Genomic DNA, 71,458 nt, shown 5'->3' on the forward strand with positions numbered 1-71,458 from the left:
AGGCGGGGATAGGCAGACTCGCGGTACGAATCTGGCCGACTCCAGGCCTGCGCTGCCCGTCCGGGGGCCCTGAGCGAGAGCCGGGAGCAGCGGGACCCAGCCAAGGCCTGCAGACCCTCTCTCGCAGGCCGCGGGGCCGCCCACCCCGCTACGGCCGGAGGGGGCCGGGCCCGTCCGCAGCCGCAGCCCCGCGGCCGGACCGCGCCGGTGTCCAGGCAACGGCGGCGCCGTCACTTCCTGCGGGCCGCCCCTCCCGCCGCCGCGCTGGGCCGGGGGCCGCGCTCCCGCTCGGGCCGTTGCGGCGGTCGCGACACGTGGCCCCGCCGGCGGCATGGCCGCGGCAGCCGAGGCGGCGGCCGGCGGCAGCAGCCGCCACGAGAAGAGCCTGGGGCTGCTGACCACCAAGTTCGTGTCGCTGCTGCAGGAGGCCAAGGACGGCGTGCTGGACCTCAAAGCGGTGCGAGGGCGGGGGGGCGGCCGGCGGCACCGCCGGGCCCGGCCGGGCACAGGGCCCGCCGCGCTGCAGCCGGGGCGGCGCAGCGCTGGGGCCGGGCAGGACCGCCCGCTCCCTCCTTCCTTCCTCCCTTCCTTCTCCCCCTGCCGCCCGCCCGGCGTGGTGGGGCCTCACCCGGCCGCTGACGGGCTGCGGGTGCCCGGTGATGGCTGACAGCCACCGCGGTCGGCTAAAACACGCGTTCCGGCTCTTTATAAAGGGGTGTAAGGGGCACCGTGTGTTAAGTTTACCTTGCTGAGAGCGGTCTTATTTACTATGCCCTGTTCTGGGCTCTTCAGTAGAAAAAAGACACGGAGCTACTGCAGAGGGTCCAGCGGAGGGCTGCAAAGGTGATGTGGGGTCTGGAGCATCTCTTATGAGAAGAGACTGCGGGAGCTGGGCCCGTTTTGTCTGAAAAGAAAACACTGAGAACAGGTCTCATTAGTGCATATATATATACATATATATATATATGCCAAGAGGATGGTGCCAGATTCTTTCATAGTGCCCAGTGACAGGACGAGGAGCAATGACCATTAACTAAAGCACAGAAGTTTCGCCTCAACATGAGGAAGAACTTCTCTATGTTAAGGGTGTCAGAGCACTGGAACATGCTGCCCAGGGAGGTCGTGGAGCCTCCCTCTCTGGAGACATTGAGAACCCACCTGGATGAGTTCCTGTGCACCTGCTCCGGGAGACCCTGCCTTGGTGGGCGTTGGACTAAATGATTTCCAGAGGTCCCTTCCTGCCCTAACAATACTGTGATTTCTTTGACTGCCCTGTGTTGTTGTCTGCACTGACTCAGTGTATGGGCTGCTGTTCAAACCTGTTTATGGCCCACCCCCCTCCTTTAAGCAAGAGAAAACCATGTTGGAAAACAGACCATAGCCGCCTTATGCTTTCTATTATGTGTAAATGAAAGACGCTGAATTGGCATAGGAGTGACAAATGATTGTCACCCAGCTCTGCAGCCAGCCTACTGCCCTTCAAAGCATGCCTTGGGCTGCAATGTCTGGAGCCTCTCCAGTGATGCCCTGAGACCAGCCCACCTTGGTGGGGCCCAGTGTTGCAGGAGGGATCCTTGCCACTGTGTCCTGCCAGTTCCCTGGAGCTCGGGCCCTCTGGGCTGTCGGGTGTGCAGTGCATTGAAGCAGAGGTGTTAGCCTAAGTGGTTAAGGCCGTCAGTGAACAGCTCAGGTGTTCAGCAAAGTGCAGCAAGAGGCTGGCTTGGTGCTCTGCTTGAAGTCCTTTCTGGAAAACTGACCTATTTTTTGATTACTCTGCATAGGCTCCAGGAGGTGAATGGTGTTCTCAGAGCTTTTTTTGCGCATCCCTGTTCAGAGCAGATGTACTTTGATGATATTACTCTGGCTAATGAAACTTCAGGGTGTACAGGGAAGGACACTGATAGGTTTTATATTCTTCATTTAGTTATGCTGTGGTCTGGACAGGTTGATGAACTCCTTAATATTAGTTGTGTCTGTATCTAGCAAAACAGAATGAAGACGTCTAGATCTTTGGGATTGTTGTGCAGCTTCCTTGAGTGTCTGTCAAGTCCTGAGAGATATTCCAGGTCAATCTGAGAAGCAGAACTTCAGTTTGAAAGACATCAGGCCCAAAAGCTTGGCTTTAAGTGCCAAAGAGAATTGACTTGAGCAATAAAGTTGGACTGTGTAGTGGGATGCAGCAATGCTTCTTGTTCTCTTTAGTGAGAAAGGTACCTGCTCACAGGGAATGAAAGGGTTGATAGCCACAGAAGAGTTAAGTGGGCACTGCAGCCAATCACAGGCATTTCTGCTCAGGACCTATTGGAGACTGGTTTCTGAATTAAATGTTACAATTTGTTGTGCATAAACTGTTGGTACTTTCATAAGCAGTGAGTCAGAACTTATATTTCTGAAACTGGTTTTCTCCTAAATAAGCCATATATCTAAGCAAAAATGAAGACCAGTTTGTGTGTTTGTGTTAAGCCAGTGTGCTCAGGAAACTGAAGAACATGACAGCCTTGAAATGGAACAGAGCATTCCAAGAAATTATTCATGCAGTGGACACCTTTAAGTGTGTCCCTGCTGGCTGGTATTGACTGTCTGATGTTGTGCTGCTGATTGGTATTTCTGTAGCAAAACCATCACTCGAAAGAAAATAAAATTTGAAAACAGGTGGATTTCCAGCTTTGTGATTTAGCAATTGAGAAGGAAAATCTGTTCTATAGGACATTTTCTAGTGATTTTTAATACCTCTATGATTATAGTTTAGCAGGGTGTAAGAGGAAGCTGTGAAAATGTTTTAGTGCTGGATACTGGTAGCATCTGAGAAATTGTGGGAATGAAAATGAGAATTTTCTTCACTTGAAATTTGAATTTTGTATTTACTTTAAAATCCAACAGCGGTTCTAAAGTAATGATATACTTGTCATGGAATAGCCCTACATAAAGAAATTTAGCTATGGAATTAAGTGTAAAACGCTATGGGGTGATATAGAAGGGAAAGAAAACTAGATTTCTATCTGCAGCAACCCATGAATTGCAGGGAAGAGAGAAGAAGAGCAAGATGAGTGAATAAGGGATAAGCTACCTGAATGGATGGTGTTCATACTGTACAATACTTGTGCCCTAATTTCTTAAGTGGGCTTCGTTTCTGTCATACCATCCCTGCACTAATGATGGTTAAATAGTGTTTCTGATCATGAGATAAAACTAAAATGTACTTGTTTTAGAAGTGTGCTGGTCAGGAGCAAATAACTGCCTTACACTTGCTGTACTCCACAGAAGAAGAATGAGCCTGTCTATTAGATTTTACATTCCCTTACTCTTTATGTTGCAATGACATTCAGTACTTCTACCTGCAATTTGGCAAGAGCACCATTCAATTTAAAACTCTTCACCAAACTGTTGACAGCCCTCTTAGGGAGAAAATGTTGTCCTGTGGTACAGGCAGAGTTCAGAAGATGCAGGACCTCTTTCCTTTGACAGACACATGGAGAGAGCAAGCAGGCAGTGCTGGCCCTTGTGCTGTGGTAGGGTTCTCAGGAAGGACTCTGCCGTGGTGCTCTATCGAGTTCCTCCTCTCTCTAGGGCTAATGAAGCACATTGGCAGCTGATGATTCCTGCTGCCTTTTGTCAGCTTCCAGGGAGCAAACGAGTTGGTGAGGGGCTACAAGCTCTCAGTTTTCCTAGCCTTTCTTCCTTATTTCTGGGTATGTGTGCCTGCCTGCAGCTGAACCTGTGCTGTACAGTGTGTTTTCTGTATTCCAGGAGCTGCATGATTGGAATGTATGCAGAACCATAGCTCTGTGCTTAGATACTTTATTCCAGCTCTGAACCTGTCTATGCACTCATGAGTGCTTGGCTTGAATGCATATTTAATCAAAGTATGAGGAGATATTAGAGCAATAAGGGTAGACTTCAGCAGCTTAACATTAGAAGAATTTTATAAAAGAGCTCTGGGTGTGGAAGCTATGTCCACCCATGTTAGCAGGGCCATTGTTGCAGATGTCCCTTTCTTGACACAGGCTAAGAAGATATGAGTTTTAACAGTGTTTTTTGACAGCAGATTTGTGTCAGGAAGGTCTTTTAATTATTTAAATTATTACTGAATTGTTTCTGTGGAAGACTGAACTTAATTTCTGATCCATGTACCTGGCAGATGGTATCACACTGATAACTGCTAGGATGTCAAGGAGGAACTTCTCAATTGCTTTTTAAAATATCTGTGAAATTTTTAAAAGATAATTAGATTACAAGGTCTGTACCAGAAAGGTAGTGAATGTCTGGGTTAAATTTCTCAGCTTGGGAACTGGCCCCAGCTTGTGTTGGAACTCTTGTTGTAAGTAGTTGAATTTCATAGAAGTGATTGAATTGTATACAGGGATAGTCAAGTCAAATACCTATGTAACTGTGCTGTTCATTTTCCTATGACATGAACCCTGTCCTGGGGATCTGGAGCTGGTAGTGGTGAATCTGCTGCTGGTGTTCATGCATGGGAGCTGTGCTTTGGGCATGCAAAATGCAGTAGCATTTAGAGTGGACCAATTACTTCAACTTTGAAACATTTGAAATTTGAAATTGGACACTCAGAAGAAGTCACTTCTTTTTTCTTTTCTTTTTTTTTTTTTTAATATCTTAAGCTTTGGTTTCATAGCTCCAGATTTGTACATTGGTATCTTTTGCTACCAGTACAGTTTGAAAATACATTAAGATTAGTAAAGCATTTATATTTTGTAGACAGGCCTTTGGGAAAATTTCAAGAGGTAATGAAATCTTTCTCCAGAGCAGTTTCTTTATTGTTCAAGCCATGAGTAATAGACTAAGTTCTAGGTAAATATGTGGAGCAATGGGAAAAAAGCAGGAAGTTGAATAGCATGTGTGTGCTGTCCATTCCTTGCACTGAATAATGTAAACAGCCTCTAGAATAACTGAAGGCTGTGAGATGTATGGGGTGCTTATTCAGCATTGTGCAAGTGGCATTAACTCTGTCACTTGCTAGCAGAGTGTACAAATGCACTTGGAAGCAGTGTGTACATATGCAGCAGAAATAGCAGATTAAGATAGCAGGTGCATACCTACTGACACAAGTGATCAAAGAGCCTGCTTCCTTGGAGGGAACTAAACTGCAATATGTGTTTGCATGCATCTTGTTTTGTTAGTTAAGAAAATGTTTTAAAAGACTCATACAGAAGACCATACAAAAGATAAATGCTGCTAATGGTGTCAGTGGAAACAGTGTTTAGTGGGTACATTACTGTCAAGGAAGAAGAGCAGTGTTTATAATAACTTCATGGCTATAAGAGTATTTTTGATAATCTCTGTTCTTTCTTTTTATCCTTTCAACTTTATTTCAGTAGCAAAAGGTAATTGTACTATTAAGCAAAGAAATTTCGTTTTCCTTCCAGGTTATGGCTGTCTCAAGCTGTACCTTTCACATATACTTACAAAAAGTGTACATTTATGGACCGTTGGAACAAACTGAAATAAATCATTATGTTCCTGTAGCAGAAATTATTTGCGGTTTTGCATTAGTTCAAATTCAAAAGTCTGACTACTCTTCTCTTTATTTTTCTTCTATTTGTTTAATATATACAATCCTATGTAGTGTTTGTATTTAAGTGTCCCAAGTAACTACAGCTGTGGAAGGCATGAGTAGCTCACTTGCTTATTTTATCTTAACTCCTTGCATCAGTTACACAAAAGGAAAGAAGGCAGTGAAGCATGAAGTGGTTGCCTCTGCCTGATGCTGCTTTGCTCAGAGGGGCGAGGTGTGGCAGCCCTCAGAGGCACTGCACAGCTGGCTGTGTGGCAGCAGCAACATCCCTGGCAGCTGCACCAGGCTGCTGGTGCTCGGTGTGGCATCAAGTGAGCCCTTGTGCCCTGCAGGGGGCATTTGTGCAGGGACAATGCTGGCCTTAAATACTGCAGCTCTCCTGCAGCCACCTTGTGAAATTACAGCCCTGTTTCGTATCCTAGCACCACAGAATCCAAACAAAGGCTCTAATACCTTGAATGTCAGTGGAAGGAATTATAAACTTATTATGTCCTTCAAGCTTCAGAGGCTTGCCCCACTGCAAGGTGTCGCTGCCTGCCTTCCATACCCTTTCCTGCCCTCCAGAAAGAGCATGGCAGGCTCCTCCATGCAGTTGAATATGTTCCAGATACAGACCGTGGTCTTTGCACCCCTGTGAGCTCCTTTCTCTGTTAGGGGATAGCCTCTTGGCCTTCAGCCAGGGGACTGCTGCCTGTGCTTTGTAGCACTCCCTGCAGGTGCTGAACTAAAGAACTCATTGTTGGTGTTGGGCTCTTGTAGAATGGAGCCTTCTCCTTTTGAAATTACATTAGATGGCATTTTTCCAAGGGAGTGGCTTTCCCTCAGCATGCAAGTTGCTGATACTTGTTCTCTCAACAGGCTGCCGATACGCTTGCTGTGAGGCAGAAGAGAAGGATCTATGATATCACCAACGTTCTGGAGGGGATTGATCTCATTGAGAAGAAGTCAAAAAACAGCATTCAGTGGAAGTAAGTTATGTCAGTTCTGCAAATTTTCACATACTTAAGAGCAACAAAAATTAACTCTACTTCTGACTAGATATGACACCATAAAATTAACACTGCTAATCAATGAGCAATGTGATGTTGTAGAAGTACAATAAATTTGCAAATTAACTGTATTTGTTTTCCCTTTAACTTGTTTCTGTGATATATAAAATAAAATTTAAAGCACACAGAAGGGAATCTTTCAGAAATCTTGTAGTGCTACTTTATAACTAGCACTTGTAGTTGAAAAATTCTCCCTGAAGGAATTTGGGAGAGCTGTCAGGACACACTGTCTCTGCCTACCTGCCCTACCACAGTCCATGCCTGTTTTCTCTTAGGTCCCTGAAGGTAAAAGCTCAAGATAAGAATTCTAGGGGAAGGAGCTAGGGCCTGCAAAACAGTTCCAAAAGAAGATAACTTTTTGTAGAAGAAAATTCTAAATTTGATCTGAATTAAAGAATTTTCATTTTCCTGTCAAAACACTATTGGGAGGTTAAATGTTCATTTCCTTCATATTTAATATTAGTAGATTTTCCAAATGTTGAAAATAGTCTTAAGAAATTATCATTGGATGTTTGCATTAGATTTTTACCTGTGGTTTCATGAACCCTTGTACCTTTTTAAGAGGAGTAGGTGCTGGCTGCAATACAAAAGAGGTCATAGACAGGCTGAGGTATCTGGAAGCTGAAATTGAAGATTTAGAGCTAAAAGAAAAAGAATTGGATCAGCAGAAATTGTGGCTTCAGCAAAGTATCAAGAACGTCATGGATGATTCTACAAACCACCAATATCCTTTTAAATTAATTGTGTGCATTTTGGATCTAGAATGAAAGCAACAGTTAAAGTGTAGGTAATGGATAAAGCATAATGTAATGCATTTAGCAAGGTAAGGCAAATATTTTTTTCAGGTTTTTCTTCAACAAAAGAAGATATAAATCTAATTTATGTGACTTTTTAACTTCCATGACTGTGATCGGTAACATGAAAATAATTTAGCATATATATATATATATCTACAGCAGTAGCTATTAAGTCAATAGCATAATCCTAGTGTCTTACTTGAAATTAGTGATACTGCTTTCCAGAACTTAAATTTATATTTTGTTACCAGTGCTTTACATTAATCTCTTTTGCTGCTTCATTCTTATGAAAAGATTAAGCTACCACCCAAAGATAAATGGAGTTAACAAAGTCCTGAAGCTTGTTGGGTTTCAAACTGGAAAAAAACATCCTGTATATAAATACCAGAGAGTTGCAGCTGCATTGCTTGTAAGCATGTGTCTAGCTGTCTTGCAAAACGGACACTTGAGAATGGCAGCAGTAAAGTGCCCTTCCTATCTATAATGCTACTGATAAGTACTTAAAAATTACTGGAGTTTCTGTTCAGGAACTGTTTCTGAAAAATGGATTTTGTAGCAAAGGAGACTGAAGTTATAGGTGAGGAAAAACTTCTGGTAGAGCTGACACTGGAATTGATCTGCCACTGGAGGTTTTGCAGAAGAGGAAAGACAAACATCTGTCTGGAATGTCTGAACAGTGGATTGATCCTACCCTGAGGCAGAGGATGGTAGATGAACTCTGAAGTTCCCTCTAGCAGTATTTTTGTGTGATTCTGGGAAATGCTGATACGTACCTGAATTCTGTGTTGTCAAATTAGCAAGGTAAATGGTATTCTTCAAAACAAGATTTTACATGTTCTTCTTTTTTAGAAAAATCTTTTCTTGTTCAAGCTACACAACTATTTTTCTTTCTGTATTTTATTTGCTGATACAGGTATTTTCTTTAAAACACAGAACTCTTGTTATTTGTAATGAGCCATTCTGAAAGTCAAAAATAATGCTTTGATTACACCTCTAACAATAATCCTCTAACCTTTAATAATGCTATAGTTTAGGCTTAGTTTGGACAAACTTCTGAAGGGCAGCAAATACTAGTTTTATATTGTTTTAAGAAAAATGTTCCTTGACATAAATTACATTTTCATATGTCACCCATGAAGATATCTGCAACTGCTTCAATGGTAAGTTGCTGCTAGACTGTATTTCTAAAGTGAGCGATTTCTTAAAAAATAACTTGCTAACTAACTCGCTTTTTTCCTGCAAGTATTTTGAATTAAGAAATACTCAGTAGTGATCATTACTAGGTTGAGGTCTCATAATGTTCATGGCTACCAAGTTCTGGCATTTTCTAATTGTAGTCATAGATTGAATAGAATGGAAGCTCAGCTGGAGTCCTGGTTTTTGGTTTCTTTTTTGGTATTCGTACTTTTCAGCAGCTTGCCATGGGCCATTAATGGAACCAGAGACAGGACTTGTTGGTCCAATCCTCCAGAAGAACCAGGAAGATCTAAATTTTGCATCATTTTCTGGTAGCAACTGTGGCCAGACAGAGCTTGTGATGGTGTATAAATAAGCCAGCAGAAGGTCAATGATGGGGCATTGCTACTAAATCTAAAGGATTCCTGTACAGGTGGTTGGAAGAAATTGCCGGGAATTGCTGGCAGAGGTTACTTCCCTTGACATCATCTCCTGATCCTGGGGCACCCAAGGGAAGATTGTTGTTCAGCCTCCAGCTAGGCTCAAAACTGTCTTTTCTTTGCCACAAGGAAGATTTTTTTAAAATAAAACCACAAGAATAGAAAACTACTGCAGAATTAAGCAAAAATGGCCTGTTACTGAAAAGGTGTTAGTCATTACAAAACGTGGAGGCAGTTGGCACAATGCTCACATAGTACTTCACCTAAGTGTTCCTTGGGAAGCAGAGAAAGAAAAGTGTTACTCCAAATTAGTTATGAACAAAGAAGAAATCATGTGCAGGTAAGCAAGTAACCTGCAGTATTGTGCCAGTGCTGTGCATGTCAACATGGTCCCCTAATTTTAACCAACACATTTTCATGTACATAGTAAGCCACAGGTGAGTGTGCCAGACAGCTGTTGGATCCCAGTTGTATGTGCTGTGGAAGCCATGAGCTTAGATATTTGGAAGTACTGGCACTGAAGATGAACATTAACACCTCTTCCTTTTGTTAAATCTCTGTAGTACCACCAGTCATCAAAGTCAGAAACTGAGCTAGGCCAGAGGGCTGGTTTAGCTGAAGTTGTATGAGGAGTGGCTGAGGGAGCTGGGGTTGTTTACCCTGGTGAAAAGGAGGTTCAAGGGAGACCTTATCACTGTCTACAAGTACCTGAAAGGAGGATGTAGCCAGGTGGGGGTCAGTCTCTTCTCCCAGGCAACCAGTGATAAGCACAAGAGCATATGGCCTCAAGTTGCACCAGGGAGGTTCAGGTTGGACATCAGGAAAATTTTTTTTCAAGAAACGCTGATTAAGCATTGAATCAGGCTACCCAGGAAGGTGGTGGAGTCGCTATCCATGGAGGTATTCAAGGAACAACTGGACATGACACTTAGTGCTGTGGTCTAGTTGACAAGGTGGTGATCAGTCAAAGGTTGGACTCAATGATCTTGGAGGTCTTTTCCAACCTAAATGATTCTTTGGTTCTGTGAAAAAAGGAACTAGTTAAATATTTTCACCTTTTGTTATATATATAACTAGAAGACAAATGGGTAAAGAATATGGTAAATCTTGTACTGTTGTGAGAAAAGGTTTTTGCAACTACGATCTTAGTGTTGGAATTCCCTGATTTATACTATGCAATGTACTTGGATCTTAGAGGGGCTGCACATGTCCTACCACAAGTTTACATATGCTAAATAACACAGTACTTTAAGTGACCTTACACAATTTCCAGATCTCATTTGAGTGGATACTATACAAGACTTAAGAAAAATACACTTAACACTTTCTTTAAAATTGCTGTTTAACCAGGAGATACACTTCTAGCAATTCAAGCACCTTGTGGTACACAATTAGAAGTACCTAGACCTGAAATGGTATGTACTGGTTTCTCGTTTACCTAAGTGTTCTAGAGCAACAGTGGCAAAGAAGAGTTGTTTCAGAGCAGAGGATTTATCTCTATCCATGTCCAAGAGGAGGGGAGAAAGGAGTAGCATTGTTTAAGTTGAGAAGAGGGAGGCCAGACAGAGAAAAGTGAGTTTTGTACACTTAGACTAATGGTAACCCTGCCTTCTATTAAAACCAAAATACACAAGTGGGTTTCTTCTTCTCTCTTGCTTTTAAAATGTTGCAGCTTTCAAAATAATGCATAGTTGTTATGAATTCTCTTGAGAACTCAGTGACTTTTATGTGTCAAGTTTCTCTGTTATATTGTTAAAATGGATCTCTTTATGGAAAACACCTTTTTGATTTAGTTTTAATATAATTTAGATTTAGTCTCATGGTACTAGACTGGATAGAGAAACAGACTGCAATCTCACTTTAGCCAGAAGGATTAAATTGGCAAGATTAAAGTAGGAGGCCAAATTATTTACTTCTGTCCATCTTTAACTTTTTTGTTGTTGTTGCAGTGCTTGATTTTAAATAGTGTTTACATAGCTGGGAGAGAGCATGGTAGGAAGCGTGATAGCCAGTGTGCTTATAGAAGGCTGAAATTCACTTGAGAAGTTTCACAAGCTATTTTTAGCGAGGCTAAGCACAGTCTTAATATCAGTAAAAGCATTGAAGGCTAGAGCCATGAAGCTGATCAGTGGTACTGTCTTTGTCCATCTCTGCTGAATCAGTTCAGGCAATGGTAAGGTTCTCTGCAGGACCCACGTTAGCAGCTGTGATGTTGGATTTTGTTTTTTTTTTCTTTTTGTTGAGGACTAAAACAGCTGATCTTAGTCTTCATCACTTTGTAGAGTTCCAAGTTCTCAAAGAACACTAACTTTCATAATACACCATTTTTACAGGGACAGAATGGACAGAATAAATACCAGATCAATCTTAAAAGTAGTTCAGGACCTATCCATGTGCTGCTTATAAACAAAGAATCAAGCTCCTCCAAGCCCACGGTGTTTCCAGTTCCTCCACCTGATGACCTTGCACAGCCCCCATCTCAGCCTGCAGCTCCAGTGACTCCACTTAAACCAGCTGCAGCTCCTCCAAATCCCCCAGAACACCGTGAGCTGAACCAAGGGCAGGAGTTACCACCATCAGCAGCTGCGGACACACCATCAGGTGGATCCCGGGGTTTTCCTATCTCTGGTGGATGGGGGAGGAAGGCAGCTGGAGGGAAAAAAGAAAGTGTTAAGAAAGGTGGTAGACAAAGATCAAGAATTTACATAGGATAGCAGCTGTCCATTAAAAAACTACTCCAGGGCCTTTGTAACAGCTCTCAGGAGGTTACAGACACCTCTTCTGTCTGATGAAAGAGATGCTTCCCTCACATCTTACCATCTTACACTGAACAGGTTTTGGAGGTAATCCTGTTAATTATTCTGAGGTGCTTCTCCAGAATGCATTATGAAGCAAAATTGCAAACCTCTTGACGGAGGAGGATATGATTTGAACGTGTACCTTTTAATGAGATTGATAATGCAGGCACCAGTTCCAGCTATTGTACCACAAGGTCGCTTACCTTCTTCCACATAGCCACAGTAAGAGGCTGCCTGAATATCAGGTACTTTTTTCACAGTAATAGTAAATTAATAAGTAATAGGAAAAGATTTAAGAAAATGCTGTATTACAACTGCATTCTTGAGGGGTCCTGATTGCCTTCACTGACCTTTAATTGACCTTCAATTAATTGACAATTAATTAAATTGTGACTGTGACTGTAGAAGGGGAAGACTCCTCTCATCTGATCTCAGACATTGGCCATGTTCTCCCTCAAAAGACAAAGCTGGGGGCAGGTGCTGCCTGTTCTGTTTCACTGTAACAGACTTTAACATGCCTTCCTGTCCGTGTAGATGGCAGCGCCCAGCAGGACAGCACAGCCCCTGCCGCCCCTTATTCCAGCCTTCCGGAGCCAGAGCTCTATCCCAGCCTGTCTGGAGACAGTGCCCAAGCCTCAGCCAGCTCCAGTGACTACCAGAGCTTGCTGCCTCTGGATGTCAACTGCATTCTCAAGCCAAACTCATTTGACATTGCAAAGATGGAGGAGCCTGCAGGTAGGAAGCAGTAGTTCCTGTTTAAAGATTTCCCTGGTTCCCTGAGCCCTTCTTTGTGACCAAATTACCAGTGAGTTACACAGAGGAAAAAACCAGGTCTCTGTTTATCTTCTAATGAAGCCACTGGGGAGCATATTAATTTTGAACAATTGAGTTTCTTTGCCACCAGATAAGCCTCATGGTAAACCATGATATATATAGTTCTTGAGTTTTAAAGAGTTAAGTTGGAAAAATGTATTGGGGGGGAAAAACTGAGGGAGACAAAGATAAGTATATTTTACATGTACATGGCATACTTTCTCTGCAGCTCCTACACTGCACAAGCCATAGTGTACTTGTCAATTCAGTGTTTTAATGCAAAGAATGTTTTGACTGCTATAAACACATATTAAAAAACCCCACATACATAAAGCATGTGCTCCTGTCTTTCACAGGAAATATCAGCGGAGATATTATTGATGAACTCATGTCTTCTGATGGTAAGTATTTAGCATCTTTTCTAATAATCACAAGTAGCAGCCTGATTTTTGTGTGAACAGCACTTAGAAGGCATTTGTTAAATCTGATGCCAAGAGTCAGTATGAAACTACTTCTTTCCCATGTTGCCTCCTCTGTCACTCTTGTCTTTGCTCCCCTTTCCATTCCCTGCAAGTTTTAACAGACAAAACAGGAAAACCTTAATCCAAAAGCACTTACTTGCATGAATAACCCACCAGTACTTAATTTAGGGAAAAAGAAAGAACAAGCTGATGACTAGTGTGCTGCCTTAAAATATAAATCTGGTTTAATTCTATTCTGCCTAAAGCTTTGTGCTTTGAATAAGAATTTCAGAATATAGTTCTGGATGCAGACTGATACATGTCCACTTGTGGTACACTAACAGAACAAGTGTCACCCATTTCTGTTCTTGCACGTCTTTGGCCATGAATGCAGCACTGAACCACAGCTACTACAGAATTCATGTGCTCCTACCTCTGTGCCACTCTCACTGATGTGGCAGGCAGAGGTGAACTCAACTTGCTTTTGCTCCTTTTGCCCTGTATTCTTTAAGGCCTGTAATAATATCTGCCCCTCAAGCAGACCACTTCTGGGCTCATCCAGAAAGAGATGTGGTTGTAAGATCCAAGGGGCAAGATGGGATTCTGTGAACGTGCCAGTATGTGGTTAACATGGAAAGAGGCTGTGCTTCTAGAGCAGGGATATAGATAAAGAAATATAAATTATGGCTTGATGGTTAAAGTTTTCAAAAGCTCCTCAGGAACTCCGTTGCAGAAGAAATTAAACCCATATTCCACAGCTATCACTCCACTTCAGCAAACTGACCTAAAATACCAAGCCAAAAATGGCAGATAGATCACTTACTGCCTTAGTTTGAATGCAGTACAGGTTTTCATGGTATGTATCTCAGTGAGCTTGTCAGATTATCAAGATTATTTTAATTATTAAGACTAACCCTTATGACAAACATACTGAAATGTGATAGGGCTGATTTTCCAAGTGTTTTAATTTAAACTAAACTGTTCCTGCTTTACAGTTTTTCCTCTCTTACGACTCTCTCCTACTCCCGGAGATGACTACAACTTTAACCTGGATGATAATGAAGGAGTCTGTGATCTCTTTGATGTGCAGATACTAAATTATTAGATATTATGTCAACCAGACTACTTATCTACCTCTAACTGTAACAATCTAGACTTCTTCATAACCTAAGTATTTGAATAATGAATGTATAACTTCTTAGTTCACTGACTCTGGGAGTATATTTCCTTTTGCTTCCTTTAACTACTTCACAAAACAAATTCAAGAACATTAAAAAAGGGCTCTTATCAAAAATTCTGGCACTTTTTCACCTGAGTGTGTTTCTGTCTAAGCCAACTGTTTGGAGCTTTCTTTAGTAAGAAAAGTGAAAATACTTCATAACTTTTTGATCATTTTTTAAAAAATGATTAGTCTTCTTGCTCACAGTTAACAGCATTTTCTTTGAAGCTTTACTGCCAAGAAGCTTTCTATTTTTTAACTTTCCAAACAATTTTGAAGCTTTCACTGCCAAGTTGAAAAGTGAAGGGTATCAACTTGAGTTATGCTAAACTGTTTCAGTGAACCAATTTTGTGAAGTGCCTTCTGTTTTAGCACTTTAAGTTTCTCACACTGACTTCTGACATTCCACTTTCCTAGATGATAGGAAAGGTCTGTTTGTAGTTTGTATTGAAGTGTGCCAATACTTGTATATTAACAAGATTTTTTTAATAAAATTGTGCAAACAAAGCCATCAGTATTGTGGTCTTTCATTTCTTGCAACCCCTTCATTGTCCATTTTGCATTACAACTGAGATAACAGGTTTGTGGCAGCATCCACGTTTGCTGGCTCCTCTTCCAGATTTGTGGAAACCTGGAAAAAAAAAAAAAAGAGTTTCAGTTTAAAGCAGAAAACAATTTCTTTTTATTCTGTTTGGAAAAAAAAAACCAAACCAGACTAAATAAATATCCATTGGCCAGAAGATTAGACTTTTATATATTTAATTTCAGCTAATTTTGCAGTTATACTTCAATAACTTGGGGGGATTGCAGGATACACTGAAGTTGATATGTAAGCAGAAAATGCTTTGTGCTTTGGGAGTGTTGTACCAGTAACACACACAGCCCAACTGAGACAGGCTCAGCTTTTAGAACACAACTGCTCTCAACAACACTTCTGCAACTTTGGAGAAAATACTGTAACAGCCTGAGTGGTGTAGAGCCCTACTAGCACAGGAGCAGTAGTACAGTCTGAATTCTTGGAGGAATAAATAACAAGCCAGCAGGGACAGGACCACTGGCTCCAACAGCCTTGAAATCCTGGCTTGGCTTCATCCTGTGCTGGCAGCACTGTCACTTACGTTTCATTTTTCCCTCAGCCTCTCCTTAAGGTATTTGACACTTGTTTAGTTGCTCCCAGCTGTACAGAAACTTCATCACCTCAGGCATACTGACAACTCATGTCCACTTCCCCAAACTCCAGCTTCCCCCAACAGCAGGATGGATTCATCTGCATCTCATCCTGAAGGACTGCTTTCTCTCCCTGAAACTGTGCCTAGAGCATCAGTCAGCAGAAGGAGTTTACATGGAGGAACTTGTCAGGCATTAAACGTTTATGAATTAATTCTTGTGCAAGACTGCAGGTAGGCCTGCATTAAAAAAAAAACTAGACAAAGGCAAGAGAAATACTGTCTTGAACCCCAAGTGCTGCAGGCGAAACCTCTGCTACAGAAATTGCTGCTTCAGGTGTTGGTCCTTCTGATGAGGTAATACAAGGCTTAGGAATCAGGAACAAAGAGGCAGAACTGTTTGTTTCAAAGCATTGTCAGGAGCTTCAGGTAGGGAACAGCCAGGTTCATCCTCCTTGTGTGTATTCATGTAGAGATACAAGCTTCAAATCAAGGGGATGGAGTTGGGACTAACTTAAAAAACCAGTAAGATATCAGCTAGAATGTAATTTTAAAATATGCTTTTGAAGTGTGCTTCAGCATGGCTGCCACCCTCTTCTCGCTCTACTTTAGTAGTTTTGTAGAATTTGAACATGCTAACTAGGTTTCAGCATTTCCACACAAATGAAATTCATAAAACTGGGATTCTAGCTTTAAATCAACTGCATAAATTCACAGAATATTCTGAAGTGGAAGGGACCCACAAGGATCATCAAGTCCAACTCTTAAGTAAATGGCCATTAAAAGGATTGAACTCAGCACCTTGGTATTACCAGCACTGTCACAGACATCCTTTGTGGAAAATCCTTTCTTTAGGATTTTTCCCTCTTCTGGGAAGCTGAGGCCCCAGAAAGAGAATGTAAACAATGGTTATCTGCTGCTGTGGAATGCAACAGGTGTACCTGTGATAGGCCCATGTTCCATGTTTACAATTAAGGGCCAATCAGGGGCCAAGCTCTCTCTGGGACAGATCAGAGAGAGCTGTGTTGTTGATTCATTCCTATTCTATTCTTAGATAGCAAGCTTCTGAACTTTCCTCTCTATTCCTTTTAGTATAGTTTTAATGTATTATATATCATAAATTAATAAATCCAGCCTTCTGATCATGACGTCAAGATTCTCGTCTATCTCTTCACCCCTGAGGAACCCTTGCAAGCCCGGTAACACAGCACCACACTGACCAACTGAGCTATTGCCTGCAGCCTAAGAGACACATTATAATGCTTTAAACACACATTCTTTTCATTCTGTTCAGATTTTTACAAAGGGAAATTACCTGCTGAGTATTCTGAGGTTCTGCTGTGGTACCTTTTGATAGCTGCCGGATTTCTTTCTGAACTTCAGCAAATGCTTTATTTATTGTGCTAACTTTTTCAGCATTTTTAATGTTTATCTGGGAGAGAAAAAAATACATACGTTAGTATTTTTAGCAAAAATTCCACTGATGTGAAACTGCCCCATTTTTGTGCAATTATTATGCAGCCAGTGTTACATGCTTTTTGGTGTGTTTTACCTGTTACTTCATTAGGTCATCTAGCTGTGTACTAATAAATTCAAAATTAAGAGTTAAACTTGCTCTACAGGAATGGGAGCCCATAGTGATCCAGAAGGAGACCACAAAGAAAACAAAAGTCTATACTGCTACACCAGCCTCAGCTCCTCTTAGCTGGCATGAAGCCCCAGGAAGGGTTCCTTCCTTCCTCTCTTTGGTGAACTGACCCTGGCTGGATGCCAGGTGCCCACCAAAGCCACTCCATCGCTGCCTTCTCCAGCTGGACAGGGGACAGGAAATATAATGAAAGGCTCATGGGTAGAGATAAGGGCAGAGAAAGATCACTCACCAGTTGCCATCACAGGCAGAACAGACTCAACTGAACTTGGGGAAAATGAATTTAATTTGTTGTCAAACAAATGCTGCAGAGGAATCTCAGCTCAGACACCTGGAGCACCTCTTCCCACTCCTTCTTCACTGACCTTGGTGTTTGCAGGGCTTTTTCTTTAAAAAATTCTCACTCCCCTCTTCTGACTGCTGCTGGTGGTATGCTTCTGAACTACATCAACCCAGAGGCACTGCCAGTACCTGATGGGCTCTGCCTTGGCCAGCAGCATGTCCATCCTGAAGCCAGCTGGCATTGGCCCTTTCAGACATAAGGGAAGCTTCTGGCAGCTTTTTAGAGAAGCCAAGCCTGTAGCCCCTCAAACCAAATACAATTTGTAAATTATTTTAGTATGCTGAATTTCTTCCAGTAGCTTACCTTCATCATCACACCTTGCATCCTAACTGTTCATACTGTAGGTCTGGCCAACAACGTCTACCAGGTTTTGCCACAGCATTGAAGGAAACTCTGCAGCTGTAGCAGAGTGGAATGTGTATCTCTGGGCACCTCAGCCTCTCTTTTAGCCCAAGTCTGCCTTTATAAGTTATTTCATCAAAGATTTTACTTTCAAAGAGGAAGTGCTAGAATATGGACATGTGTTGCACTCTGGGGACAGCTGTCTGTGGTAGAAGAGCAGGGTGGATGCAAGAGGGCATAAACTCTCACTACTGCAGCAAAGGAAGATTCAGCTGATCTGAGCCCAAGCACCTGTTGCTTCCAAAGTTTGGAACAGGATCACAGCCAGGTAATAACCTATTACACTGCAAACATTCCAGAAGCATGCTCATAGGTCTTCAGGCAACCCCAAATCTCAGCATACCTACTGCTGTTCAATGGGCATCCCCACAGTTCATCTCTGAGCAATTTAAACAGGCAGGAGCAAACTGTGAATGGTTACACATATCCATTTCACTTTCAAAGCCTCCATAATTTCAGAGCACCTATACAGTAACAATTCCATTCTCACTGACCATAAAAACCAGTAATAAGAAGCAGTGGGCAATGAGGCTGATAGAACAGGCTGCTCAGATGAACACTTTCACTGGGACAGTGACTGGAGAAATACAGCCCCAGCTCCCAGCTCTGATCAGAGTGGATGGACTGTTGGTAATATGATGTACAAAGACCACGTGTTCAGTCAGGGCTTGTCACCATCTTCACAGGGGTTTTAGAAGGTTCCAGTCACTTTTAATGGTGATATCCTCAAGTAGTCAGGCAGGACTTGTTCACAGAAAGAGGCTCTATAGCTAGCATGGGTACCTACATCAAAAGTTGTCTGAACAGTTACAATGAGCTTATAGCTATTAATGAGTAAATTCATTTTAGCAACTTTTTTTTCTGAGCATCTTCTTATACTGCTTAACGATAAGTAAATCACATTAAGCCCAAAGGCTTAATGCATTAAAGAACACAGCTTCAAACACAGAGAATAAAATTTTACTCCTAATAAGCTTTTCAAGACTATGAAACTCAGACATTTCATGAATATGATTTTAAACCTGTTTCTCCCTTTATTATACAGAACAGTCTAGACTAAGAGGAGATGTGACGCCAGCAACATGAAATTGTTTTTTGTAAAGTTTGTTCCTGTCTGTCCACCAGATTAATTTGTCAAGTGGAGCTTGCAGGAGAAAATCTGAAACGGCCTTTTTTTTAAAAGCCATTTACTTGTGTTTCCCTAGCAGACTGCAACTGCATCAAATGGAGAAAACAAGCCACTATCTGCTTTTATTATTTCTATTACCAGATGCTTTTCTAGAGGGACAGGTGAACTCTTGCAGAACACACACCTCAGGCTGGAGGCAGGCTTTGAGAAGAAAACATACAATGACTCACTGCTCACAAAAGGAAAACTCTTGCTTAGATCACCCCCATCCCTCTTCCCCTGCACTGCTCCCTACTCCATGACCCACTCTCTCTCTCTTCTGGGCTGTGCTCTTCTACAGACACCAAAATAACAACATTATTTTTGCTTCTTTGTTCTTCTATTGCTTTAATATGTTAAACTGGTGTACAGAAGCATCTACAGAGCACCACAGCCATATAAGGGGCAAAAAAGGGGCAGAGAGGAATTAAGAGCAAAACATCCAGCAATGCACACTCCTAGCTATGTTCACTGCATCTCACTGACAGTTTTACTTGACAGCTGAGGCAAATAAACAGCTACTGGATCAGAAAAGGCTCCATCCTTTCTGGTTCTTCCCCACCAGAATGCTTCTCTCTGCATTCATTCATTCATAATTAACTTTGTTCAACTCACCAACCCAGCACATAAAAATGCAAAATGTATTTTTAATGCCTTTTACTGCTGATTTAGCGAGTTGAGTCACCTAGTGGGCGTAGAGTTCCTGAGCCAGCATCAAGGAGAGCTGTGGGAATGTAGCCCAGAGTCTGGCACAGGGATCCCTTCCTGGGACAAGGAACGTGATGGAAAGGAGCAGGACGTCCCCTTGTTAGTAGTACGAAGTATGGCCAGTGGTTCGGATCAAGGCATTTTGTTAAACTCTACCCTGAATTACACCCTCAGCGACGCTGTGAATGCAGTCCGGTGAAGGCGAACTCGCTGAACTGCGGATGCGCCCTTCAGCATCGCATTCCCGAGGACAAGGCGCGACACTATCAGACTCTTCCCAAACGGCACCCCTCAAGCACAGCCCGATGCCTCCTGTGGCATATGCCTGCGGATTAGTCAAATGAACTTCCTGTGATCCTCTTTTTCCAGATGACATCCACATACAAACCTAATTTTCGGGTAATAATCGTGCACTTTGCCGGTTTGTGCCCGGACGCACACTGCCCCTAAACCAGCTCGATTTGTTCACTTCCGAGCGCTTGCTGCGCCGCGCACCGAGGTCGAAGGGGAGGAATCCCCGCCGGGCCGAGGCCTCCCGCGGCGCCGCAGCAGGGCAGGGGCCCTCCCCGTGGTGGGGCGCTGCCGCAGCACTCACCTGCTTCAGCCCGGAGGTGACGGGCCGCGCCTTGCCCTTGGCCTTGGCCTTGAGGACGCCGCTGCGGGCGATGCGGAACACGCTGCCGGCCTTGGCGGCCCCGCCGCGGTTCTTGCCCATGGCGGCGGCAGCGGCGCGCGGGCGGGTGACGTCACACGGAGCTGTGACGCAGGGAGCCGCCAATGGCCCACAGCGCCGCGCGGGGCCGCCAGGGGGCGTGCGCCGCCTAAGGTGGGCGCTGTGGAGCCGCACCAGGGAACGGGAGTGGCGGAGTGGCGCTGTCCCTGTCCCTGTCCCTGTCCCTGTCTGGTCCCGGAGTCAGCCTTGCCCCGGCCCTGCTTCCCTCTCCCGCGCCTTCGCAGCCAGCTTTTGCAGTACGGGAAAGCTGGGAGCTCCTTGGCGCGCGCCCGCAGCCCAAGCGCTGAGTCCAAAGCTCCGCGTTGCCTCAAGCACCTGCCCACGGGCAGCGCCCGGCACACGCGGCGCTTGGATAAATTCCCAGCGGGTTGTGGGACACCCTTCTGCCTTCACGGCCCCACTTCGGAAAACGTGAAATCTTCCTGCGACCTATTCCAAAGGGAATTTGGTTTACGCCTCTGGGAGAAAATCGGGAGCGATGCAGCGGTGCGGACTGGCTTTACTTTCTGGAGTGGCGGGAGTGACCCCAGTAATGGGCACTGCCGCACAACTCGTGCTCTGGCGGGACGGGGGCTGGTGGAGCCACCTTCCCTCTGTTGGAGCGGACTCTTGAGAGATGGCACTGCGTCCCCCGGGCCACCCCGACGGTGCTGGGGGAGCCTGGGGAGAGCCTGGGTGACGAAGGGCTTGGGGCGACAACAGGCACGGACGGGCCAGGAGGCCGGAGCGCTGCAGGTCTCGTTATCAGCGCCCGAGGATCGGGGCGTCGCCGCCCCGTCGCCTTCAAATCGGGCGCAGCCGCCTCTCCCGCCCCATCCCGTCCCATCCCAGCCCGTCCTGTCCTGTCCCGTGCCGTGCCGGCAGGAGAGCAGAGCCATGCTGCACTGGGGATACGACGAGCACAACGGTAGGGAACAGCGGCCGGGGCCGGGCCGGGGCCGTCGGGGCGGGCAGCGGGGCCCGGCGGGCAGCGCTTGCCGCTGCTGGGCTCGGCAGCCCAGCGCCCTCGGGAGAGCTGGGTGAGCTGAAATGCTCTGCAGCGTGAGAGCGAGCCGATTTTTGTCTCGGCTTTCTGCAAGGCAGGCGGCTGAGAGGTGTCCATGTGTGCGGCATCGCCTGCAGAGCCGGGCCGGGCTTGGCTCCGGGTCCGGTCTGCCGCTTGGGATTTCGTTCGCTCCTTCAGCTGAACAGTTGCGTGCACAGATCGAGTACGTGGCTGACAGCTGCACTGATCGCAACTGCTGTTCCAGCAGTGCTTTTCTGATTCCAGCTCTGTTCTGCTTCTACTACACGGTGGGAAATCCTAGTTACTTGACTGGGTTATTTAAATATATAACTATGCACCTAAGAGGAGATGCTTTTGGACTTTAGTTGTTTCAGTGGTTTCCTTCATCTTGTCAGTCTTTGAAGTCCCAAGATGGGCTCACCTGCAGGCTTAAAGACTTGGCTCTGTTTTGCATCTTCAGTCATGCAAACGCTGCTCCACTGTGCAGACGGTCTCACAAGTCATGCAAGTAGAAATAAAAGTGTTTTTGTAAATTGTAGGCTCAACTCTGATAAAATACGTGGAATATCTTATATTGTCTGTACACAAAGAAATGAAATGCTGTGACAGCAAAGTGAGACAGCTATATATTTGCATATACTAATGCCTATAAGAATATGCTTTGTGCATATTCTTAGACTTTGTGCATATTGCTTGGACTTTGGAATACTGTTTGTGCATAGAAAGTACTACCTTTCCTTCCTGGCCCTCATGTTCCATCTTTTCTGGATGGATGTACTTTTCCTGAAAAACTGGGTAGTGGTGGTGGATCACAGGGATGTTGCAATGATTGGGTGTGTTATCTGCTGTTGTGCAGTCTGCCCTACCCCTCCCCTGAAGACGTAAATGGGTCTTGTTTTTCAATTTTTTTTTCTCCATATGTTTCTATGCTTTGAGCTTCACCTGCACTGCCCAGATAAGAAGTCCACTTTCCCTCCCTTATCCTGTCTCTTCTTGTTTGCTATTCTCAACTTATAGAGAGGGGAAGCGACCAGAATTTCTACTGGGGTGGCCCTGGACCATGCTTGGGGCCCTGTCTCTCCTATAAAACTCTATTTACTGCCTGCCTGGTAACATATTTGAAGGGGAGTTTGCCTTTCACTCCTTTCTTGGAGCCCCAGAGCAGCTGTGGGGTGGATAGTTCCTCATGAGTCCATGCCCTTCACCACACCTTTCACAGGAGGGAGGCATGGATATCAAACACTTCAGTGCTCTTCCCTAGCATCAGTTTTATTTCTTAGCTTTTTCTCTTCTACTGCATTTATTTTACTGATTTTTCTTGTTATTATTGTTTGATTGAGCGGCAAGTGAAGGAAATTTCTCTGATTCTTGAAAATTTTGTTTGCCTTCGTGGCCCTGAAAATAGTTTCTCTGAAACTAAGATTACTTTTTGCAATTCAGACAGAAATAAAGCGAAATAAATTAAATGTGGTGCAGTTATATAGTGTGGTTGACTGCCTGAAGAGTTGAAAAGACATCTGTGTTCACTCTGAGTTCTGTAATTGCTACTTGCAACAGTCACAACATAAATCATTATGTGCATAAAGTAAACGGGCAAATATTAAAACATACATGTCTGCATATATGGAATATCTATGTTTAAGGACATGGGCTCACCGTTAGGTAAAGTATTAAAAGATTTAGGTATTGACACTGACTGGACACCAGGTGCCTGCCAATGCCACTGTATCACTCCTCAGCTGGACAGGGCAGAGAAAATAGACTGAAATGCTCAGAGGTTAAGTGACTCTCCAGTTACTTTCATAAGGAAAACAGACTTGACTTGGGGAAATTAGTTTTATTTGTTGCTTATCAAATCAGAGCAAGGCAATGAGAAAATAAAACACCTTCCCTCCAACCCTCCCTTTCTCCCTGGCCCAACTTCACTCCTTCACTCCATAGGATTTCTCTGTGTCCTCTCCTGCACCAGCTGTGGTCAGTTCATCACGTGTTGTCTCTGCCTCTCCCTTCTCTTCAGCAGCAGGACTACTCACACTCTGCCCCTGCTCCAGCATAGGGTCCCACCCATGGAAACAGCCTGCCATTAATTTCTCCAGTGTGAGAGCTTCCCACAGGCTGTAGTTTTTCACAAACTGCTCCAGCGTGGATTCCCCAGGGGACCTCAAGTCCTGCCAGCAAACCTGCTCCAGCCTGGGCTTCCAATGGGCTCCTGCCAGGAGCCTGTTCCAGTGTAGGCTGTCCATGAGGTCAAAACTTCCTTCAAGACACATCCACCTTCTCCAGTTGTGACCCTCCATGGGCTGCAGCTGGATCTCTGCTTCACTGTGCACCTCCATACAGAGCACAGCTGCCTCACCCTGGTCTTCACTATGGTGCAGGGAATCTGCTCTGGCTCTGGGACCGTGTCCTCCCCTTCCTCGTGGTGTCTGCAGAGCTGTTTCTCTCCCATATTCTCACTCCTCTCTTTCAGCTGCTGTTGCACAGTAACTTTTCCCCCTTCTTAAATCTGTTACCCAGGGGTGATAGCGCTGTCCCTGATGGGCCCAGCCTTGTCCAGCAGTGGGTCCATCCTGGAGCAGCTGGCACTGGCCCTATTGGACATGGGGAAAGCTTCAGCAGTTTCTCACAGGAGCCACACCTGCAGCCTCCGTGCTACCAGTATCTTGTCACACACCCGTAATGCAGAAGTTCTCTTTACTTTGATTACTTTGGTTACTTTGATGCACCTATTTCTGAAATGCATGAAGGCATTATTTTATTTCTGTGAAAACCTTGGCCTTTGCTTTCTTGCCACTTTTCTTATCTCACAGTTTTGATGTTGCTTATATGTAGAGGCATAATACTGGAATCTTGAAGACTGGCTTCAGTGTGGTATCATGCATGCTTTTCACTGTTGCTCAAGGTTCCTATCAGGATGGGAATATTCTTGCCCCTTGAGTCCTTTTTTGTTTACATGTTTAGTTAAAAGGCAAATCAAAGAATGAGTAAAGTTGGAAGGGACCACAGTGGGAGAACAATTGACTTCAGTTTACTATTCATTTAATGAAATATATGGTAATTATTTACATGTATTGTCTGTTACAGCAAAAATTTCTCTTGATCTAGTTACTACAGTAATGCTAAGGCATTTTATAAATAAAAGGGATATTAATTCATAGAATCATTTAGATTGCAAATGACCTTTAAGATAATTCAGTTGAGCCATAACTCCTTATACTTTTTTTTCTGAGAATAATTACGTCATTTCAATATCTGCTTTTTAAAAGGTGCTTAATTTTACCCATAATGAATTTTTAATTGCTTTTGTTTGAGCTCATCTTCCTGTAACCTAATATGCAATTGTATTACTTGCAAACCTAAGTTTATAAATTTAAACACTCTGTGATTGACAAACTGGACAATGGATTCTCTTTAGAAATAAATGATGTGGTGGGAAAGAGGGAAGAGACAAGAATCTTGACTCCATGTTTCAGAAGGCTGATTTATAATTTTATTATATATATTATATGATATATATTAAAAGAAAATGATATATTAACACTACTAAAAGAATAGAAGAAAGAATTTCATCAGAAGGCTAGCAAGGAAAAGGGAATGGAAGGATAATAAAATCTTGGGACTGCTCACAGCCTCAACACAGGTGGCTGTCATTGGTCATCAAGTAAAAACAATTTTACATGCTGGGTAAACAACTCTCCAGATCACATTCCAAAGCAGCAAAACCTGGAGAAGCTGAAGCTTCTCAGCTTCTCAGGAGAAAAGATCCTGGCAAAAGGATTTTTCATAAAATATGTCTGCGACAAAATGAGGATATGATCCTGTCAAGGCCAGACCATTCTAAAATAATGAATTCTCTATATATAATAACAAACTGTGAAAAAAAACAAACAAACCCAAACCCCTTTTCACCTGTACATGCTCCATTTATGCACATATAGAGGCTCATTAGAATTCAGCTGTATCCTGTAGTGTGTTCACTAGACTTGTCTCAAGTTGTCTTGTTGATGAAATTTTTAATATTTAGCTTTAGCTGGATAAAAATGCAGCACTGTGAGGTGCTATAGTGAGTTCTGTTTTCTGCCAAATTCCTAACTGCCTTCCTATGAGACCTGTTTCATGAATTGGCTGTGTGCAATGCTGGTGAGTGGTATGTGCAGCGATAGTCTGACCTAAAAGTGTCAGACAATTCATTGCCTGTGGTAATGTTGTGTAAAATAAAGGCATGAAATCTTCAGAGCAGATGGTTCAGTTTTTAGTCATAAATCTCAGTCACAATAGCTTTGATTGTTAAGTGCTACTAGAAAATTGCCTCTAGCAAGAGAACATTTTCCCAACAGCAGGAGAGGATTTCATAAGTTCAAATATTGGTATATTAATCACTTTCATTCAGTAAAGGAAAAAATGAAAGGAGGTGAATTAATGAGTTATACTCCCTGAAAGTGCATATTTAGAAAACTGAAGTGTACATTATTTTAATATGGAGGCATCTAATTCAGAAAAAAATTTCACCCTGGAGACCCTGCTGGCTTAAATCTGATTATAGACATGTATTTGAGTATCTCTTTCAACAGTAATGGCTTTTTTTTTACAACAGTCATACACAAAGTTTGCATTGGGCTGGGGTCTGTAGAAATGAATTGAGTCACAGTTTTCCTAGAGGGACAAAAGCATGGTAATTGTACTAGATTGCTAATAGATTACATAGAAAGTAATACTTGTTGATATAACCTAGTGGTATAAAATGGGCTGAAGTTTCTTGATACCTTCCTGTATGTTTTGAAAGGTCAGATGTCTGGTAGTTTGGTTACTGGTAGATGTTTAATCACCACAGCAAACCAGTATTTTGGTCATCTGAGCCAAGAACAAGTGCCAAACCAACAATAATGTCATTTTAGAACTGAATATTGTATTACTGTTAAATAATTGGGCAGTGACAGAATCACAGCCTTGGGTCCTCTTTTTGGCAACTTTGTATTATTTCTGAATACAAGTCATCCATATAATTTAATTAAAGTAACTACAGTTACTTCTGAGACAGAGCAATAGGAGATCAAGTAGTTAAGCACATAAATATATTTTTGGCTTTTCTCAGTTAAGGATTGTTAGAATTATTAGAATTAAGTAGCAATAAACTTTTTCTAGGAGTTCTAAATCATGGTAGTGAGGTATAAATTATGGAGTAGGCTTCTTCAAATAAAATTTTGTGTTGCATCCCTAACTACAGGGTATTAGGATCAAAACACAATTAAAATTATGTTCTAAACTGTAAGTAGTTAGAATATTGAATAGCTTTGATGACCATTCGTGAACTGAGAGGAATTAAGTTTAAAAAGTGTTATGTTTCAAACCAGTAGGATTTTTATCTTCTGCCTCAGAATCTATTTCTTTATTGAGTTTAGTTAATGAAGTAATTAAAAAAAGTACTTTTTTAAAATCAGGACTGAAGGCCTTTGTCTTTGTTCTGAGGTTTAAGTCTTAGGCTATTCTTTACAAGTTTTTCCCTTCTGTTTTTCAGTGCTGCTCAGAGGAGAATCATTCTCTGCCCAGGTGCTGTGCGAGCTGCAGCCCCCGGCGCTGTGGGCGCTTCCTCCTTGATTTACTGTCGGGGTGCATGGGTGCTTTTAGCACCTGTGAGTTTCACTTCTGCTGAAGTCAAGGAAAGAAAAATACCTAACAGCTTTTGATGTTAGGCTATTAACCACTGCATCGTATGTTTTCGTCCTTTTTTGTCATCATTTTTATTTAAGTGCTAAGCCATGCAGAAAGACTCAAACCCAATTTTTGCACTGAGGTCAGTTATCTTCAGTATAGGGAGTTAGTTATGAGGATTTCCAGTGATGCAGATTTTATTTGACCAGGTTCTGATGCTCATATTAAGTATTTCATATATCCAGTCTCTCAATTGATTTATTATGCCTTTTACCCATTAGAAGCCTGGGGGAAAAACAAGTTCTGTGTTGTTCTTAATACTGGAAGATCGTTTGCCCTGCAGACTTTCACCTTTCTTTTTTTCCTTTCTTCTTTCCCCTTGCTGTCCCCTCCTTTCCATCCTAAACCTTATTTTCTGTCTTTATAGAATATATTCCCCAGGCTGTTCATATTTTTCTTTACCCTCTTATCCAAATATAGTTAAACAATGGCACATATACTCTAATTGTGAATTATTGGGAACTCTCTGATGCTTAGTAGGTAACAACAGATAACTCACACATCTTATCAGTGAAGATTTTCTTACTGTTTTAGGAGGTTATTTGCTATTTTCTCATATCCATATTATTGATTTATTAACTTTTCAGGTTTGGCTGAAAAGTTGGCTTAGCCTGCTTGGAGAGAGGAAGGTAGAGATGACTGGTATTGATTAACAGTTTCTTTAGTCCTATAATTTCTACCTAAGTTGGGTCAATGGCTCTGTGTCTGGAAGATCTACTCTCATCAGCTGAAGGCAGTAGAAATACAAACCTCATGCAGGCACCACTGTCCTGAATGTTCCTGTTATTTGATTTTGGCAGTGCTAAACTAGTGTGTGTTTGTGTATGTGTGCCTGTGTGCATGGACACTTCATGATTAGAGGGTGGCAGTCTCTCTTCTTTGTGACAGCTGGTGTGCGCAGTTGGTGGGCTGGGAGGAGATGATCAGAGGTGCAGCAGTGTGTTCAGGTTCCAGGCACTGCCGTCAGGCTCCAGGAACCACTCAGCATTTTTTGACATCTCTCCATCTCATTCAGAGTGATCGGTGCAAGATGGGTTCTCAGGTCTTTTGCAGTAAATGAATAAGGCATAAAAATTTCTGCCTAGAAAAGAGGCAATCCTTAAAGACACAATAAGACATGATATTTGGAAAAAATGGCATGTCAAAAATTTATTGGGACATAGTGCCCATTGGATACAGGATGCCTGATTTGAGTGAGCGTTTGTTGTGTCTTGTGCATAGCTGAGTCTTACCTGGGAATAATTATCTACATACTGTGGCCTTGTTTAAAGGTGCATGCAAGGTACATGGAGGGGTCTGGAGAACTGCTATTGCAATATGATGCAGCAAAAGTAGCTGAATGTTTTATCTGTGTTTTCCTGATGCATCCTTTTTGAATTTAAAAGATGCAGATGAGGACAATTCAAGTAGAGTTTTCTTTCATAACAATGAGGTTGCTGTCAGCAATTTAGACTTCTCCTCCAATGCATTGCAGGGCCTGCCCACTGGAAGGAGGTTTTTCCTGTCGCTAATGGAGACCGTCAGTCACCTATTGACATCAAAACTGAGGAAACCAAGTATGATCCCTCCCTCCGTCCTCTAAATCCCAGTTATGATCCAGCTTCTGCTAAAATCATCCTTAACAACGGGCACTCCACCAGTGTGGAGTTTGATGACACCGTCAACAAATCAGGTTTGTTCCTTTACTCATGCGCTGTAACTTTCTCCACCAGTTCCTAAATAGAATGCCTACAGCCTGGACACGTCTCACTGCTGGGTGTGAACTCCTAATAAACAGTAAGGCTTTGCTCCTCTGGATGAGAGATTCCTTTTTCCCTGCCTTTCAGCATGATGCAGAGTGGGAACATATTTGGACACAAGTTCGAGGTTGTGTTTCTCAGAAAGTGTTGGGATTCCCTACTTACAGGAATGGTTTGATCCACCCGCACCAGCTGGATAGTGCCAGCTCTCTGTTTGAACAGTGTTGTGTACAATTTTTCAAATGCTGCTCTCTCTTTCTCACTGCAGATGAATCCTTTGTGTCTCATTACAGGTTCATTCCAACCGAATCACTCAAATCTCTTATGTGAATTTAGCTGCAGGTTTGGTTATATGTTTTTCCCCTTTTTATCACCTATACTTGGCCTTCTTATGACAATAAGAGCGAATACAGAACAAGTGAAATAGATCCCAAGTAATCCCTTTTCTTCTCTGAAAAGTATTATTGCCCAAGTCTTTTCCAGGGGTATGTAGCTTCCCTTTTTGCAAACAATAATTCTTATTTAGAAGTTCTCTGAACTTCTTTGTAATGTAGTATTTGTAATGTTACTGCCTTCATCTTTGAAACCTTCTCTTGGATTTTGGGCAAGGTAGCATGCATCTCTTCAAGCTGTAGGAGTGCAGAATCTTCAAGCAATAAAATAATTTTGTGGCTGTGTGAGGCTTAGCTGAGGATTCAAGTCCATAGTGCTTTCATAAGCATCAAAGCCAGAGAAAGACTAATTTTTTGATGACCCCTTAGTCCTGAGGACTTATTAGCTCTTAGTGGCAAGAGGGAGAGACATAGATGAAGACAGCATCATGTTTTTGTTTCCTGAACAGTCTTAGGTTTAAACTTTCTGTCAACATTGGATGTTGCCTGAAAGCCACCAGCTGACCATCAATGATCAGTCTGACCTTGTGTCAGATGCTGCGGAACTTCCCAGAATTAATCTCTGCTTCGAGCCTAGTAGATGCTGGTGAACTAAAGCACATCTCTTAGAAAAATACACAATCTTGATTTCAAATTTTCCAGCGATGCTGAACCTACCACAGCCTTTGGTAAGTTGTTCTAATTGTTAATTACCCTCACAGTTTAAAAGGAAAAAAAGTTAATGAATGTGAATACACCAAGAACCTCTTCCACCCTCTTAACTCCTTTCATGAAGTGACAGGGCCTGAGCAATGTTTCTCTAGGCTTCTCCTGGTACCAAAGCAATGGTAATGTGATCCTCCTCTCACTGCTTTCCCCAGGTCGTATCTCCATGGATGTAGTTCATACTGTGTCAAAGCACTGACAGATGTTGATCAGATAATTAACAGATGGAATACCCAGTCTCCTTCACTAGACTCCATGTCTTCTATGCATGGACCAGATTCTTCAGTCCACAAACATAAATTGAGTAATTCACTATTTCCCCTAGTATTTGTCACTGACAAACTTTATCAGTATTGTTTTTGTTTTCTTTCAGGTCATTGCTCAAAAAACACTGAATTTTCTAGGGCCCAAATTTGGCTTCTGGGGCACCTCTGTGAAGTAAGAACTCCTGCCATGTGTTAGTTTCATGAAAACAAAGTCAAATTAATTGGTACTAAATACATTAGCATCTTCTAATGCATTATTAACTGACTCCCATATGAACTATTTCCTCACTTTGGTCAACATTGGAACTGGGCTTTGAAGTCTGTAACTGTTTGTGTAAGTCTGTTTATGCTGTTTGGTACCACATTAGCTCCATTCTTTGAAATTGCTCTATTGATCTTCTTCCAATATTTTTAAAAATTCAAGATACTGATATTTGCCTTAAAAACTTCTGAGTACCCTCTTCCTTAATTACTGTTGAAATTAAATGGTTTTACCATCACTGTGTGATGCGGCACAAATAGATCAACAGGCCATTTTCCACAGTTTTCAGCATAAATATTTCATGCTGGTGCATTTCTACATAATAGTTTTTCCTCAGCCAGTTAGAACACTGATCTTTACACTTTTCTAGGATCATTTGCATCAAAGTTTACAGTCCTTAAAAGAAAGAATTTTAAACTGCCACTGCCCCATCTCCTCTGTTTGCTAAGTTTATAGGCTGTGTAAATGCATGTTTTTTGAGTTGAAGCTTTAAGGAAGTTAAATATTTTTCCCCAGAATAAACAGTCCCAGTTCTTATTCATTATCCAAGCTACTTGTATTAGCAAATAGGCAACTTAAAAATTCTTCTTTCATCTTTATTTGGTTGATTTTGTTCCTAAGAAAGTGTAGGTTTTGCACTAAACCTAGAAGAGAAAAAATTGCTATTGTCGTCCCTTCTGCTCTTAATTTAAAAAACATCTGGTTAAATCTCCCCTCATTTCCCCTTAAAATTTCTGTAATGAGCCAGTAAACTATTCCAGACTGAATCCCAAACACTCAGAGGACATACAGAGCTGGGCGAGTGGAGTGATTTGTTTTGCTGTGAATAAGGAATGTCTCTGGGTGTAATTCACATTCCAGGCTCTGTGAGGAGATATTTTGATTCTAAGTCTGACAAGAAAATTGTGAGTGCTTGCAAAAGCAAAATAATGAAAAACCCACCCATATGCATGTTAGTTTGAATAGAATTAGAACAGAACAGAATAGAAATAGAAATAATAGAGTAGAGTAGAGTAGAGTAGAGTAGAGAAGAGAAGAGAAGAGAAGAGAAGAGAAGAGAAGAGAAGAAGAGAAGAGAAGAGAATTCTTTCAGTTGGAAGGGACCTGCAATGATCATGTTGTCCAACTGCCTGAGCAGTTCAGGGCTAACCAAAAGTTAAAGGATGTTGTTAAGGGCGTTGTCCAAATGCCTCTTAAACTCTGATAAGCCTGTGGCTTTGACAGCCTTTCTAAGAAGCTTGTTCCAGTGTTTGACCATCATCATGGTAAAGAAATGCTTCCTAGCATCCAGTTTAAATCTTCTCTGGAACAGCTTTGAGGCTCCTTACCCATGAGTCCTGTCACTGGGTACTTGAGACAAGAGACCTGCAGCTCCCTCTCTGCTTGCCCTCCACAGAAGCAGAGAGCAGTGAGGACACCCCTCAGCCTCCTTTTCTCAAAACTAGAAAAACCCAAAGTACATAGCTGCTCCTCATAAGGATATGCTTTCCAGCCCTGGCTTATTATCAGTAATATTGCAGTTGTGTAATGCACATGTAGCATTGGCTTAATTTTATTTATGTTGATATAAACTCCTTTTCCTCAGACTTCAATCTGATATAACTGGATCTAGTTGCAAATGAAGGAAAGAGCCCTGAAAATTTAAGCTCCTCCTATTTTCCACCAAATTTCAAAGATTAAAATAAATTCTGCTGACATTAATTTTTTATGATCATGCTCCTTATTCATAAAACCTATATTTTGAGCTTAATTTCTTAGTGATTCTTTTGAATATAATCAAGAGAGGAAACTCTTGAGTGTTGAAAAATAGAAGTATTTTCCCATTCTCAGAGAAATATCCAACCTTGACAATAACAGCATACCCTTTAGTGGGCCATAACCCACTAATCTGCCCATAAATGCAATTTTCATAGTCATATCCTCGACAGGTGAGAGTTTCTGTAGCACTTCCAAGAAATGGAAAGCCGTCTGAGACAACTTATGAGCAGGAGCAGAGGAGTGTCCGAAGACTGAAGTCTGGTGTGAGGTTAGAGGATATGGATAGAGACTCCATTCTCTCAGTGAAGCCTTTTCCTCTGTTTGGGTTTCTAGTGCTGACTGGGGGGCCACTCAGCGGGACCTACAGGCTGCGCCAGATCCACTTCCACTGGGGGTCCAATGATGAAGCTGGCTCTGAGCACACGGTGGATGGGATGAAGTATGCGGCAGAGGTAAGGCTTTACATGGAGTCATCTGTACCTCTAAGCTTGTGACTAGCTTTCCATTATGAGAGTAATGTTGCCCTTCCTCTTCCTGCTTTTCATCTTCCCCTCATTTTATTGAAAAGTGGTCTTCCTGAAGTGTTGCTTGTTTGGTCCTTTCTCAAAGGAGAACCTCTTTGAAAGCTTTGCAGAGGATTAAAAAAGGAGTACAGAAGACAAGAGCTCGATAAGAGCGAGACTTAATGTTCAAGAGTTATTTTAAACTTTGTCTTTCATTGTTTCCTCCTTGGAGAATATTTTCAAAGTCATCTTCAATGACAAACCACAGAATTATTGGATTTGGGGCCTATGTATTGTAAAGTTTATGCAAGACATAGGAATGTTGCATTTTGTCTTAGCAATGTGGTGGTTATGACTTTGAGAACCATGGTTTAATATCTGTGGGATGCCTGCTGTCTGTGGAGATTGTGCTTCAGTGGAGGTGGTGTGCCAAAGGGAGAAGTGCACCATCTGCTCTGGCATAGAGCATTCACTCCTGCTCTGTCTCCTTTGTATTTGAGTAATCTGCAGGAGGAAGTTCTCAGTATGACATTCCTCTTTGCAAATGGAAGTACCATGGAATATTTTCAGGAGATTGAGGTCTTTAAAGACTTGTGATTCAGACAGTGTCAGAGTTTTCTGAGGTTAAAAAGTAAAAAGTATAAGAATAAATGGCCAAATAAAAGGCATAATACTACAGAAGAAATAAATGTAATGTATGCACTGTGGTGTGATCAGATTTTACGGGAAATGCTATAAGAGATACTGGTCAGGAAAAAAAGATCTATTTTCTAACACTAATGGGGAAAAGTGACATTTGCAGTGTTTAAAGGCTTATGTTTTCCACAGGAACCAGGTGAGATGGAATATAAAGAATTAATAGAGGTGCTTTAAAACCATTAAGTACCAAACCCAAATTTCTAGCTGAGAAAATACATGTTTCCCATCTAAGAAACCAAATGGAAGGAGAAAATATCTCTGAATTTCTAGCCAGTCTAAAGGCCTTTCTGTTACCTGTTGGTTGGGTAACCCTCCACAAGAAGCTCTCTAGATGTCACTTTGGCTTTGGGATAAGAAACTCAGAATTGAAACCAAGGCTTCTGAATATTATTCACACAAAAGAAAATACCTCAGAAGGAGACATGAAGATGTTTTCAGTGCTCACCTTTGTAAGGAAGATGTGCAAGGTTTGAAGAAAAAGCATTGACTGAATTGAAGAAAGAATTCATGTACAGGTAAAGAAGTCTGCAAGGTTTGCCCCTTAAGCCCTCCAGGAAGCAGAAGAGACCCATGGCTCCATTCTCTGTGACAACATACGGGCTGATCAAGGTCTCTTCACAAGCTGCAGTGACACCACGGTGGTAAGACAGGATATATTCCTTAGAGAAGTCACAAGCCATTGAGAACGGGTCTGTACCCAGAAGTGTTTCACACTCTGTTTAGGGGCTCTGGTTTTTGGTGGGTTACCTTCTGGGGGTTTTTTTGGCAAAGCTATGAGGGAGTGGGCTTTTAGTAGCTGTGGGAATTTTCCTTTTTGCTCTTTGTTGGGTTGTTTTTGATGGTGTTTTTTTTTTTTTTTTTTCCCAAATCCACAATAAAGGTAATTTCTGACTGAGAGTATCTGTTTCCTTTTTGTGTATGAAAAAATGTAATTGCTTAAAAGTTGTTCAACATAGGTTCTGTGAATTTATAATAGGAAGCAGTGCAGACACTGTGAACTCCAGGATATTAATGCACTTGAGAAAGGTTTAGTGGACTATGTTCTCCTCCTGGCTTAGTGTATAATATTCATAGCAACTTTCCTTCAAGGATTTCTAAAGCTGTGAGACAGCATGGGTGTCATCATAGCTGTACATGTATTATTATTGATGACATTATTGATGATAGGGATTCCTTACTTGCTGCAAAAGCCCAAATGCTTAAAATATTGATGTCAAGTAAGACCAAGTAAGAGTTCCATTTTATAGATATGGAAAATTGAAACTTATAGAAGTTAAGCAAGGATTGATATTTAGAATAAAAATCTTCATACTTCTAGGTTCGTATTTCAGCCATGCAGCCATGTTGCTTCATGTGGAAATCTTTTAAAGCAGATTTCAGTTTTCCTAAATTGTTCTTACTTTACTTGTCCTGTACGTGCTGTATTCCAAAAGGAAGTCCTTTTTTTCATGGGTTTGTCCCAGTTTAAGTCATTCAATGAGTTTCTTTTCCTCATTCTTGAAGTTCAAAATCTGAAAAGATGGTCACCAATTTTAGAAAAGCCAATCTCATGCCATGCTTCTGAGCATCTTTAACTAAAAATTATGTGTAATAAGATTTACTAATCCATTGAGGATTCGTGAAAGTAATTAATGTTTGTGAAATAGTCAGACCTAAGTGCTGTGTGAGTGTGCTCTCTCCAGTTTGGCAGCCAGACCATTGCTCAAGGCTGGAACAACCTGGAACTTCTTGGGAACCAGGAGCTCACGTAATGAAGAGTGGTCAGGAATTAGGAAACCTAATTTTTAAACTTAAGTAGCATGGAAATAGACATCACAAGCTTTTCCTCTTCCCTCCTGGCTGGGTGGTGTTTAAGCTTCTTAGGCAAATATTATGGGACACTTCCAGAATAATGCATGTTGAAAATGCAAATGCTCAAACCTGAGATAATCAAGCTGAAAAGTGTCAAAAATGAAATGCTGATGTTCCCTTAAGCTAAACAAGGGAAAAGGGGTCAGTGCAAGTTTTATGTGTATTTGCCTATTTTCTGGCTATTTATGTGGATGATTAATGCTGCTGAAAGCTTGATTAAAGAAAAAGAGTAAAATAATAATGACATCCTCATGAATTCCAATCACTTTTTAAAATCAGCTGTACTAAAAATGGATTTTAAACCTCCAGTTATATAATCATTGGCTTTTTTTTGTCCTAACTTCTCGGTTCAAACTCTGGGGACCCAACAGCAATTTGACAGGCACTGTGGTATGCCGATTGCTACTAAATTTTTAATAATCTTAGCCACTGGAAATGCTTTTGCCATTTGTGTGAACTACATATTTACTGATTTCATGAATTATCTGCATTTAGAACACTGAATGATTCTGCATACAAAAGAGTGAAATAGAGTGTCAAACCCAGTAAAATTGTAATATTTATTTGCCACTACTTGAGTTCAGTGAGCGTTGATGCTGTCTGTGTCTTTTGCTTTCCAGCTTCATGTGGTCCATTGGAATGCAGAGAAGTATTCCAGTTTTGTTGAAGCAGCTTGTCAGTCAGATGGACTAGCAGTTATGGCTGTATTTCTGAAGGTAAGTAGAGAATGCTTCAACCCTCATAATAAATCTGCGTTATAAGCCCAAAGAGATAACAGTGATGGTTTGTGTAAGCATCACTAAAGAGAAACTTGTTTTATATTTATTTCCTTCGTAGTGTTTACCTGCCAATATAGAAAGGTGTGCTCCTTTAAGAATAAAAATATCAGCTTAATAGATTTTTCAAGACAGTCAAACTCTTCAGTTTGCCTAGTCTGCAAGCCCAAACAACATTAGATGTGGAACTTAATTCAGCTGCCCCCATTTGGATCCCAGTAACTTGTTCTTGACTAACATGTTCATTTAGGGGGACCCCTTGATTTAAATGGTTTTTTTAATGGCTTGTTTCTGAGCTGGTAAGTTCTTCTAGAAAATAATAATTAAATAATGCAGAGCCAGAAAATGGAGAATTTCCTAATAATTATTTTATATCTTTTTTGCCTTCTCTCCCTGTTCTAAGATTAGATTTGTGCAACAGCTTCACTGAATTCTGTATGAAGAAGCAGATGGGGAATTCTCACAATTTATGGCAAAAGACAGGGCTGTGGTAAATTCTGTGGTTTCTGGTGGCTGACACAGCTTCCTGAGAACAGCTAGTACTGGTGCTGGCACAGTCAGAGAGCCATTCCGTGCCACGGTTGCAAAGAACTGCTTCAGCAGTTCAGTAATTCCGTCTTTCCAGTTTGCATTACAATGACTCAAAGGAAGTGTCACTGGATTTCTTAGCACACAAATTCAGTTTGGAATGTTCTCACGTAAGAACATAGTTTTCAATGTTATAAGCAGTTTAAATTTCTGATGTCAGTCTGTAACTTTTAATGTCCAACATATTAAAACATGAAAGATAAATCATTTCTATACCCCTGTAGTGAAAAGTTTGTAATTCTTTTGTGGCTGAAGTAATTACTATGAATAGCCAGAATACTATTAGCAAGGGAGTGAATCTTCTTTATGATCAGTATTATTTCTAAGGACCAGGTAGTCACGGGCTTGTACAGAAGGTGCATCAGATCTTTCAGTCACTCCAGTTATATAAAGCAGTTTCATTATGCATTTGCTTTTTTATTAATTTTCATTGCTTTTCTCTGGAGCTCCAGTGTTTCTTTTTTCTTTGGTGTTAATAGATTGGTGAATGCAACCCTCAACTGAACAAGATTACTGACCGCTTGGACACCATCAGAATCAAGGTGAGCAAGTGCTTCTAAAAGAATACTAGCTAATATTGGTAGTTGCTTTTGTTGGTCAGGTTTTTTATTTTTTGAAACCTGGCTGCTATTCCCTGTACCTCCATGTTTCCTTATCCCCAATGATTGATACCTGATTTGAGTCAGTTTATGTGCATTCTGTTTAAGTTGAAACTAAGTAGACAAAACATAGTTTTTACACAGCAAAAGATCAGAGGAAACAGCTAATTCCTCACAGAACCCAGTCTCTGATATATCTATTGCTATGAAGATAGTAACAGGGGAAAAACATACTTCATGGAAAGCTATAAAAAAGATTAGGAAAATACTTCCTTCCTTGTTTTGCTGAGGTACAGAGTGAGAAATAACCTATTGCTTGTGCAAGAGAAATTAGCCAGACTCCCAACATGATGTTCAGACAGACATCTGTGGTCTGGTATCCAGTACAGGGGGAAACAGAAGTAATTCCTTGGAGGAGCGAGGAGGGAAGCAAGTGGCAGTAACCTGTGGGGTAACTCTGCCAGCCCCACAGAGACCATGTTGAAAGTCTAACATCTTTTGTCTTCTCCCCACCATTTCCATCTCATGGTCATCTGTAACTTAGGGGAGCCTGTTCTAACATGACACCTCTCATGGTGTCCTGCTGGCATCAAGGAAAGTCACAGCAAAGCTGTCTCTGAGGTAAGACCTCATCAGAAGGGCGGTGATGAGGACCTCCTGTCATCAGCCAAGATGCTGCCAGCCCACCTGATAGTGGAACAAGCTCTACCTCCTTTGGCATTATTTACCTTGCCTCTTGCTTTTAAATAATTGCCCTGGTATTTTCTTTTATTTCTTTCAAGGGGAAAAAAGCACTATTCACAAACTTTGATCCCAGCTGTCTGCTTCCCAAGTCCCTGGACTACTGGACTTACTTTGGCTCTCTCACTGTTCCACCTCTTCTTGAGAGTGTCATCTGGATTGTTCTGAGAGAGCCCATAAGTGTTTGTTCGGAACAGGTATCTTTGGATTTCTCACTGCTATAGAAGTGTTGCTTTTGTAAGAATGGAAATTGTAAATGCCACCCAATATTATGGGTGGCACTGCAGATGTTACAAGATTTTCAAAAGTCAAAATTTGTCTATCAAATTTGTTCTGACTAGTTGCCTTTCTTGCTGTAACAGCTATTTATTATTAACTTTGAAAAAGAATCTGCATAGACTAACAATTAAGAAACAAAAATAATCCATATGGAACCTAAAAAAAGAGTTCAGATGATGCTTAGAAATTCTGGAATTCCAGTTGATTTAATTATTTATATATCCAGCTCAAACCTCATCTTTGGCCTTTTTTTTCTGGCAGACAAGTAGCAAATGTCTGCTTCCATTCTAAATACATAAAACTTGATGAATTTATGTAGAGGGAATACTGTTGTGATAAGTTGGGGTTTTAGGAAAGCTGTGATGCCACAAAAAAGGGTCTATTTGCAATTCTTGTAAAAGCTTCATGATGTATCTTAACTTGGCAACAGTGACACCCAGCGGGCTGATCCTCTTAGGTGTAAGGTATTTCTGAGTAGAGAGCACACAGCAGAAATGGTGACTTCAGTCTTTGCTATAAGTGTTACGAACGTTCCCTGAATGGGCTGCTGGTTGGGAAACCTCAAATTTCTGTTTACAACTGATTCGAAGTAATTTATTTGCTCAATGTGTGTATTTTTCTCACCTATATATCTTCCTTATTCCCCTCAATCTGGTTTTGTAAGGCTTGCTGCAACTGTTTGGATCTAGGATTGGAAACTTGTATTAAGGTATCAACTTTCCAAATATAAGCCATTTCTCAGGTTAAAAGTTTCCTATTTGGGCAAATCTGTAATAAATACATTCTAAAATGTGAAATGCTGCATACAAACAGCCATGTAACAGGCTCAGGAACATGGTGTGGGAAAGTGTCCAGTATAGTGATCCTTTATTAGTAATTTTTCATAAACTTTAGCTATATCTTACGTATTAAAGTAGAAATTGCTATATTCTTGTCAATATAAACATGCGTGCAGCTAAAGTGTTTTCACTAATGTCCACCACTGTGATTGTTCAGTCAGCACCTGACTGATATTGTTCTACCATTTAATTTTATTCCTCAAGTTTGGATTTCTTTAGGGCTTTAGAGTTTACTACAGACTTTTTGTTGCACTTTTCAGGTTGAAAGAAATTTAAAATAGCTTTTAAGCTATTTAAAAACTTACAGGACCCTGAATACAAACGTTAGCTTCAGAATGGGGTGAAGCAAGGTAGCATTGATATTTTTTGCTCTTAATGTCATTATGATGCAATGTGCCATTACAACTAAATGCTGTATTATAATGGAATGGTTTTGGTACTGTCCTACCATTGGTAACCTAGGAGGGAAGTAAAGTGATATATAGAAATAGTAACTATTGGAAAGATTAGGAATTAATCAAAATTCTATACTTAGGTCAGAAATCATCCTCAGATTTCCCAAGGTTTAGACATGGAGCTCTGATGGGGTTTCTGCTGAGATCAGCATATGCTGAGTTGTGAGTAAGTGCTTGTCCTGGAAGTTATGAATAAGTTCTTCACAATGAAAGAATTTAGAGACTCTTTTGGTTTGAGTAAGTGCTAGTGGCAGAAGCTTTCTGTAGCACCACACCTGCAATTCCAGGTTAATTGTGAATATCCTCTTTGAAGAAGGAAACATACACAGAATGTTTGTATGACAAAGAAACATAATCTTATCTTTTGGCAAAAAGCATTTCAGAATCTCCAAACTATGAAATCCAGCTAAAAAGGTATAAACACCCCCTGGTTTAGATCAGGTTGTGGAAGACAAAGTGTGAATAAAGGAAACAAGTAATCCTTATGCAGAGTTTCATGTATTTTGGGATATTTTCTCAGTAGTAATCCCCCTTTTCATTTACAAGGATAGAAATGGTGAAATTGCCATTCCCCCGTGACTTAATAAAATACAGTTCTGTTCTTTCAGGTGGAAAAAAGTGACAAGTGTCTTTATTATTTACATGCTTTTTCATGAGTATTTGCATGAGGGTTTTCAGCTGAACCTGGTGTGTCTTTTGGTTACAGCTGGCCAAATTCCGCAGCCTCCTGAGCACTGCTGAGGATGAGGTCGCCTGCTGCTTGCTGAGAAACTTCCGGCCTCCCCAGCCCCTGAGGGGACGAGAAGTCAGAAGGAATTGAAGGAGTAAATCCAGAGTAGGCTCCCTCTGAAACCAAAGACCAAATTCATTTTAATAGTTAATATACTTTGTGATGTTTAATTTCTTTTTGTGAGTTGTTTTTAACCAATAGGTGTTGTTTTATCAGTGGTTTCCATGCAGTCATTTCTCACACATGTATGTCTGGAATTGTCACAGGTTCATTGATGTTAACAGGTCTGACTGGGTTTGAGTGCATTGTCTTGGAAGTACTGAGCCATCAGCATTGCATGCACAGAGGTCACTGCTAAAAAAATGGTGAAGGAGTTGCCCAAATTTTGCCACCAAATTACTGAACAGGATCCTTGGTATTATTGACAATTTGGGATGTTCTGGGATTATTCTCTGGTCTCTAACCTAACATTTAGCTTCTGGATAAACCTCACATTGCAGTTCTCAAGGAAAAAAGTTTCAAGGATGATATAATTTCATTGCTGACTTCTGCAATACCATATTTACGTTCCTACAAAAAGTAGCAATGACTAGCAGCATTTAAGTAAGACAGATATTTATATGATCCTGTTATTCTGGCTGCTTCATAGCAGTAATCATGTACTGCTATTGATTGATAGTTTTTTAAAAAGCAAATAGTAAAGATTTTGTATATTGCAAGATTATGTCAGGTAGATTAGATATTCCTGAATTTCACAATGTCACAAGATGAAATTGTCCTGAAACCTGAAAACTGCAAGGTGGAAGGGCATAGAGGGAGCTGTTTGTGCCTAAATCCAGTTTGTTGCACTTGGTGAAACATAAGGGATTATTACACTATATCCATGTAGCATCACACTTTTTCCCCTTAAAATCAAGAGGCAGGGGTAGCTGTTGTTCCAGACCATTGCACGCTGCAGTGTGAACCACATCCTGCTTACCTCTCATCTCACTATGCAGCACAGTACTGCCGGGTATAAAATGTGTCAAGGTGCTGGCTGATGTTCTGCTGTCATAGGTGAACTTCAGTGGTTGCACTTATATTCCAAGACCAAAGAGAATAGTCAGAGACAGCCAAAGAAATTGGAATCAAGTCAACATCTAATAAAAAGCTCAGCCCTCGGTAGCTATATGTTGAAACTTCTGTCTCTATAAGTTGACTTGAGCCAGTGTTTCTCTCAGGAGCCTTTTTTATCTGAATATAATTGGGGTTTTTTACACCAAATATTTTTATTAATGAACATGCCATAGGATGTAGCTTAGGATAGAATTAGATTTACTCAAACTGTGAGAACTACATAGTGAAATCCAGTGAGTGATACCTGAAAGAGACAGCTAGAGGTTTTACTGCCAGCAACTAACATCAATCTCTGTAGTACTTCTGATAAATTCATCTTCCATAACTGCTCTCCTTTAATTAATTTTTAAATAGGTTTTATATGCTCTGCCTTTTACCTGAATGGGTCATTTGATCTTAGATGAACAAACATGAGGGAAATCACAATTGGGATTGACTTTAGATGCTGTTTTAGAACAATAAATTAGATATAGAGATATAGGTATTTTATCTTAGTTGAAGATATGTGGAATTCTTTGTTTTCTCCTCCCCAGAATATAGCTATTATATTCTGCAAGGCCTCCCAATGCCTTTTGAATATTTTCTGAAGAAAAGAACACAAACTTGAAAGAAAAAAAAGGCATTTAGCAGCACTAAAAAGAAAAGTGAGAGTGTGTTGTATGTTTTCACTCTCTTTTTTAGACTTAGGATTGGATCTCATATGTTTCCCTGTTATGTGAGTAGCTACAAAATGTGGAAAAATGTTTGCAAATTGCAGGAAGGATACAAAGGATTTGTTGGTCTCAGAAGAGAAAGGAATAAGGCTACTTCTTCATATTGTAAACAGAAGTTTTACATATTTCTTACATATTGTAAACAGTGGAGTTGATTAATTCTTTTATATTTATAAGGGTTTTATCAAAATAAAATATGGATTTTATGAATGTGTCTTGTATTTTCTATTGAAGAACCTAGTTTTACAGAGAAGTCTATACTTTTATAATTAACAGCTGCAGCTTTAGGTTTGGAAAAAATTGTCACCCATCATTTGAAGCCTGTCTTTGGGTAGTGTAGTATTAGGTATGTCTTTATGTTCCAAATAAAATATTTTTGGTAGTGGTAAGATATGTAATCCATTCTTCAAGTTTCTGATAGTGCATTTTTGAACTATTGATGATTTTTATAGTTATGCTAATAAGTCTTAGAGGAAGTCATCGTTCAAGTAATTCCCCTTTTGTGGAGATGCCATGTTCATGTTAGATTGGCCTAGCTGAAAGTTAGTGGTGGCATCTGAAAAAGAGTAGAAATGCTCAGTTACCCGAAATCCTTTGGGAACAGCTTCTCAGGTTACCTGAAATCCTTTGGGAACAGCTTCTCAGGTTATCCATCCCCTACAACCATAAAGTGAGAATTTGGACACAGTCTCAGCTCTGAGCACTTGGTTGCACCCTCAGTCACTAATTTCCTGTGTGCCCAAGCTACAACAAACCTCAAGCAGACTACTCAGTGTGCTCCCAGAGAATCTTATCTCAAGTATGAGCTCCACATTGTCCTCTACAGCAACTGAGGCTGAAATATGTCATCACCCCCCAAACCCCTGCAGCCACATGTCCCTTTGATCAACTCTTAACTCTCTGACACACTTGGAGCCTTTATATTAAGAAGAACGAAATGCTCAGTGACCAAAAAAAAAACATAGAGTGTATTTGCTGGAAATAGTAGCTGTCAAGAATTGTGGACTGCTGGAAGTTTGATCACCCATAAACTTATTCTCAGAATTAAATAAGCCACAGCAGAGCCCTGGGGTCAGCTCTGCTGGTTTTGGCACAGGAGGGAAGCAGTCTGCTCTGCTATGCTAATAGCATTTGCCATCATTCTCATTATGTTTTTAATGTTGCACATGTTTAACATCAGCTGGGAATTTTCTTTATGTCTAACAAAAACCTGAGAAGTAGCGCTCTTCCCTTCCGGAGTACAGTGGGCTGAAGATACACCAGACATCTCTTTGATGCCATACACCCATTTGCTATATACCTATGTTTTCTCTTCTGGTTTAGAGATTTGTCTCTCAGTTGCTTCCAGACATGAAATGTGACCTAAAGGAATTCTAAGAATGAATTTGAAGAAAAAAAACCCCAAGTCATCAAATAATAAATATCACAGAAAAGAAAAAAAAAAGTGGAATATGGCATATGAATAAAATAACATCATTGAAATAGATATGTTATACAGTTTCTATACACTTAATGGAAAGGAAATTCTGGATTTAGATTCTTGTAGCTTTAAGTAGGCAAGGGACAGATTATGAGATAAGTCTTCAGATGTTAAAAGCTGCAAATAATTGAGAAACTTGGAGCACCTTTAGGTTGTAAGCTCAGTATGAAAATATGAATACCAGAGGAATCTTGCTCAAGAGATGTAGCTTCTTTCTTTTACTGTCTATTAATTAGTCTAAAAAAACATGGTGACAATTTCCCTTATCACTCTGCGACTAAGTGGACTGCAGCTAGCTTCTGACCTAGCTGTTACCTGTTACATTTTTTTGTTCTCCCACCCAATCTGATCTTGCTTTCTAGTTATAGATGCAAAATACAGAGATTTGCTCTGTGATTTAATCTCTTAGATACTGTTATTTCTGTGTATCTTATTTGTGAAGTAGCTGACTCAGTGACAGGGGACCTTCTCTGTGTGTCTGCTGTTTTTGTGAGACAGGAGATAATACTGAAATGCTGAAACAAAAATGTTTCTGAATTCATGGGGTTTTTTCCTGTTTCTATCAACCTCTCCATCATTTATGCCAAGCACAAGTTATTACTGTGTTGAAACATTTGCATGTGTGATCTGTGTCTCTTCTCCTGTGCAGCAGAATTTGGGGAGAGGGAATGTCTCTGACAGGAGACACTGGATTGTCATGTGAAAACAAAGATTCTCAGCCTCTGGTTAACAGAGATGATATGTTGCACTGTTGATTTCTGTGTCTGTTTCTATTTTATCAAATTTCACCCACATACTTGGGTAGATAAATTTGAATAATTTGTAGATACTATTGACAGTTTCATTCATCAGATGAAAATCATATAGGTTGCATGCAACAGGTAGAAAAAAATATATGTTTTGTGAATATCTGATTTAATTATTTTTCTGTCTCTGATTTGTAAATATTTTGAATGAAGTATCAGCTGTTTAAATGTCAAAACTGCTTCCATTCTTTTCCTTTCTACAGTTATATGAACAACAGACAAAGATGTGGCCTCAATGTTTCTTCTTTTTTAGCAGCACTTTGGTGATTTTGAGGAAAAAAGTTAACCCAGTAATTCTTGGTGTTTTTCTGATAATTTTTTCTTGATTTATGTTTTCCCTTTGGCCTGTTGAAGCTTCAACTTTTTTGATGGTTTATGTTTTCATTAGTAAACTGGCAAATGGTGCTGATGATACAAAATCTTCCCCTGCCAGAAACAGATGAATGATTGATTGAGAACAGGGATGTTGTGTTAGAGAAAATGATAACAGACTAAGCTGTAGTAAGTAATCTAAAATTCTGAACTGACTGGGAAAAACTGAGTGGTGAGATTTGGAGAAGATAAAAATGCTAAAGATAAAAGAGGTACTCTAAAAGCCTTCTAATAGGAAAAGAGGCCCTTTGCACATGGCTTTTGCCAATAGATGTCACTGTGAGTAAGGCAATGATCACCTGCCCACTGACACACATCCTGAATGAGACCCATGCTGTCCTGAAGGCTCAGCCTGTGAAAGAACAGTATGCAATATAACTCATGTATTAAGGATGTGCTGTTGATAGTGATTTACTTCCTTTCTTAAAAGGGAAACAAGATTGTGAAAAAAAAATTGCGTAACAAAAGATACTCAGACTAAAAAAACCCAAACATAATTAGGTGAACCTATGCATTTAAATGCTCCCCTGTTTCCCATAAGCAATTGCTGTTACATAGTTTCACACATGCCTAAAGCCTGAAATTTGAAATATTGCCAGAAATTTCCCCAAGAATTAAAATAAAAAAAGAAATCAGTCATTTGTGTGCAGAGAGCCTGGATGGTGCACAGCCACATCAGCACTACCAAGCAGGCTCTGTAGGTCTGGCACATTCTGGCTTAGCTGGACATCCCTGAGCCCATGGAAAGCCGTTGGGCAAATCATGGGCAGCAGGGCAGACTATGCCAGTGCCTTAAATTCTGGCTGCAAGCTCTGGGCAAGGACAAATTCACACATATAGTAAATACAGCTGAACATAGGTAATCATCATTAACCAGTTGTGGGGTTTTTTAAAAAGGTTCAGTGAAGATTCATATGGAAAATCTGATCAGTTATTTAAACCAGATTCTGCTTCAGTTTTCTGAGTCAGATGAATGGTGGTGCTCATTTCAGCTATGGCACCATTGTTGCTTCACTCTCTGCGTGAGGTTCCAGAAAGGGCTTCTCTACCTGTCTCTCTCAGTTATGAGATATTTAAATACCACTGTAAGGACTCAAGGCAGGCTCCTTGGTTCACACAAGCACACTGTAAATGTGAATGTAAATGTGTGTTAAAAGAGCTTTTTGGTATTTCAAAAGTCACATCAGCCAGGTGAAGTCCCTGGTGTCTGGAAAAAAGGAAAGATTGCACCCATTTTTAAAAAGGGTAGAAAGGAGCACCCCGGGAACTACTGACCTGTCAGCCTCACCTTTGTTCTAGGACGATCATGGAAGAGATCCTCTGAGGCACAGGGAGGACAGGGAGGCAATTTGAGATGCCCAGCATGGCTTCACCAAGGGCAAATCCTGCCTCACTAAGTAGTGGTCTTCTAGGCTGAAGTGACTACATCAGTGAACTAGGGAGGAGCCATGGATGTCATCTATCTGGACTTCTGTAGTACTTTTGACACAGTCCCACACAACACCCTTCACTCTAAATTGGAGAGGGATTGATGGGATGGGTGGACTCTTCAGTGGATGAAAAATAGCTCACATATCATGTAGAGGGTATTGGTCAATGGCTGAATGTCCTGATGGACATCGGTGACAAGTGGTGTCCCTGAGTGTCTATACTGGGATCAGTACTGTTTAGTGTCTCCAGCAATGACACAGTGGCATCAAGTGCACCCTCGGTAAGTTTGTGAATGACACCAAGCTGAGTGGTGCTATTGACACAGCTGTAGGATGGGATGCCACCCAGAGGGACCTGAAGAAGCTGAAGAAGTGGGCCCATAGGAATCTCACAAGGCTCAGTAAGATCAAGTGCAAGGTGCTGCACCTGTATCAGGGCAGGTTGATACCTTTAGTATCAACACAGGCTGGGGATGAACGCATCAAGAGCCGCTTGGCCGAGAATGATTATGGGGTCCTGATGGATGAGAGGCTGGATGTGAGCTGGCAATGTGCACCCACAGCCCAGAAAGCCAAATGTGTCCTTGGCTGCATCTCTTTGTTTAATTTCTTTGCATATCTGTCATTTATACTGCTCTGGATTTCCTCCTTTGTGTCAGCATACAGAGGGTATACACAGCCTACATGGCCCCTCCTCTGGGTTATGGCAATCAGGATGTAATCCAGCAATCTGCCCCTGCAGTGCAGCCATGGCCAAGTGGGAACACCCAGGATATCAGAGCTGAACAGCACTTGGGTAAAATGCTGCTTAGGAGTGATATTGCATAAATAATACAGAAGTCTCATGATTGTGCACTAGGTTTCCCTAGTGACTGGTGCATTGCATCCCAACGTTGTGTTCAGAGGTGCCTGTAGAGGCATTCCCACTAAGTTCCTGATGAACTGGGTTGAGATTTAAAAAAAAAACAAAACAACTCAACTAAGGTGTCTTGCATCTTGCATCCAGTATTTCATGCAGGAGGAAAACATGACTGACTGAACAGCTTATTATTATAATAGAGAAAGCTCCATTTAGTTTTCTGGAGAGTGTACATTCCAGTTTAGTTGTGCTTTACATACTGTTATTTATATGTCTATAGTGAACTAATTTTCTTTTATGGCTTAAAGCCCTTTAGAATCAGTAGCCATCCCAGCCTGGGACAACTTCAGCCTGCACATCTTTTAGTACTAAGATGTGCTTCACTTCCAGTACCTGGCACTTTTCCCTAGCACTGTGGTAGGCATGGAACACACATGAGCTAATACTTCTCACTGGCACTAAGTGTTACTTTTCTCATTTGGCTGTGGAAAAGCTATTTAAGCCAAAAATAAAAGCACTAACCAAAAGAGATGCTAGATGGCTAAAAATAACTATAATTAGTTGCATATTCTTGCTTGCTGACACTTTTTTTGAGTTTACAGCAAGGCATGAAATCACACTCACCATGTAAGTACTACCAAGTTACATCAGTGTCTTGACTGACAAAAAGACAGGGTTTTAACAGTTCCTGTTAGTAAACAGTGTAGCTGTTTCAAAGGCTGCCCATCAAGGCTCTTGCAGAGGCAGCAGGGATGCCTCAGGCTGAGCAGGGAAGAGCCACCTACTTCTTGAATTAATGTGCTAGCTACCAACACTCCCTGCTTTTTCAGAGTGGAATCAAGCATGTCTGCTGTGCCTTGCAAGGAACTTATTATCTGTGCCTCTCAGGGTAAATAAAACAAGTCAGGACTCACTTTCTGGTCCTGGAATAAGGGCCATAACATGTCCTGAGTTTGTGCAGCTGAATTTTCTGCATATTTTATTCCGTACAATCTATTAGGAACTATCATCTCACTTGGTTTAGTGAATTTAGGCTCTCTTGCAGAGAGCTCTAGCTGACATTTGCCAAAACCACACTGGGGAGCTTCCACTTGACCATGGCCAAAACCTTCATTCTCCAGCTGTTAGTATGGGCACTAACTAACTAAAATTTCTGGGAACTAACATGTGCTTAGGGTGCCACGTACAGCAGTGTGACCCAGGACTTCACCACCACCTCTCCTCTTTCTAAATCCCCCTGGAGTGGCTGTGTGACACCTTGTCCCCAGTCTGTCTGGGCACTTGGGTCTCCACAAGCTGGCTGCTGTGTGAGCAGTGCATGGCATTCCTGCACAACAGCAGTATTTAGATGTCTCATAAATGAGAGAGACAGCCTGGTGTCTCCTTTCTGGAGTTCTCTACTGAATTTAGCCACTGGCATTCATCCTAACTTTCATTACAGGTGCCAAAATGCATCTTCTGGAACCTGTTGTACGTTTTCTTGTGCCTTTCCTTGTTTGCAAAATGGTGCGTTAATGCTTGTCCCATTCACTGTTGTCTTGCATGTGGTCATCCATACTGTCTTTCATCAGAAATTTCAGATTTTTGTGACTTTTGTGTCACAGAAGCCAGCACTTATGTGAATGCTGTTTACCCACTGTCTTTGTGAGGTATGCAGTCAAACTAGAACCAGCTGTTCCTGTGCTCTGAGCCAGGAGCATGAGGATGAGACCAAGGATTAGAAACTGAGTCCCCTCTTCTTTCTCTTTGGGCAAAGGTTTGCAGCATGGAAAACTGGATATTTAGAGGGAGTTGACTATATGCCAGGACAAGTCACATACCGGTTTTAGAGAGAGCACTGAAAGGTGCTTTTAGAAAGCTGTATTTTAATGGTAGGTCTGCTCCAGGGGACTGAGCCGTGTCTAGGATGGAGTCTTGTGCAGAAATCGATTTCTGTTTCTAACTTTTCAACACTTTTCTTTGTAGTTTTGCAGGATTCACATTATGTCAGTACTTTCAACTGGATACTTAACTCCTTGTTTAGCCATTTAAAAAGAAGCTTTAAATTTCCTTGAAGTACTGACTACCTAGAAGATCTCTGAATTAACAGATGCTCCAGCCCTATGGATCAATTCTGTTATGGTGTTTAGAGATTTTTAAGGCATAACCTTTAAGAACAAGAGCTCAGGAGTAGCTGCTGAGTCTTATTATTAGTCTAACCATCTCGCTGGAATAACTATATCCCTGTATGTTTGCAGATATATAGAAGAACATGAGTAAGAGCACAATATATGTCACAGCCTTTAATACAATTAAGTCTTAATATATAGTCCTTTATAATTATAATACTGTTGAATAATTTATTTGAATTCCAGCTATGTTCCTTTCACAACTGACACAACTTGCTGTAGTATCACAGAAATGAGATTTCAGAAGTATATCTAGAGCTTGATCTCCTGTACATAAAGGTCTGGTCATGCAACTGCTTGAGCCAAGTATCTGTTGTCCACCTCTCTCTCATCAATCAGATATTCTCAAATGAGTTAAAATGTCAGTTGAGGAAAGAAATATGTCTACAGCAAATGCTTGGAAGTAGAACTAAAAGATCACAGGATAGGACAGCAACATTCATGCCAGGGGAACCTAGGAGGTGAAGCAGGGCACAGTGAGTGAAATAGAAAACAATTCTGTAGATCTTGGTGGAGCTTTCCTTTGCAATAGTTATCTGAAGCTGTCTGGAGGCTATTCCTGGAACCTTTCTCTCTCTTGACCCAATAACAAAAGAATTCATGCTGCAAAGTTTGTTGCAGGATATGTAAAAGAAATGCAAAGCACCAGATTGTTGGCTGACAGCCTTGGGAAATCCTGCCTTAATGTTAACCCTGCAGGACTTGTTCAAGGGCTAAAAGCACTCAGAATAGCTGATGGTGGCTGTTTTCAGATATTTCTCTTAAATACATGCATTTTTACAGACAGAATACACAATGGATCCATGGGACCATAACTCCAAAATATGTAGCAGAAACAACCTGGATGATTCCATGAAGATAATTAAGAATAAAGGATCTTGAGAGGCTGTTAGACCACACTTCACAATGGTGCAGATCAATGCAAGAGCACACAGTTTGGTGAGGGACAGAGGGGATGTGCAGATCTGGCCTCCCCTGAGGAGTGCAGGGAAGCCTGATGACATGCACAGAAAGGGCTGTGGATGTCCCCTCCTTGCTCTTCCTCATGGAGAACCTCCTGATAAGACAGGGGTGGTTCTATCACATCAGTTGCTGACAGCTTTTTGCGCCACTACTACCAAATCTGTCCTAACACATTTTTAAAGGGTAAATCTAAACATTTCCTGGTGTCACGTTGCAGGGGTGCCAAGGGTTAGTATCTTCTTATCGTGAGGAAGCAGTTTGGTTTCAAGGGGCAGCCCAGATGACCAGATTGCCCCAGGCCTCAGCTGTCTCCTGGTTAACACCCTCCAGCTGAAGGATCGAGCTTACAGCAGGGCAGGAGAAGATATCCTCTGAGGTGCCGCTTCTAAAAGTATTGGCAGTGCATGTCTTGATCTTTCATATTAGAATCACAGAATAATTTACATTGGAAAAGTCCTCTAATACCAGCAGTTCCAACCATTAGCAATTCATATTATAGCACTGCTCTGGATGCTGAATGTCCCAAATTCACCTAATAATTAATTGCATTAGTCATGCCAGACTTTTGCAATCTTTTGGCCCCATTTGCTTCTTTATCCTGTTCAGCTGAGGCTAATGAGCAGTTTGCCAAAGACTCCAGTGGCAATAAGATTCCTTCGTGGCAATAAGGCCAAATCACCACCACACATCACATCTATGGCCTCAGAAAGGCACGTCCTTGTGCCACCGGGTTTTCTGTGAATAGCTGATGCTTTTGTGATCAAAGGGTCAAAAATAGTGCTTAGGAAACTGTCTCACCTGGTGCTGACAAAGTCAGTACTGGTCTCCACAGGGTGGGCCCTGCAGGCTCAGCTGTGGCTGAATTCGGTGTTGTGGGCCTGGCCTGGGTCACCATGGCTGTGTTGCAGAGTTTTGGCAGATATATGCTACTCCCCTGCCCTGCTATGTCTGGTCTAGGACTTTTCCCAGCTCAGTCTTAGATTTCCACCCTGGTGTGTGTATGTATATGAGAAAATTAAGCAGAAGTTACACATGACCCAACTCAATGGGTATCAGAGACATAATGGATATCCTGGGAAGTGTTCAAGGCCATGTTGCATGGGGCTCTGAGCAACGTGGTCTAGTGGAAAGTGTCCCTGGCCATGGCAGGGGGTTTGGAAATAGATGATCTTTAAGATCCCTTCCAACCCAGGCCATTCTATGATTCTAAGATATTCCAGCTTCTAGATTTTACAGATTTGTCAAATTTGAGCAGTAGCTCTCCAAAGAAAAAATGGGAGGTGAAGGTAATGGATATCTGAAAGGGGATCATCAGGTGGTAATACATTGGTGGTAAGGGAAGTGCTCATTTCAGGCCACAGTTTTTCAGTTTTTACTTGGTTACCTCAGAGCATTACAAAAGACTTAATGACTTAAACAGTCAAAAAAAAAAAAAAAAACCTAACATTTTTTTCTGAGCTTTCTGCTAATGCAGAAAAACTTCGTTAAGGCCTGCAAGGAAGCTAAAATGCATTACTATAACACAGGGAGTCGTATACTGGGAATCCTGGTGGTATTTTTCCTCTTCTCTCCTCTCCTCTCCTCTCCTCTCCTCTCCCATTCAAATTACTACACTAGGTAATCTTCCTTTCCATCTCTTTTACTCTTTTATATTGCCAGTAAGTCCTATTAGATGTCAATATAGTGATAGCTAAACTGCAATCCTGTTTGTATTTTATTATCCTTCTTTGCTATAAAGATAAGAGACTTTATCTCTTATAAATAAGTGATTTATTCTCATAAATATTCTACTCTGTGAGTCAAAGTCTGGACATTTTGTGAAATTAGCTTGCCTTTTCTTGATCAAATTACGGACATTTCCTTTTCCTTACTATTTCCTAGGCTGTCAATCACTTATTCATTTTCTTTGTCATAATCAGGTCTATTTGATTTTCAAAATTGTTTCTACCTAATGTTTGCACTTGTATTTTATTAAAGGTCATTTCTGAAGGAGTTACACTTAAGGATGAAGGGTGAAGTCTTTATGTTGGAAATTAACTTAAACCAGTAGGTGCAGCTACCTACTTCCTGTCACCCTTGTGCATGCATGCAAAGGTTTTCAAATGATTGAACCCACAGCTCTGCAGCTCAGGTCCACTCTAAATCTGAGAAATTACAGGACATAGCCAGTTAGAGACATTTTTAAAGGGGTTATAAATTAAACGGTTCTGTATAGAAAGCTGCTGTCCTGACTAACAAATTTGTTCCCATTTGTCAATGGCGTTCCACTTGTGGTCTCTTTGTGAAGTATAATTTTTTTGCCATCATTAGGAAGGTAATTGCTTTGAAACCAGGCAAAATTATATACCTGTGTCCTGTTCTCGTTTTTCCCACAAGCACCATCAGCTTTTTTTCTGAAGAACTGAGAGGAGTGAAAATGATCATTCTTTGGTTCATGGCAGTTAAAGGGATGATGCTGCTGCAAGGCAGAGTAAAGCACTGTGGTTTCAGGATTGCTCATAAAGAAGATATCAGTTATTATATCAGAGAATATCAGAGAATTATGGGTCTCTTCATAACTGTTTTTATTATGTTTTCTTACAAACAGAAAGAGGTATTTTACTAGCTTTGCTTAATAAGGTAATAGGATGAGGATTGCAGGAATAGCTGACTGAATGTTACTTGTCTGCCTTTTAATTAGTATAGAAGTGGAGAATATTTATGAATACTGAGTTCCTCATTCCCATGTTCATGGATGAGCTCCCATTTTGTTCATGATTCTGCATCAGAGATTGATATTATTAGGAAAATACACTTTTTTGACAAAAGGGAAATATTTCTTCATCAAGGTGGAGGTCTAAGGCTAAGCTGAATTATTGCATTGCAGCTGCTATGTGCTTATCTGCAGTTTGTGCTCTCTCTTCTGCATTTTCAATTAGCCATTTTTTTCTTTAATTCCAAGCCTGGAGAATAAGACTAAATGATCTTTCCTTTTCTTTTTTTCCAGGTGTAAATTACTTGTGATATCTCAAAATCTGTTTCATATGAAAAGTTATTCATAAAATAGTGCCTGTTTTGGAATGGAATAAAGACAGGGCACAGTATGATTCCATTGTGTTTTTTACAAATGCATAACATTGAATTAAGTTATTATTGACTTCTGTCATCATGCTTAACAAGCTAATGGCACAGGGCAGCAATGCTACACAAGCCAACCAGATATAACATAATTTCATTCATTTCACAGGTTCTGATATACCTGTGCTACTACATTGTGGTAGCAAGTCTCTGACCAAGGCATTGGTGATCCAGTTGCTGGCTACATACACTGGTTAGCTGAAAAGGTGGTCCTGTGAGTGTGGCTCACTGCATGAAGCTTATTGCAGCAGAGGTGCTATTTTCTATTTAAAACAATTCAGCTTTTGAATATGTTTAGAACAGGAATTTGAAATTTCTCTGTAGTTTATAGGGGAAGTGTGAAGACCTGTAACTGTTTACACCATGGCCATATAGTCAGAGGCATGCAAATGTAAAAGAAGCAGCTCTGTCTGTAGCAACACATGCTGCAAAACCCTAACACATGATGTTTGCTGACATAATTTAAGGCAGGTACTTAATTTCAAACAAAAACCACATCAATTACATAGCGGGGGGTTGACTAGAAATCTAATTTCTTTCCTAATTCTTTATGTTGTTCTTGTGGAGTCTGTCTGAGAAAGTCCATATTGTTGTAAATAAGGTGGAAAACAAACATGAAAGGTGTAAACATGTCTTGTTACAAAAGTAAATGAAACAACACAAGTTCACTAGCATCCATGTTTTAAAATACAGCTCTTCTTGAGGGGTCTGTGGTTCAAATGGGCATTTGGGTAAAACATCCATCTGGAAGCATGGGCAAAGGTGGAAATATTTGCTGTATCAGCATAAGAGTCAATCAACTCCACCTGCTTAACACGAAGGTGTATTTTTTTCTAGTCCTCATCATTGCAGCTTTCATAAGGAAATGGAAGAGAAAGTTTTTTTTTTCAGTATGTCAGTAACCAGCCTCCATGAAAACAGTGACAATTGCCAAGCCATCCAGCTTGTTGAAAGCCTCAGCTGCATTCAAATTCTTGTCTGCCTTCCAGTGAATGAGATAAAGCTAAAAACCAATTAACAGGATCAATTTTGCTGGTTCTATTACAAAGGAATGCCACAATCAGTGAGAAATAGAAAAGCCACTCTGCACTCTTAGGGCCTGAGGAAACTGAGAATGTGCTTGCGAATGCTTGCAGATTTATGGTGGTCAGATGAATTGCCCTGGCATTGTCAGGACTCACTCAGGCTTTGCCCTGGGTAGGCAGAACTGCAGGGATTCCTGAAGACGATTTAGGGGTAAGTACACAGAGATGTGGACAAGCACAGCTTACAAAAGACAGACATTTTTCTAACTCTGCTGCTAACAGTTTGCAGTGCATGCCTTTAAAAATGTAGCACATAAATAGCATTTTGAGGAGTGTAACCACTTTGCTACACATGGTGTCATATTTACCCACAATAGTCCCATTTACTGCAAAATATTGATGGAATGGCCATGAATGTCATAGAGTTTAAAGGAAATATGTTTAGTCTAGTGCTGTATATTGTATTATTGTATCTTGAGCTTTTCCCCCCCCCCCTTTTTTCCTGTGGAATATGAACTTTCAGTTTGGAAAGCATAAGAATTTCTTTAAATGCCATCTCACCTATGAATATGCTTAGCAATTCTTAGTAATGGCTATAGACTAGTCCTGGATTACTTGTATAATGTTTCAGCAACATCACAAGAGAAAATATAAAATCTTCTTAAAATACAAGGAGATTCTAAAATATAGGAACAGAACATAGGAATTATCATGTAATAGACATTATCTTAAAATTCTGATTTCAATCCCTTTTTGTTACTAATTCCATTTAATTTTAAATCAGAATTGCTATATTTTCAACTTAACATCTTTATTGTTTTAACATACTTTAAACTATCGATTCAAAACAAACTATTAAACACTTAATCATGCACTGCTTATACACAGCTGAAGTGCACTATCTCTTTGCAACTGAAAGCAATTCTAAGGGGACACTTGTCTTGGCTGTATCAAGTGAGATAACTTGATCACTCTGGCAAAAGAAAAGGGAGATGGTTCTGGCTGTGTCTTCCTAATCCTGGATAAAAAATGTATAATCCATGTCTTTAGTTTCTCATGTTGGAATGTTCATAAAATCTAAAAAGCTGCCAAAGATAATATTACATAGAAATAACATTAATAATTTCTGTATACTGATGACTATTAGCAGGACTTTAAAGCACTGGAAAACAAAACCTGTTATTTTAGAGATGGTTTTAAATTTTTGTAAAACAGACCTTGCTTCATTATGTGAAGATACATTTAATGTACTGGAACAGCTGCTGGAGCCCTTTCTAGATAACTTTTCCCCCCTCTTTTCTTCATTAATTTCTTCTGTGTTGCCTTCTTTTTTGCTCTCCTTGAGAAGCCAGAGGACCAAGCCAACAAACCCAACCACCTTGCAGTGATCAGCATGCTTGTAGCTTTGAGGAGCTCCAGCTGCAGTTATAGTGGGGCATTGGGTGGTCAGGCTCTCTGAAAAGCAGATGATGAAGTATCAAGCTCAGTGTACTTGTATAGTGACCTTTAAAACATTTACCAGAGGTTATTTACTTTTATACCTGTACCTTACAGCCCTATTTCACTATTTAAATATGGATTAGATTATTTAAATTTAGCTTAATAAGCACAGTTAACATAGCCCAATTTGTTTTTGCAAGGTCATCATTGCACATGCAGGGATGGTATTGCTTTTGGAAAATAAAATAACTACCAAAGCTATCTGAAAATGCTTTTTTTCCCCCCCTATGGATGATATATGTGAACAGACCTTAAAAACTTGACCTTGTCTTTTCTTTCATTGCCTCTGAGGCATATTTCCTTCCATCCACTGTGTGCTCTGAGCCTTGCTCATTAGTTTGGAATGGAAATGAAACTGCTGCAACATTTATGATCCAGAAAGGAGTCCCCCAGTCAGCCTTGCATGAAGTATGGTAAAAACTTTATCAATCGATAAAGTCTTTCTGACAGCCAAGTTATAGATTTCAAAGATTTTTATACTGTGCAAGCAGTTTTCTCTCTATTCACATTTTTTACATGAGATTATTTTTAAGTATCTAGAGAAAAAAAACCTGACAGTTTATGCAGTTAAGACAAAGTCATTGAAGGTTTTAATCCTGGGTATGTATATGAGTGCATCAGTCAGAGTAAATCTGAAAGTCTCTTTGACACAGCTTTAAAATTCAGGTGAAATATATGTGAATACATCTTCTACTCCAGAGAGTATGACAGTGGTTTAAAGGTCTATTTCTTCACAGAGGTAACATTTATAGGTATTTGATGTTTTCTGAATTTAGAGTATGAGCTGCCCCAGGTGTACTCAGATGTTACTGACATTGCTTATTGGTTATTACCATTAATTCCTTCCCTACAAGCACATAAAAGTGTATTGATCTCCACTGTAGTGATAGGCACCTGTAATTGTGCATGATGCTTAGAAATATGTACCTGGAGTTGCATTTGCAACATCACACATCTGCAGAAAGAAACCTCCTTTGCTATCAAGCTAATAAGACTCTCCAAAGGGAAAGAAACCCCTTAGTCCAGAGTGTTTCCTTATGGGTTAATAGTGTAACTTTTGCATATGTATAAACCTCCAGCTGTAGATTAAAAAAAAAAAAGGCACAATTGAGTAACTATGTTTAAAAAGTCTCCTCCTATGTTCCCCTCCCCAAACCAGTGAATATCCTGGAGGTTTCCTACCGGGAAATTACCTTTTACCATTGACACAAGAACACTTGCCAACATGTCCTAGTCTTAAAGAACATAATTTGGATCTTCTCTGACATTTAAAAGGTGTTGCCAACTAGTATAACAGAATTAGAAAGCATTTCATAATCTATATAATACTCCTGAAAAGTAAATAGTCTTTCTATATAAATTTTTTAAAAAGAGAATGAAAAAAGAAATCTCGCATCCCCATTTTCAGGTCCCCTTTTTACTAACTGGAGGGGTTGTCTTTATCCTTAAATTTCATGTGGAATGAAAGTCCAACACCGATGATCTCTTTGCATCTGTAAGGTTTCCAAGTGATGCACAGAAGATCTTTTCTTTAACATATTTAGTTTTAGTATCTGTAGGAGACTGAAGGTCTCCACTGACAATAGAGTATAACATGTCTGAGTGCTCAGGTCCCAGGAAAAATAAGTAATTGAAGTTTTCTGCTTCTAATTCTGTACCAGTACTAAATTGATGTCACTTTCCCATGGAGTTGTATACATAATAAAGATACTTGATATATAATCCATGTAACTTATTATTGTTACAATTAAAATAAATAAATATATCATTAAAAAATTTGGTTTTCTTTTAAAGATTACTTTTACCATTGTTGCCTTGATAACTGCAGCTCAAATTTGCCTTTTTTGCTCCTTGCAAGGTGCTGTCCTCTTTTAAAAAATGCTACTGGTGCCAATGAAAATTGTTAAGAAAAGATCTCTGATTTGAATTTGTTCTGAATTTCTAGCTTAAGTAATGGTTTTTATATGTCTGCTCAAACAGTAAAGATATTAGCATTTTCTAACCAGCCTTTATTGATTTCACATGACTCCAGAATGGCATGAGAAACTATGATAAGAGGTTGTAATAAGGTTGTAATAAGGAAACAGTGTGGTTTCCTTATCTTTATTTACAGAAAATCTTTACTTTTTGATTCAGTACAAATATTAAAACAGACGTGAGTTAGATGCCAAATTAAAATACAAATCATTCTAACTGTTCATATACTGTCGAAAGACCTTTAGACTAAATAACCCAAAGGATAATTATGATATAAAAATGAAGACTACAAAGAAAGCAGTGGATGCTCAGCCTTTTTTAAAATCCATGCCAGTGATTTAGGAAATTTATAAGAAGATTTTAGAATATTGATTTTGAAAAATCACTAAAAAATAGTCAATCTCCATAGCTCTTAGTGGTGGTAAACAACAATCTGTGTTCAAGAAAATGGTCAATATATTATTAAATACTACAGTAATACAACCAGCAATGCTCTTAATTAGAAAGAAGGTCCAAAACCTACCAAGTCCTACCAGCTTCAGATGTTTTGGAAATTATCTCATGCCATTTTTGTGCTGCTGGGTATCTTCAATGCAATCTTTTGGGGATTGATACCTGGCAGTTTTAAAGCTAGGTTCTGCTAACACATATGGTATTTTTCCTGGCTAAACTCTGTCTCATGCATACTTAAAAGCAGGATTGGATTTTTGGGACCTTATGCTTGATAAGTGCAGCAGTGTAGTTAAGTGGTTGTGGCATTATCCATATTTGCAAACATTTGAACAGAGTGTATGGAGTAATTATTTCTATATAAAATAAAATTTATCATAGATTATGTAAGACTTGCCTTGTCATCCTGAGTTGCAAAACTGGAACCTGTTGACATTTTCCTGTTTTTCTCACAGGCTATTCTCAGTAATGGGAAACAACTGATATCTGCCTTTGCAGATGTCCGCAGCTGACGTCAGGAATTTCAGGCCCCATTGTGCAAGTTGTGTTCTAACCTGTAAAACTTGTTGCAGTGATGATTAGGGATATGAAAACTTTCAGGTACCTCTCAGTCATAGGTGGATTGCATTTTTCTGTTCTTTTTTTTTGGGTTGTTCAGAAATTATATTTCATCACAATAGAAAATGTTCAAAGAAAAATTAACACCACAAATGTCAGCTGAAAGACAGCTTCAGCTGCTTAGTCTCTGATCCAAGTCAGTTTACTAAAATGATATCAGCTATTTTGAAACAGAATGTGCATCTTGCAGAACAGAAATTTTGACTTTTAACCAGATCTGATTTTGATTATCATTGCTCCTGATAATAATAGAGGAGAAAAGTTCCTTCACTTCTAAGGGAGCTAGAGCAGCAAATCATCTGGAATTGTTCACACTCATGGCAGGGCGAGAGAGACCCCTCAGTTTCTTGTCTGCCATCAGTTATCTGTAGGCTATGTTTGTTACTGTGAGCTAATTATATAGACTTATCAAAGTTCTATAGTTATGTATCTATCTATAACTTTATATATGGAGTTATATGTAGTTATCAAAGACCTTCTGCCTGCAGTCAAGAACTATCAGCTGAACTACTGGAAAAGAAAGTGACTAGTTAGATGGGACTAACCCAAAGAGATTTGCAAATGTATTTATGGTTTGTTATTAAACAGATGGGGCATTACAGCGTGATAGATGGACAATATAATATAAAGAAATTCAGTGACAAAGAATTCAGAAGAGTGGGGCAAAGTAATTTAGATTTTTCTAAGAAAGGAATGAAGTTTTAGGAATAATACCAAAGGAAATATAAACATTATCTTGTTATACAGATGCAATGGGACTATAATTTGGAAATATTACCACAGTTTCTTTTGCTTGATCAGATAATCAATGTCAATTTTATGACTATGAAAAATATTCTTTCTGTACGAGGTGAAGATGGCAGACATTTGGTAAAATGATCTCTGGGAAGAGGAGCCAAGATTTCGGAACTGTGACCTTTTCACTGTCACATCAGCCTGGCTATAAAGTAATTCTAGACTCTGGTTTAATGCAGCAGCTTGTGTGTGACTGACACAACAACTGCTTTGCTTCTTGAAACCCAACACAACTGGCTTATGATTCCTGCCATTACTGTTTTCTGTTTCTACATCCTTAAGTGCACTTCAGCTTTTAGCCATGATCCTATCACTGTTGTTAAAATATTTAATTACAACTATTTCTTAATTAAAGAAAATTAATTCTGATTCTGCTGATTTTTAGAACTTTAAATAAAAAACTGTCTGTCAACTCCTTTTCATTTTTCTTCTATATGAATGCAGGGAGTAAGTTTAATGTTATGAAGGATCTCTTGACCTCATGCAAAGTCCAAGAGCCAGGATTCAAAGAAAAAGAGCCCTGTGTTTTTTTGAATAGACTTCTCAATTTTTAAAATTCTTGAAGTTACAGTGTGGCTGTGCAACAAGCCTTTCTCCAGATGGCAAAGAAATTAACTTTGACTTAAAAGAAAGTCCTAAGAAATGCAGCTTAGAAAGGATGGCTGAAAGCTTGTTGCACAGCTCTTTCCATTTGGACAACCTCTTTCAGATCCCTTATCTAGCTGACAATACTCATTTCAAGGCTTTTTCTACAGCAACTTCACGCTAGGAGGAAATACCTGAACTCAAAGAGCATTGAAATATTTTTTCCAAAAGAAGAGGTTTTTGTAAATTGCCATAAGGATGGAAGAAATTTTTAAAAATATTTAAGTTAAAATAGTATACTTTAAAGCAGTTTATTTTTGTGGCTCTTGTGCATTCTTCCACTGTTCTTGTAGTCCAGATGTTGTCATGTTTTTCCAATACATTAGAACTTATGGGACTAAATTGCTGAGACAGAAACCACAAAAAATGTCCCAGCAGAACAGGGCATTGAAAGGCTGAGGATAATGAATGTTAATACACCTCTTAAAACACAACCTTGTATTCCATCAACCACTGATTATTGTCTACACATTTTAGGCTACCCCCCTCTGCAGGGAAATTGTTAGCACCCTTCCAGGAAACTGGGATTAATGAAATGTGATAGCCTTGGCAAAGCCTTCACAGTATAAATAGAAGTGGATCCCTGGCTTTCTGGGTGAATGTGTGCAAAATTTTAATGTCTAAAGCCCTGAACCTGCAAAACATTATAGGTGTGCTTAACTTTATGCACAGTAGGACACCTACTGATGTTATTTGAGAGTATGAAGTTAAAAATGAACATAGTATAGAAATGAATGAAAAATAGTCTTATTTTAGGGATGCTAGTCAGGACAAAACCTAGAAAGGTCTTCTGAAAATATTATATTAATTATATTATATTATCACATTTACATTGAAATTATTTTTTCGTTTTTTAATTTTCAGATACTACATATCTCAATAGTGTATTGATTTGTGAAAAAAACTCTGCAAACATTCTTGCTAAATATTTCATTAGCTCTTGTAGTGACCTTTTTTATTTAACATTTACAGAGAATTGAGATACTGCTATTTGCAATGGTCACAATTAAATATTGTATTAAACAATCTTCCCATACAGCTATTGTAACCAGTGGGGAAAAGTTGCAAGGTCATGAAAGTTCTGGGGTGAAACAGGAGGGTGCTTCCAAGCAACCAGTCACTGCTTGATCTGAGGAAGCTCTGGCCATCCTGGTGCAGGAGATATGGATCACCTTAAAAATAAAATAAGTCATAGTAAACATTGGTCTACAGCATAAAGGTGTGAGATAGGGCCCTGATGGTTATGGAAGAGCTGTTGTCTCATATTACCCCACACCTGCTGCATGCACTGGGCTTTGCTAATGTCAGAATACAGCTCAGTTTGTGTGTGCACAGCTGGCTATTGTGGGTAGGATCAAACCTGGCGCCTCTGTGTCAGGGAAAGTGTCTTCTTAACTGGGGAATTTTATCTGCTATGGCCTATAGTTTTAGGCTTTTCATGCTAACTAAGCATATATTTTAAGTTGTGAAATATAGTACATCAATATATATAGAAACAATAGAACTGCAGCCTGTAACTCCCTGTCCCAATTAAAAGAACAGCCAACATCTGAAGCAAGGAAAAAACTTGTGTCCAAATACTGAAGTATTCATAATCTTTTCTTGTAAGTGGGTACTAGGAATATTAGTCCATATTTTCCAGCAAATAACAACAAAACTTCATTGCTGTCATCATGCACCTCAAATTCAGGGAATATATTAAATTGCAACTAATATGTATGTTTAGATAACAGAAGAGATTTGTAGGTGGACAGGAAATTATAACAAAAATATTTTGCAGTATATTATACTGACAAAACATTAAACAATATTAGAACTGACAGGGTAGTTTTATGTTTTTGTCTTTTCTTTTTAACTTTGTATCTTAACATGAAAACATCATATATAGTGGTAACAGACTCACAGATTTATAGATATAACCTACAAAAGATAAAGACAGACTGTTATGTTGGTATATTTTACCTTCCCTACATTAGGGGTTTTCACCAAGCAGGCTTGTCCTTCTTGGTTGTTTGTCACATTTAAAAGAATCCATTTTGGACCTGAAGTTGAAAATCATATTTGTGTGTCAGAAGTTCGCTGAAAATTGTTGCTTGAATGACACATGTTCATGAATGCACACTTCAGCTGGAACTGCGGATGAGTTTGAACATAGCTTTGCCAGGTGTGTATGTACATACATACATAACTACACACACACACACACACACACATATATATATATGTATATGTCACTGCTATTGCTTGAGAATCAATTTGAGCTGTATCTGTGGTACTGTATGCATGGAGCAGATATTTGTCTAAGGTAACCAAATGTATTCAATTTTTGTAGTTCCAAAAATTTTAGTTCTTTTTTACAAGGGTGTGTGGTGACAGGACAAAGGGAGTGGCTGTTAACTAAGAGAGGGTAGGTTTGTATTAGGTATTAGGAAGTACTGTGAGGGTGGTGAGGCACTGGAACAGGTTGTCCAAAAAGGTTTTGAATGTCTGGAAGTGTTCAAGACCAAGTGTTGGATGTGGCCCTGAGCAACCTGGTGTAGTGGAAGGTTCCCTGCCCATGCCCATGTTTTAAAGACCACCAGTTCCAAGGGCTGGAACTGGATGATCTTTAAAGTTCTTTCCAAACCAATCCATAGTTCTATGATACTTCAGTGATTTGTGATAAAACAAACATTGTGATAAAACAGCATTTATTCTGGAAGTTGCATTAGGCATTAACTAAATCTCATTATTTTGTACAGAATTGACTGTTGAATAAATAGCAAGAGAAATGCCTTCTTTCAGAGGTGTCACTGACTGTTGAAACTGCATTGTTTTAATCAAAACCTTGTTCCTGAGAGAATATATTTTAATCAGAATAAGGCAGAGTCACGCTATTTCCAGTTTGGAGAATTTCAGTGGGGAGCTGTGCCCTCTGCTGTTGGCTTGAGCACAGTGAAGGAATAGCAATAAGCTGCAGTCTGAATAGTTTTGACCTGAAACATGGGTAAAATGGAACAGTTCTAAAACATCTTCTAACATAACTATTTTTATAGGGTAAATTTGTTGTCCAAAACATTTTTGTGATATGAAAATTTTTGTCAAAATGCCACAGAATATTTAACTCAGTTTTCATTGCAAATTGCATCTGGTGGATAAGAATATTTTTTGTTTCTCGTCACCTGAGAGATTCATCAGTGAAAAACAGGAGAAACAGAAATTTTGAGATGGATTTTTTTTTTCTTTTCTCAGTGATGAAGCATTAAAATTCATGATTTCTTCTGAAACAATGGGTAGAAAAAGTACTAACTCTTCTATAAAAACAGAAGTACAAAACCAAAAATATGTGGTTACTGGAAAGGTTATTGTTCTTTTTATTATTGTTGAACCTTTTTTTTATCCAATACTGCTTAAAACCTAACTCAAAGCTTATTTGTCTGTATTACTAGCTGATTATTCTGCCTGTAATTTGCCATACCTTTTAATTTTACTGTCCACATTGGTGATAGTCACAAAGAATAAAATCTATGAGCCAGTGAGGGATACAGTGCTTCTTTCACAATTTCTCAAATAAAATTCTTAATAACAAAGGAACAAGGGGGGGAAATTCATAATTTCAGTTTCAACTGTTTGCTACTATTCTAAACTATTTTTCTCTTTGAGCTACTGAGCTGCTGGAAACACACCTTCACAAGCAACGCATTAAAGTTTTGTTACAAATGTAAAATGCAGATTTGTACCTATGCAAATAAGCATATTTATGCATCACAGTGGTAGTTTAGCTGATTTCTATTCTAAGATTTTATTACACAGGCAGTGTTCTCTCTTGTTTTGTTCCACATTAAACTCCTCAAGCACAGTGCAAGTTGTAGAAGTATCCAAACTGCAAGACAGGAACTAGAGGAGTAAAATCCTTCTCATGGTTAGAGATCAGGTTTGTTACCACTTGAGGAACCTGAACATACAGTAGTCTATGGGATATAGAAATAAATTCCAGAGTCCTGAGGGAATTGGCTGATGTAGCTGCCAAGCCACTCTCCATGACATTTGAAAAATCATGGCAGTCAAGTGAAGCCCTAAGTGACTGGAAAATGGAAACATTGCACCCATTTTCCTAAAGGGCATAAAGGAGAGGATCCTGGGAACTACTGTCTTGTCAGCCCCACCACCTGGGAGTATAATGGAACAGACCCTCATGGCAGCTTTGCTGCATGGAGGACAGAGAGGTGAATCACAACCTCCAGCATGGCTGCACCAAGGGCAAGTCTCACCTGACAAACATAGTGGCCTTCTGTGATGGAGTTGGCTACACCAGTGGACAAGGGGGGAGCCATGGATGTCTCCTGTCTGGACTTCTGTAAGGCCTTGGGGACAGTGCCCCACAGCATCCGACTCTCAATTGGAGAGAGATGGATTTGGTGGGTGTGCTATTTGCTGAGTGAGGAATTGGTGGAACTATGGTACCATCCAGAGGGCAATGGTCAAGGACTCAATATCCTGATGTCAGTAAAAAACAGGTGGTGTCCCTCAGGGGTCCAAATGGGGACAAGTACAGTTTCGTGGTTTTTAACAGTGACATAGGTTAAGGGATCAAGTGCACCCTCAACAAGTTTGCAAACGGCACCAAGCTGATTGGTAGGGTAACACATCTGAAGGATGGAATGCCACCCAGAGGGACCTGGACAAGCTTGAGAAGCCAGCCCACAAAAACCTCAAGAGGTTCAACAAGGCCAACCGCAATGTGCCTGAGTCAGGCCAAACCCTAGGATTATATAAACTGGGGTATGAAGGACTGAGAGCAGCCTTGCCAAGAAAGGCTTAGGGCTGCTGGTGGATGAGAAGCTGGAAATGTCCCAGCAATATGCACTTACATCCCAGAAAACCAACCATATCCTGTGCTGCACCAGAAGATTGGCCAGCAGGGAGGTGATTCTACCCCTCTGCCCTCGTGAGATCCCACCTGGAGTCTGGACTACAGACCTAGGAACCCCAGCACATGGAGGACATGGATCTGTGGGAGCAAGTCTAACACAGGGGAGTCACAAAGATGAGTAGAGAGCTGGAACACCTCTCCTATGAAGAAAGGCTGAAAGAGTTGTGCTTTTTCAGCCTGGAGAAGACGGCTCCAGGGAGACCTCACTACAGCTATTCAGTACTTTAAGGAGGCCTATAAGAATAGGATAAACTCTTTAGTAGGGCATGTAGGAATAAGACAATGGGTAATGTTATAGGTAAAAGATGGTAGATTCAGATTAGACAAAAGGAAGAAGTTCTTTACAAAGAGAGTGCTGAAAAACTGTCACAGAATGCCCAGAGAGGTGGTGGATTGCCCATCCCTGGAAACATTCATCTTAAGGTTGGACAGAGCTCTGAGAAATATGATCTAGATGAAAATATCCCTGCTCATTGCATAGGGGTTGGAAATAGATGATCTTTGAGGTTCCCTTCCAACACTGATTTTATGTTTCTATGATAAGTGTATCCACTTGTTTGATGGTGCATGGACAATGTGGCACAATGTGACTTGTGGGTACCTTTCCTTTTTCACTAGGGCATGTTTGAAATCTACTGCATATGCAACCCAATAATCATATTTGTTAAGAACCAGAAATAACTTTGGGAATGTCACAGAATTCACAAGTACCCCAGAGACATTAGAACAGCTCTGTCACCTACAGACACTCCATTTCTGTATTTGCACTAAAAACCCCTCCACCTTAGCCCTGTGTAGAGTTCCTATAGATGTGCAACTAACAAGAATCCCAATTGGGAAATTCTAGTGTGTAAATTGAAGTATGAGAATGTAAGAAATGATCAAGATTTAATAAAAATTGTGGAGAAATTGAACAAGGTTTTTGCAAGAAATCATACATATTCCATAACCATCTTCAACAGCGCTGGGCATCCCACTGGGATGTGAGTGAGCTTTGTGATGCCTACTCCCTATCTTTGTGATTTCCCTTCCTAAACAGGAGGCAGAATTAATTGTTTTTAATCGATTAATCATGATATCTTTTCTATTCTTAAACGAACATCTGCTTTTGCAAATTTCTGATAAAACTGTGATATGTCTCAAAATGTCAAAAAATATGGCATGCTTGCCCAGTTTCCCTGAGTTTCTGCTGCAGTTTAGCATATGCCATGCTCCCTGCTACCATGAAAGCACACTTTGTACTACCTAGTTATCCTACTCCTCTCACAGAAGTACAAAAAAATAAACTCTGGTATACTGCCAAAGCATCAGAGTGAATTGTGTGAGTCTCAGGTCAACAGAGCAGGCTGCAGGTCTCCTTTCAGTTTAAAGTAAGTTTTTTCATCTGTTTTCTTCTCAGAGATGGCCTTGAAAACCTGAAACAACGTGAACAGACTTAAGATGGGGGCAAGCAGCCAAGGAGTTGATCTCAGTTTGACAACAGACAGAAAGCAAGAGTGTTGCTGAATGGAGACAGTGCATGATGGCACTCCTGCGCATTCATGCTCCTACCTACTCAGAAAAGAAGAAATCTTGAAAAAATCTCCCTCTCCCTTACCATCTCCCTGGCCATTGTCCATCCCATTGCAGGCTGACAGAGCAGGAATGTGGGAGACCATGAAGGACTCTTCCCCACCATTTCACTTCTGCTCTGAAGAACATCTTTACCTGACAGGACAAATGGTTAAAAAATCTTTTTTTTTTAAAAAAAAAAAGATTTGCCTTTGTGAAGAATTAATATTCTGTCTGTTTCTTTGCAGTTTACCCCAATTTCATGCTTCCCAGTAACAGTCTTGAAAAATGCCCACTCTTATTTGAAAGGACTACACCCTTGTGTTTCTTTAGTGGAAGATTAAAACCACTCAGATGATCTCAATAACAGCAGTCTTTGACAGCTTTTCGAAGTGACAAGAAAACAGATCTAAATAAAGATATTTTGGCTTCTGTGTTTTAGAAACTGAACAAAAAAAAAAAAAAAAAAGTGAAGAGGAGGCTGTAAGATGCAAACAAGAAATGGAGGATTTATAGGAAAGTATCTGTGTAGAATAATAAGGGACCAGACTGGATCAGAAGATGTGGGAAGATAGAAATGAAATGTATGTTAGGACAACCTGGTGAGATCAGAGTTCTAGCTTGTGGCTGCCTCACCTGTGCACCTTGAGCACCTCTAATGTGCAGACACAGAACAAGGTTATCGTAGCTTTGCTCTATGGCAGAAACAAATTGTTTCTGCCCTTTACATTAATCCTTCTGTACTTTGATGGAGATACTAATTTTATATGACGGATGACTCTTCTTTTTCTCATCTTTGTATTGGTCTCTGCCATATACAGCAACCACTGAATTTGGGTCCACTGTTTTTCTTACAGAAGTACTGCTCTCAATGTTTTTTTAGTTGGTCATATGAAGTTATTGTTGCCTTTGCACTAAAACTTGCTGTTCTTGCAGGAAGGTTAATCTTGTCTAATTCAAGACTTTGGACTTCAGATATGTTATTTTCCCTTGCTGTTTTACTCTTATTAAACATCAGCATATAGTGTACATTAATTGTTCATATACATTAACCCCTACACATTTCTTTTTACATGGCCAACCAGTTTGAAAGTGTATTTCATCCAGAGACTACTGAAATACTGGTTCTTCTACTTCTTTCCCAATTTTATATCAGTAAGTGAAATTAAATTTTAGCAAGCATTTTAAGAATTAATTATGAAAGCAGCTCTTATGCAAAGTAAAAATAATAGAAAATATTTTATTATATATAACAGTATATATATAATATTATATATAACTATTTATTATATGTAACAAACACATGGCAATTCTGAAATACATGTGAGATATTTTGAGGTTGTTATTTCTGCAGGAGGTTGGACTCAGGTCCCTTCTAATTATCTCAGGTCCCTTCTAATCTGAGTCTTTTTATGGTTCTGTGACTGGAATGTTATAAAATACTTCTCTGTCACTATAAAAAATATTGGAACACTAGATAAGACTACTGAATTCCTGTTTATTCTATTTATTTTCTATGAACAGATTCAGGAATGTTAGATTGTGCTGTATAGAGAATATGTCCAGAATTAATGACAAGAAGAATGAGTCAGAGATGTGGGCATTGCCTTAGGAATTTTGAACATGGATGTGCAATGATTTTTATAGTTCATTAATTTGGATTAGAGCATACATAGATAATGGCTGTTCTCTGAATTTTTATCTGTGGTGTAAACCATCATGTGAATAAAGTGAAACAGCCAACAGTCCAAAACTTACCACTTTGTTAAGATAAACTAATAAAATTGAGAGTTCAGACATGTATATTTATAGAATAAAAAGAGTATCCAGTAAGTGATGGTGTGGGATGTTGCAAGATGGGGATGATCTGAGTTATTACAAACAGGAGACTAGATCTAAATGAAGTGGATTATAAAAACTATAATTAGCTAATGCTTCCCAAAGGCCTAACTGAAACTGTTGAGGTTTTTCCATTCCAAAGTGCATTACCATCCAGAGATCACATCTCATGTAGTAAGTACAGAAAGAAAAACAAATCTTAAACAAATAGTATTGTCTTTAATTATTTCAGAGCAATCTTTTAAACTTTCTGGAACAGATACTTTTCCTTTAATGATGCTGTGATTGCTGAAGGACTGTTTACTTATTATATATAACAAACACATTGCAATTAAATGTCACCAAGTTATGTTGATTTTATTTACATGCTTATAGATGATGATTTAATCTCTAGATTGTGCTGTAAATTCTGAAGAAGGCGGATGGGTTGGTGAAAAAAACCAGAATCCTTTGTCTTGTAAAAGCAACCTTAGTATTCTCAGGAATGTTTTCAGAGCTGTTTTATTTATTGTTTACAAATATTCACGTGTTAACATAAAAACTTGAGGAAGAATGGCTGTGTCTCTTCTGTGTGAATCTTATTCTGTGCGTAGAGAGTTTTCAAAGTCTGCAAATATGCAAGGGTTCAAGCCCTGACTAAGTGAAGGGGCACGGGATATCTTTCTTTTCACAGAGAGCCAGCAAATGTGTCCTGCCCTTTACTGTCAACACATGGATAACAGAGGGAAGCACCAGAGAAGAAGGAGGACTATGAGCAATGCCAAGGCTTTTCAGAAGTATGGTTAATGTGGTCTTACAAAGGACAGACAGTTTCTACCATCTGCTAGAGTTGTCAGAGAACAAAGAGTGCCTTGCTGAGACATCCATAGACTAAACAGGGAAGCTCAGGCTTGATTCTCCCACGTCTCCCCCAGCACACCCAAAGAACGTCTGGTAAGTTAATTCAGTAACAAGACCAAGTTACACTAATTTTTAAAATAAATGCATAGTTTCTTCAAATGCAAAGCTTTATGCGACTTTAAAAACAGACAACTGCTATTTTAAAAAACCTCCAATATCTGGAGTAAGTAAGATGTTATTTACCTGAACTGTGTATAAAAAGTGTAAAAGTATAAGCACTCCAGCTGAAACAAAGGATTTGGTGATGAACTTTAAATCCTTCATGTGCTTAAATTCTTGGTTAGGCTGCACTTTTGTACTAGAACACTTAGCTTTCCGGCAGCAGTTTGGAAGCAGAGGAAGGTCTTGCAATCATTTCATCCTATACAGCACAAATTTCTCTCTGTTGCAGTGTATCACTGGTCCATCGAACTCCTCTTTCCTGCCCCATTGTACTACAGAAATGAAAGCTTCAGTTCTTATGCCATAGAAGCGACTCACTGAATATTTGATTGTCTAGCAAATCTTAGTCTTTCTGAGTCAGTGCTAAGAGTTATTTTCTGTTTGAATGATATAAAATACAGCTTCTATCTGTAATCCATAAGGAGGTTTCCTTCCACAGGAAGATGTCTTGCCTTCATGGAGGCACAAAAGCTATAGTGGTGACTGTTGAAGCAAAGACATCAGTTTCTAATGTATCATTTTTCTGAAAACCAGCAGAACTCTTGTAATACAAAATGGCTCATATTTATCTTCACTCTTGCCATTGGGATCTGTATATAAGCATGACTGACTATATAAAATATAAACCTATTGTGGAAAAGCACATCCTGAATGTCTGTATTTCAGTATGACAGGATGTTTAGTAGCCAGTGTTATTAGATTTTAGTCTGTGTACTACCACCCAGAAAAGAAAAGTCATAATATTGCCCAAAGCAAAAGACTGCTGTCAAAGGTGATAAATCCAGAAGGGCTTAATGAAGGTGTTGTCTGTCTATGATGAAACAAGGAGACTCGGTTAGATGATTGCTAGCCCACATGAGAGTGCTTAAACTCTCAGAAATTGTGTTGGGTAAGGATTGCTTGACTTCATGGACTATGCATCCAGCTATTGAAGTGAAATTCTTTGTATTTCCTTGTGGCTTGGGTATATTATTGGTTATTTTACCGTAATAAATATTTTTTTGGAATTTTTTACAAGATTGCAATTTATTATTTTATTATATTCAAAGATATTGTCAAAGACATTGTCAGACCTTTAATGAGCTCAGAAAAGTAAAAATACAATGCATAATGCATTCAGCATCTCTGAATGCATAGCTAAATCAAATTTATAGCTAAACAAATGGTATTGGTCTTGGAATACACAGACGAAAATTGTTGGCTTGTTGCCCAATTGTGTGTGTAAGACCTATAATTGAAACACTAGGTTCATTGCCCCTCTCAAAAAAGGTATAGTGATACAAGGTTAGAAAAATATGTTCCGTGTCTAATGCCTTAAAATACTTTGCTGTAATTTCTGTAGAGAGCCTTTACAAAAAACATGTGGTTAAAGCTGGAATGCCCAGCCAGAAGCACATGGAAGAAGACTGAATAGTGAAAGTAACTTTACAAACACCAGTGTTTAGGGACACAAACTGACAAGTATTAACTCGAATTTCAGGTTGTTGTGCGTGCTTGATTTGCTGTTTGTTCCATCCAGCATGCTGCTTACCACCTACTTCTCTGCAAGAAAATAATGAAATAGGTTGGTGATGTTCTGTAATGGAGACACCCAGAATAGACCAGATTTACCCCTTCAATAAAGATGTTCCTGTAATGAGTAGTTAGCTAATATTTAGCACTTGTGTGGCTGTTTTGATGAATAACAGTTTGCAAGAATCATATCATTC

The 71,458-nt window shown here is 40.1% G+C and overlaps 3 protein-coding genes across 4 annotated transcripts; 2 read left to right on the plus strand and 1 right to left on the minus strand.

Moving 5' to 3' along the window:
* The first annotated feature begins 331 nt into the window (after positions 1-331).
* On the plus strand, positions 332-14,793 carry E2F5 (E2F transcription factor 5). Its single transcript, XM_054270095.1, has 9 exons — positions 332-457; positions 6,392-6,501; positions 7,145-7,306; positions 8,496-8,539; positions 10,346-10,410; positions 11,329-11,596; positions 12,328-12,528; positions 12,963-13,007; positions 14,063-14,793. The coding sequence occupies exons 1-9, from the start codon at positions 332-334 to the stop codon at positions 14,170-14,172; spliced, it is 1,131 nt and encodes a 376-aa protein (XP_054126070.1). The 3' UTR covers positions 14,173-14,793.
* A 36-nt stretch (positions 14,794-14,829) lies between these two features.
* Positions 14,830-20,465, minus strand: RBIS (ribosomal biogenesis factor). Its single transcript, XM_054270106.1, has 3 exons — positions 20,317-20,465; positions 16,768-16,884; positions 14,830-14,917 (listed from the first exon to the last, which is right to left on the minus strand). Exons 1-3 carry the CDS (start codon positions 20,434-20,436, stop codon positions 14,849-14,851), a joined length of 306 nt encoding a protein of 101 aa, XP_054126081.1. The 5' UTR covers positions 20,437-20,465; the 3' UTR covers positions 14,830-14,848.
* Positions 20,466-21,330: 865 nt separating this feature from the next.
* LOC128946562 (carbonic anhydrase 13-like) lies at positions 21,331-40,441 on the plus strand. Of its 2 annotated transcripts, XM_054290478.1 has the most exons (8): positions 21,331-21,361; positions 28,644-28,841; positions 30,570-30,605; positions 32,625-32,743; positions 35,965-36,060; positions 37,188-37,250; positions 38,090-38,245; positions 40,328-40,441. In XM_054290478.1, exons 1-8 carry the CDS (start codon positions 21,331-21,333, stop codon positions 40,439-40,441), a joined length of 813 nt encoding a protein of 270 aa, XP_054146453.1. The 2 variants fall into 2 exon arrangements, with proteins under 2 accessions (XP_054146453.1, XP_054146537.1); XM_054290562.1 differs by lacking the exon at positions 30,570-30,605.
* Positions 40,442-71,458: the final 31,017 nt, after the last annotated feature.

Source organism: Melozone crissalis, unplaced genomic scaffold (genome assembly GCF_028551555.1).
Source record: "Melozone crissalis strain CALT ecotype California unplaced genomic scaffold, PUWL_Pcris_2 ptg000002l_1, whole genome shotgun sequence".
Lineage (NCBI taxonomy): Eukaryota > Metazoa > Chordata > Aves > Passeriformes > Passerellidae > Melozone > Melozone crissalis.

Excerpts from the sequence above, each read along its gene's own strand:
- LOC128946562 (XM_054290478.1), top strand. The coding sequence starts at position 21,331 with ATGCTGCACTGGGGATACGACGAGCACAACG. Across the intron at positions 21,362-28,643 it reads GGGATACGACGAGCACAACG|GGCCTGCCCACTGGAAGGAG; the intron begins GTAGGGAACAGC and ends AATGCATTGCAG. Across the intron at positions 28,842-30,569 it reads TGACACCGTCAACAAATCAG|CATTGGAACTGGGCTTTGAA; the intron begins GTTTGTTCCTTT and ends CACTTTGGTCAA.
- E2F5 (XM_054270095.1), top strand. The coding sequence starts at position 332 with ATGGCCGCGGCAGCCGAGGCGGCGGCCGGCGGCAGCAGCCGCCACGAG. Across the intron at positions 458-6,391 it reads GCGTGCTGGACCTCAAAGCG|GCTGCCGATACGCTTGCTGT; the intron begins GTGCGAGGGCGG and ends TTCTCTCAACAG. Across the intron at positions 8,540-10,345 it reads TATCTGCAACTGCTTCAATG|GAGATACACTTCTAGCAATT; the intron begins GTAAGTTGCTGC and ends CTGTTTAACCAG.
- RBIS (XM_054270106.1), bottom strand. The coding sequence starts at position 20,436 with ATGGGCAAGAACCGCGGCGGGGCCGCCAAGGCCGGCAGCGTGTTCCGC. Across the intron at positions 16,885-20,316 it reads TCACCTCCGGGCTGAAGCAG|ATAAACATTAAAAATGCTGA; the intron begins GTGAGTGCTGCG and ends TTTCTCTCCCAG. Across the intron at positions 14,918-16,767 it reads AACCTCAGAATACTCAGCAG|GTTTCCACAAATCTGGAAGA; the intron begins GTAATTTCCCTT and ends TTTTTTTTCCAG.